The sequence below is a fragment of the Convolutriloba macropyga genome, chromosome 9 (assembly GCF_964194025.1).
Source record: "Convolutriloba macropyga chromosome 9, txConMacr16.3, whole genome shotgun sequence".
Classification (NCBI taxonomy): domain Eukaryota; kingdom Metazoa; phylum Xenacoelomorpha; order Acoela; family Convolutidae; genus Convolutriloba; species Convolutriloba macropyga.
In genome coordinates, this window is record NC_134476.1 from 19,421,640 (window position 1) to 19,493,728 (window position 72,089).

Consider the following 72,089-nt stretch of genomic DNA (forward strand, 5'->3'; position numbering starts at 1 on the left):
TAGTATTGATTTGATATTTATTTCATTCTATCAGCTCGAATTTGGTTAACGACTTAAATTCTGAATGCGAACAAATTAGATTACGCAAAAATCAAGAAGGCAAGGTTGATATATACGTCTGTCCTTTAAGAAACTATCAAAATTTAAACCAAAATTCAACTACTTTTTTAAGATTTGAACGTAGACTTTCGCTGCAACTAGTAGACAATTCAGCCAAGATTGTGGCAGCGAATCTTCTTGTCTTGTATATATCGATGGGTGGACAGTGTGGTGGGGGCAACAGCACAGGTGGTGGGGGCAATAGTGGGGGGGGTCTTCAACTTCTAAGAACCGCCCTTCACACCATGGGTATAAGTCTCCGAAACAAGTTGAGCTGAATCAGAGCTTAAAGGCTATAAGAGCACTTACTGCCCGCTGGGCGCTACCTGTTTATCCCGTTTTGGAGGACGAAGAGTAAAAAGCGTCAGACGAGAGATCGGTCAAGTGAAAAATCACATAAGACCGACAGGACTAATATAATTGCTAAAAACTTCGTTTGAGAGCAATTAAAAAGAGCGTGCTATTTTCATTGGATTTCGTAGTTAGGCACACTACTGTTACTTCACGATGACGCATGGATTGGTATTAATGGCAACATACATAAGATCAATTAAAAAAATAAGATCAAATCCTGGGTCAAAACTATGTATCAACTAAAATATTGCACATCTTCCTCCATCTTAATTTTAAGCTACGATTGCTAACGTATCTTAAGATACCATTTCGGGACACAGTAAAAGACAGTTCAATGACAAAAAAAGCAGACGAATTATATGTCATTAGCAATTGTCTGAAAAGCTATACGAGTCACAAAAACTAAGAATGGAAACTCCGATTGCACTCTGACTCAAGCCTTCTCTCAGTCAATGTTGAATTCACATCTTACGGAAAATCCACGTTTACTATATCTCAAAAAAAAATTATTCGGAAGCCGGTCACCTAAGAAGTTAAACAGATCATAGGGTGGTCGAGGAAAATTTCAAACAATTGTCGAAAATTAGCCGCCGTTTATTCCCATTACACCGATTCGGATTGAAAAAACAGAAGAAAAGAAAATGAAAAACAGAGAAAAATTTAGATCACGCAAAACGCAAAAACTCAAGGGTAAAAATCACTCGAAAGGTCAACACACAAGCAAAAATTTCGCATAAAAAGATCAATATGTTCAAACTTTGTTCCAGAGCAATTAAACAAACCTCAAGCAGGGGGCATTAAAAATGGGCTTTATATCTCCTAACTCATTTTTATGACTCCCTTCATTTTAGATTGCATTGCTGAGCAACTGCTGATTAAAAGCACTTTGAGTAAATAATTAATATAGAGAAGTCAAAAAGGTTTCATGCAAAATGTCGAAACATGCAAAATGCCGAATAACGGCGGGCGATTTGCTCTCAAGCGACCGGTTGGCTTCAGTAGGAGCCAGTTGGGGCTTAGGGATGCTAGCATTTGACGGGCAGGCAAGCGGATGAGGGTAACAGAAGGGGTAAAACTTTTAAGATTAAGAGACCGGTGTGTGTGTGGAGGGGGGGGGGTCAAGCAATGGCGGCAGAGTTGTGAAGGCTAGACGAGAGGGGGTTCAAATTGACAGGTGGAGGAGGGTGGACAATGGGAGTGTTGGGGGGCAATGGGGGTGGGGGTGACAAACGGGGGTTCAATTGGCGTAACAGCATTAGAGATTATTGGTAAATTAACGTAATTTTGGGACTTCGGTTCAGTATTGATTTGATATTTATTTTATTCTATCAGCTCAAATTTGGTTAACGACTTAAATTCTGAATGCGAACAAATTAGATTACGCAAAAATCAAGAAGGCAAGGTTGATATAAGTCGAAAAGTCAAGGCAATAAACAACAAATCAGTCGAGCCAAAAAATAGCATTAAAAAGGTCACAGGACTAATTTGAATGCTAAACTTCGCCTGAGATCAATTAACAATCAAATTCAAACTTTAAACCCTTTATTGTTTGAATTTGATTTTATTGGACATGCCTTTGAAATTACAAAATATGAAAATTTCCTTTTTGAAATAATGAACATAACCGACTAACGTCAGATGAATTGCTCTCGAACAACAGGAGGGGGAAATTTAATTTAGGCGTGTAGCGTAAAACTTTATTGGGAGCAAAAACTGGGAACTGACGGGGGTTCGGCCCCGCGACCTCCCGGAGCAGTCAGACATCTTACCCACTACGCCACAACTGCGTTGTTACTCAGCCGAACATACATTTTTATATTTGCAAAAACCTTCATTTCAGAATGAAAGCAATCGAAATCACTCAAAATGAGGAAGTGAAGCGTGAAAAAGTCACTTGATGTTCTTTTTCACGCTTCACTAATTTTTACACCCAAGTGACCTTTTCACGCTTAACCTCTATATTTTTAGTGATTTCGATTGCTCTCATTCTGAAATCATAGCCAGCAGATTGCCGGAATAGCTGCGAAAGAATAGACTTGCGTGCCATATAATAGAGATAGAAACAGATACAGATATAAATTGAAAAAAAATTCGACGCCGCTCAAAAAACTAGGTAAAAAAACATTCAGCGATAAATTAATAAAGCTTGTTAAAATTCATTCCGCAAAAGCCTCTTATTAGGGACCTTTACTGCACATAATAGTTCCTTTGACTTTAAACAAATTCAAATTAAACTTAAGTTTAAAAGTGCAAGTCATTTTATTGAGTGAGGTAAGTCACGTATGATCAAAATCTAATCACGCAAACAACCTAAAATCGTTTGCTAAAGCGAGTGCGAAATGACGTCACGCGCGCGAATGCCGTTAGTGAGAGGAAGAAGTCATTCAGAAAATTTGACGTTTTCAGCTTTGCTGTGTTAACAAATGTAAAACGAAAAAAAGGCGTCAGACGACGAAACAAAAAACATAGCCGGAAGAATTCCGGAAGCGACTCGAATCGTCAAAACTTCACTAACAAAACCGTTATTGAAGCGGAAGTCACTACCTTTTGTATTAAACCATTAACTCACTACCTCTCCAGGCCTGCTCTAAAAATTGGTGAAACTTGAACCACTGTCACCAAGAGAAACAAAATGCAGCAAAATTTTAAATTATTGAAAACGTTTGGCAACGTTAAAAAATCCGAAATAATTAAGGTGGTCAAAAACTTGACAGTCTGAAAAAGCTGACAAGGTTATCAACTGCCCTCAAACAATTCATGATTCTAATCTGAAAAAGATCGCGAAATCGAACGGGAGATAATAATCTTGGAAACAAAGTTCTAAGTTTGAACCAGGTTTAAAATCTTTTCAGAAAAGAAACCTCAAAATTAAGAATCAGAAAACACCAACAATTACAATTCTAATCACTGCAATTAAGACAAAAAACAACACACACCTGATCCTTGTTGTACATGTGCTAGAAAACATGATTTCATACTAAATCAAAAATAAAATTGATCATAGAAAAGACATAAGTAGAAGATTATTCAAAGGCAAAAAATCGGTAAAAATATTACCAAGGCCGGAAAAAGCTGCAGTAAATAGTCATAAGTGGAAATTTTGCAAAGGGCTTGCTGTCAAACGCTCAGTACTGCCTTATGTTGAATGAAATCAATTGCAAACCAAAGAAATGACGAAAATCTAAGAAAAAGCCGAAATCATTCATTTTTTACTACTGAAAAAATCAATATACCGAAAATAAATGTAGGTGCCAGGACAAAGATACTAACTAGAATGTGAAGAATATCGGCACAATGTAAGGAACACTGTAACAAAAAAGACATTCTTAATTTTTGAAATTTAAAAATAAATTTCAAAAATTCAAGAAAAACGAATACATTTCATTGTTCAGCATTCAAGACATAGAAAAGATAACTAGTCATCCGATACAAAGATCAATCCTCCTGAAGAGAACAAAAAATAGGAAAAAGCAGAATTCATAAAAACGAAACATTGAAACATTTTGCAAAAAAATGGTCAAAGAACTTTTAAGTTAAGACTGCATTTATGAAAAAGTTTTAACTGTTTTTCCAAAACTTAACGCCAAGAAATGATTGAATTTTCATTGAAACGAAATTAAAGTCCCAAATGTTGTTAAAAAAACTATTTCTAGCAATTACAACCAAAATACAAACAAAAAACTGACGAAAATCGGAAAAAAACCACCAAATTCGAATTAGCATGTGTACAATTTTTATGAAACAAATTTACATTGAGGTAGAAAGAGGCGTTGAGTATATAAATTATCAGACAGAAGTTGCCATATGAACTGATTTTTGACAAAAAGACGGTTAAAAGACCCAAAAATGAAAAAAATTATTAGAAAAAAGCCAAAAATTAACTAAAAAATCAAGAAAAATGCTCCAATTTTCAATTTGAAACGCATTTTCAGGCTCTGCAAAACACTGTGGCATCAATTTCCGAGTTTGACATTTCAATATAGTATCGAATAAAAATTATTTCTTCAAGAACCCAAATTAAAAGCAAAAAAAATGGGCCACTTAGACGAAAAAACGGCTAAAAACTGTAATCTATATGTGCCATTCAGTCAAAAACAACTTTTCAAAGTCAAAAAGTCATTCACTAAACGAAGAACATGATCATATAACTTCTTTCGCTTAGCGAAAATCTGTTCACCAAGACAGCTTTTCTCACTTTCGCTTTTAGGTCAAAATGCCGCGTGAACAAATCTACTTCCTGTAAAAAAAAACATAGCCGGAAGAATTCCGGAAGCGACTCGAATCGTCAAAACTTCACTAACAAAACCGTTATTGCAGCGGAAGTCACTACCTTTTGTATTAAACCAATAACTTACTACATCTCCAGGTCTGCTCTAAAAATTGGTGAAACTTGAACCACTGTCACCAAGAGAAACAAAATGCAGCAAAATTTTAAGTTATTGAAAACGTTTGGCAACGTTAAAAAATCCGAAATAATTAAGGTGGTCAAAAACTTGACAGTCTGAAAAAGCTGACAAGGTTATCAACTGCCCTCAAACAATTCATGATTCTAATCTGAAAAAGATCGCGAAATCGAACGGGAGATAATAATCTTGGAAACAAAGTTCTAAGTTTGAACCAGGTTTAAAATCTTTTCAGAAAAGAAACCTCAAAATTAAGAATCAGAAAACACCAACAATTACAATTCTAATCACTGCAATTAAGACAAAAAACAACACACACCTGATCCTTGTTGTACATGTGCTAGACAACATGATTTCATACTAAATCAAAAATAAAATTGATCATAGAAAAGACATAAGTAGAAAAATATTCAAAGGCAAAAAATCGGTTAAAATATTACCAAGGCCGGAAGAAAGCTGCAGTAAATAGTCATAAGTGGAAATTTTGCAAAAGGCTTGCTGTCAAACGCTCAGTACTGCCTTATGTTGAATGAAATCAATTGCGAACCAAAGAAATGACGAAAATCTAAGAAAAAGCCGAAATCATTCATTTTTTACTACTGAAAAATCAATATACCGAAAATAAATGTAGGTGCCAGGACAAAGCTACAAAGATACTAACTAGAATGTGAAGAATATCGGCACAATGTAAGGAACACTGTAACAAAAAGACAATCTTAATTTTTGAAAGTTAAAAATCAATTTCAAAAATTCAAGAAAAACGAATACATTTCATTGTTCAGCATTCAAGACATAGAAAAAATAACTAGTCATCCGATACAAAGATCTATCCTCCTGAAGAGAACAAAAAATAGGAAAAAGCAGAATTCATAAAAACGAAACATTGAAACATTTTGCAAAAAAATGGTCAAAGAACTTTTAAGTTAAGACTGCATTTATGAAAAAGTTTTAACTGTTTTTCCAAAACTTAACGCCAAAAAATGATTGAATTTTCATTGAAACGAAATTAAAGTCCCAAATGTTGCTCTAAAAAACTATTTCTAGCAATTACAACCAAAATACAAACAAAAAACTGACGAAAATCGGAAAAAACCACCAAAATCGGATTAGCATGTGTACAATTTTATGAAAAAAATTTACATTGAGGTAGAAGGACGCGTTGAGTATATAAATTATCAGAGAGAAGTTGCCATATGAACTGATTTTTGACAAAAAGACGGTTAAAAGACCCAAAAATGAAAAAAATTAATAGAAAAAAGGCCAAAAATTAACTAAAAAATCCAGAAATATGCTCCAATTTTCAATTTGAAACGCATTTTCAGGCTCTGCAAAACACTGTGGCATCAATTTCCGAGGTTGAAATTTCAATATAGTATCGAATAAAATTTATTTCTACAAGAAATCAAATTAAAAGCAAAAAAATTGGGCCACTTAGACGAAAAAACGGCTAAAAACGGTTATTTATATGTGCAATTCAATCAAAAACTACTTTTCAAAGTCAAAAAGTCGTTCACTAAACGCAGCGCATGATCAAAAAACTTCTCTCGCTTAGCGAAAATCTGTTCACCAAGACAGCTTTTCTCACTTTCGCTTTTAGGTCAAAATGGCGCGTGAACAAATCTACTTCCTGTAAAAAAAACATAGCCGGAAGAATTCCGGAAGCGACTCGAATCGTCAAAACTTCACTAACAAAACCGTTATTGAAGCGGAAGTCACTACCTTTTGTATTAAACCATTAACTCACTACCTCTCCAGGTCTGCTCTAAAAATTGGTGAAACTTGAACCACTGTCACCAAGAGAAAAAAATGCAGCAAAATTTTAAATTATTGAAAACGTTTGGCAACGTTAAAAAATCCGAAATAATTAAGGTGGTCAAAAACTTGATAGTCTGAAAAAGCTGACAACGTTATCAACTGCCCTCAAACAATTCATGATTCTAATCTGAAAAAGATCGCGAAAGCAAACGGGAGATAATAATCTTAGAAAATAAGTTCTAAGTTTGAACCAAGTTTAAAATCTTTTCAGAAAAGAAACCTCAAAATTAAGAATCAGAAAACACCAACAATTACAAATCTAATCACTGCAACTAAGACAAAAAACAACACACACCTGATCCTTGTTGTACATGTGCTAGACAACATGATTTCATACTAAATCAAAAATAAAATTGATCATAGAAAAGACATAAGTAGAAGAATATTCAAAGGCAAAAAATCGGTTAAAATATTACCAAGGCCGGAATAAAGCTGCAGTAAATAGTCATAAGTGGAAATTTTGCAAAGGGCTTGCTGTAAAACGCTCAGTACTGCCTTATGTTGAATGAAATCAATTGCAAACCAAAGAAATGACGAAAATCTAAGAAAAAGCCGAAATCATTCATTTTTTACTACTGAAAAAATCAATATACCGAAAATAAATGTAGGTGCCAGGACAAAGCTACAAAGATAATAACTAGAATGTGAAGAATATCGGCACAATGTAAGGAACACTGTAACAAAAAGACATTCTTAATTTTTGAAAGTTAAAAATCAATTTCAAAAATTCAAGAAAAATGAAAACATTTCATTGTTCAGCATTCAAGAAATAGAAAAGATAACTAGTCATCCGATACAAAGATCTATCCTCCTGATGAGAACAAAAAATAGGAAAAAGCAGAATTCATAAAAACGAAACATTGAAACATTTTGCAAAAAAAATGGTCAAAGAACTTTTAAGTTAAGACTGCATTTATGAAAAAATCAGTTAATATGGCAACTTCTCTCTGCTAATTTATATACTCAACGCCTCTTTCTACCTCAATGTAAAATTGTTTCATAAAATTGTACACATGCTAATCCGATTTTGGTGGTTTTTTTCCGACTTTCGTCAGTTTTTTTTGTTTGTATTTGGGTTGTAATTGCTAGAAATAGTTTTTTTCCAAAACTTAACGCCAAGAAATGATTGAATTTTCATTGAAACGAAACTAAAGTCCCAAATGTTGCTCAAAAAAACTATTTCTAGCAATTACAACCAAAATACAAACAAAAAAACTGACGAAAATCGGAAAAAAACCACCAAAATCGGATTAGCATGTGTACAATTTTATGAAACAAATTTACATTGAGGTAGAAAGAGGCGTTGAGTATATAAATTATCAGAGAGAAGTTGCCATATGAACTGATTTTTGACAAAAAGACGGTTAAAAGACCCAAAAATGAAAAAAATTAATAGAAAAAAGGCCAAAAATTAACTAAAAAATCCAGAAATATGCTCCAATTTTCAATTTGAAACGCATTTTCAGGCTCTGCAAAACACTGTGGCATCAATTTCCGAGGTTGAAATTTCAATATAGTATCGAATAAAATTTATTTCTACAATAAATCAAATTAAAAGCAAAAAAATTGGGCCACTTAGACGAAAAAACTGCTAAAAACGGTTATTTATATGTGCAATTCAATCAAAAACTACTTTTCAAAGTCAAAAAGTCGTTCACTAAAAGCAGCGCATGATCAAAAAACTTCTCTCGCTTAGCGAAAATCTGTTCACCAAGACAGCTTTTCTCACTTTCGCTTTTAGGTCAAAATGCCGCGTGAACAAATCTACTTCCTGTAAAAAAAAAAAAAACCGAGAGAAAACCAATACTCCTCTTCGAGTCGTAAAAAACCGAGAGAAAACCAATACTCCTCTTCGAGTCGTAAAAACCGAGAGAAAACCAATACTCCTCTTCGAGTCGTAAAAACCAAGAGCACCGCAATATAGCTTCGCTCAGCTTACAGTTTCGCAGCTATAATAAAGTTTGTTGCTGAAGTCACAGAATGTCCTAGAACAAAGACGCAAAAAATGGTCAATCGAAAATTTTGCATAAAAAGACTAACACGTTTACAATAAATAATTGCTTCAAACTTCGTTCGAGAATAATTAATAATTGTCATCGTTGCAAATTAAATTTCATCAACTCTCGTTGTGATAACAACAGTTGCATAATTTAGCAATGAAATCACTTGTTAATACCCAACAAATACTATGCAAATCTGAAATAGTGGTGAAAAACTGTTTTGTGATTCTTCTATGTTTTCCGACCCTCCTTTCTCCGCCACTGTTTCTATATAGAGAATGGCGGAAGGCCGTGTGGCGTAAGTTATTTAACCATTGTAATCACAAAGAAATGCTTGAAACATTAGCACGCGGTTGATATCGCACCCTCAAAGTTATTCAACATCTCAGCTTCCCTCGAAGTTTGATAACTTTTCGATGACCAGAACAATTGTGTGGTAATATTTATAAGTTCTGTCTTCCGAAAGCCGCGAACGCATTGCTTGCAGCAGGCATTCAGAATTCAGCAGACATCACAGTTCTGTTTCACACCTCACTTAGAAAACTTAAATAGATCTTAAAATTTTTATTTACATTTATACATTCATTCTACATTGAGGTATTTACATATTTCACTTGAAAGGACCACAGCACGATTTTAACTAATCTATCTGCACAAAATGTCACTTAAAGTTTTCCTTGGGAAACAAACAACAAATAGGCAGATTAAACCAAATAGCAATTCTGAACTCTCGAGTCTTTTTCGCGAAGTTAGTAGAATCGAGAGGTCAGTACATCCAATCGAGCTAAACTAAAAGCATCAACTAATACTCCAAAACTCGAACTGAATATTCAAATGTAAAGCAGAAAAGAACGGTAGAATTATAGACAAAATATATGGAACCGGTACCGTTAGAAACTTTTCAAAATGGGGCAAGGAGGCGTACAATTTTTAAAGTAGCGTCGGAACTAGGCTAAAGACTAATTTCTAGTTTAAGCAGTCAATCAATTCTTAACACGACTGTAGAAAATAAAATAAGGGATTTTACCACCCGTGAACATTTTTCTATTGACTTTCGCAATATACATCATTCTAGATGAGTTCTTGAAATCAAGTTTCAGTGATTTGGGATATTTCACAGGAGGAAAAGATCGCGCTAAGATAACAATACAATATAGCATCATTATAATTTTTATAGTCGAATCATAATTCGACAAATAGAAAGAAACAGATTGTTTAGATTGAAATTGCAACAATTCATTATTTTAATTGGAAATTGAAAAATTGAATTCGTACAACGAATGAAGAAACGTACATTTTACAATATGAACACATCTATTAGAGCTAACTTTTGTATATATTTGAAAGGAAGTTAAGCAAAGGCAATGTTTATGCATCTATGGACATAGCGAAGAAAAAACAATACTTGTCTGTAAGCAAAGGAAAATGGCAGTAGAATGTGTGAACTAATAAAGAGTACCGGAGGATAAAGAAAACCCTTAGAACAATCACAACCACCCCACGAGGACAAATGCAGGTTAGATACAAAGGTTCGCATTGGTCAGCAAAGTCTAAGAACCGTTATATTCATAATTTTCCTAGCATACACTTTGTTCGCACTTCATAGGCTGAAGGGGACGTTTTCTAACTATTCAGTGCACCGGGGTGATTGTTGCCTCCGGTAAATCGTTAACAAGACATTCAAAAGTAGAAATCATTTCAATCTGCCGTTTATAGCACGAATTGAAGATATTTTATTCATCCATAAATAGGTAGGCACACAAAACCTTTTCTCCGATATTGAAATTGATATAGCCAGCATGTCTTTTATTGTTTTCGAAAGCTATGAGCAAATTTTTCACGATCAAAAAAATTTTCCAAGAAAAGGAAACAAGTGCGACGAGAACAACCACTGATGATGCAATTGAATTACTTCTCTTCAGGAAATGTTGAAAATACTAGTTATAGTTTTACAAAATGAAAACCCTAAGGTAAAAAAAGCTTGGCAAAATGGAAGAGCAAACAAACACTGAGTTTTTGTGATACAAAAAGAGAACAGAAAAATAATTTTCTAAGCATTATCTCATTTTTTGGTTACCACGGCTACGCATGGCCAAATTTGTACTGTTTGATTTTGTTATGATATGAATTTGGAAACATACGAAGGTCTTTTGTTGCTCATTTTCTACATCTTCCAATTTCGAATTCCGTTCGAGTATTGGTTAGTTGTGGTGGCTGCTGCTGTCGTTGTTGACGAGTGACTTACTGTCTGTGGAAAAGTCGACTGGGAGTAAGAACTGCTGAAAGCGTTAGCACCTATAATAGCAAACACAAGACTATAACATTGACACAATAAGGAGGCTCAATGATGTGCGTTTGCTTATAGTGTTTCACGCATTCTTTCACAAACTAACCGAAAACTAAAGGAAGTTCTATTCAACGTTTCAATATTAAGACTGATAATTCTTTCAACTTGACAGAGATAAACTTCAAGCTACTGTCTTCAACAAACTCCTACTCTTTGATTCACCAAAATTGAGCTTTTCAACCGCCTTTTCTACTAACTCTAATTGTTCTGCAATTTAAATTAGCCAAAATATTGAACTATTATAAAACCAGTTTGACACTTTCGTTACCTAAGTCTGTATATTTCTATCACGTCAGACTGGACAACAGTAAAAAATTCTGGATAAAAAGCTTCTTATACTAACACCTGGAACCACCGTTTGATTGAAAACAAACAGAAGAAATAAGGCATACGCGTAGCCCAATCTTCATCGGAAGAAGATACCGTGACGACATGCGTTTAAGACAGCGTAGACGACCCTTTCCAAACTATCGTATTGTTCTGTTCCCCGCCTGGCTAAGAACGAATATGTTTGCGGAATCCATTAATCAACGATCAAAAACATTGAACAAATACAAAAAAACGACAAAATTTGAATCTTGGACTTTCTTTAATACAGTATTCTTAATATCTCTCTACATCCCAGCCGAGATCAGATTATTCCGCTTCCTTTTTAACGATATAAAATTGATTTCTAACCGCAAGTATGCAAACCACAACTCTTAAAAAATGGAAAATGGAAGGTAGTTTTCACCTCCATGGAAAATTTGGCTTTGGCAATGACCTCAATTTTTTATGACGAAAGTTTCAACCACAATTTGAATGCCGGACAGAAATAAAAAAAATCGTTGGGAATAATTTTTACTATCATATGGTTGTTTTCGCGTCTATTTAAATTTGAAATCTAATTCTCGCAATTTTTTCGAAAAAATCAATACTTTAATTAAAAATAACTATGATGTATTACTCTGAAATGAACTGAAAAGAACAGTACTGCATTCGAACAACCATCTCTTACTTGCAGGTCTAGTGTGCTAACCATTACACCAACTAACCTTGAGCTCTCGAACTTGGGCATCTCTTATAACTCATTCTCAAGTTCTTTCAGGTTCCTCAAGGCTTCGTTTCTCTACTCCAGTATGCGTTGAGCCAAAAAGCTTCTTGTCAAGCTTATCTTATGCAGAATTTACATAAGGTTGTTCTCTTTCAGCCTTCTAAGACTCCCCTTAAAGTGCGCATAAACTCTTTCACAGTTTCTAACTAACTTACATCTTTTTTTGTGGTTAAGCATACAGACTGAAGTCTGCAACCCATAACCTAATAGGGGGTCTAAGCAGGCGCAATTACTGTAAAATCGAAAAGTACTGGATTTGAACCAGCAATTTTTATTTGCCAGCCTAGGGTACTAACCATTACACAAACTGGTCTTAAGCTCTCGAACTTGCGTATCCCTCATAACCCACTCTCATGTTTTCTTGCTACTCAAAGTTTCTTTTCTCTAGCCAAGTATAAGTTGAATAAGAAGAGCTTCTTGTCGAGCTTATCTTATGAAAAATTTACAATTAAGCTGTTCTTTCTCAACCTTACAATACTCCCTCTTAAATTGCACATCATCTCTTTCACAGCTTTTTATTCTCTTGCGGTTAGGCTCAGAGATTGAGGTCTGCGCACACAATTTCTAAGAGGGGTCTAAGCAGACTCAACCAATAAAATGGACCAGAAATGGATCCGAACCAGCATCTCTAAATTGACAGCCTGGTGTGCTAACCATTACACCAACTGGTATTCAGCTCTCGAACTTGAGCATCTCTTATGACACATTCACATGTCTTTTCTTGCTCCTTAAGTCTTCGCTTCTATAGCCAAGTGTACGTTGAACAAGACGAGCTTCTTGTCAAGCTATCTATCAAGCTTATCTTATGCAGCATTTATTTTAGGTTGTTCTCTCAACCTTACAAACCAAAGAGAAACCCAACACTAACAAGAACCAATAAAGTGCAGCCACAACATCGAAGGACACATTGAAGGAAATAGTTTATAATTCAAAGTTTCAGACAAAAAATCATTTCAACTATAAGGGGGAAAATTACGTAAAAAAACCAAATGAAGTTCATTAAAATTATATAAATGTTTCTATTAAAAAATAAACCCTCAGGACTGAATTCAGCGAAACAGGATACCAAACAAAATTGATAAAGAAACCAGTTGAAGGAAATGCGGATGCAACAGACAATACGTTTTATACATTATCTTCAAATAAAAACATACCCGGCAGATTGTCGGAAAATAGCCGCCGTTGATTCCAATAAGCATGATTGGGATTGAAAGAATAGAAGATATTGAAAAAAAAAAGATTTTTGTACAAAAACATTTTTTAAGTCCGATTTATTTTGATGGCATTTCGCAGTTGAACATAACGTACTTCTGTTTCTTAGAGAGAGGCTACAGGGGCTACTATCAATACCAATAAGCATGAGAGATGGTAACTAAGACTTATAGGAACGACGTTCAAATAGCGGGCATCTAAAATTGCGCTTTATGGGTTTATCCCGTTTCTACTTCTGACTTCAATTTTTTATACTGACTCTGTTCATTTTGAATTGCTTTGCTGAGCAACTGATGTTCAAAATCACTTTTAGCAGAATGAGAGAAGAGAGAAACTAGCCTAGAGAAGTCAAAAAGATATCACGCAAAATGTTGAAAAAGCGGCAAAATGAGGTAAAGCGAAACATTTTTTTATTCGACGAAGTAAAAAAAATAGGAGCGCTATAATAGCCGGCTGAGAAGATGAGGGCGGCTATTAATTAGAAAATTATGTTAAAAGATTCAGTAATAAAATCCAGTTCTTTGATCGCAGAAAAGATCATTAATACAACACAATTTTCATCTCAAGCTCTCTGGAAACCGGTACATTTCCTAGTAAAAAACTATTCAAAAAATAACTACAATATTTACTGTGCTGAACTTCATAGATTACGTTTCGTCTTCCGCTCATTATTTATAGAGGAATTTTTTCAATGATAAAACTTAAGAAACTAAAGTCGGACGAATTGTTCTCAACAGTTGGGGGGGGGGGGGGGGGTGATGTGAGGGGGTCAAACTGCCATGATTTTATGTCCCCTCAACAGTTCCGCGAATCAAATACTTTCTAGTAAGGCGTATGGCTCTGAGAGATCTACTCTGCCACTTAATATCCGGCGGGCTTTACCTGTATATTCCGTTTTTGAGTACAGAAAAAACGGAATTCGCAGCGGGGCGCAACAGTACAGAAGGCGCAGCGGGGGGCAACAGTTATGAGTGGGCTGATGTTGGTTGGGGGGGGGGTCTACTTCTAAGAACCGACATTCACACCAAAGGTCTCCGAAACAGTTTGTGAATCGCATACTTGGAGACTAGTGAGCTGAAAGGCTCTAAGAGAACTTAATGCCCCCAGGGTGCTACCTGTTTTTGAGGACGAAAAGTCAAATGAGTCAGACAAAAAATCGGTCAAACAAAAAATCGCATAAAGACCAACAGGACTAATACAATTGCTAAACTTCGTTTGAGAGCATTCAACAGTATTCCAAACAAACACTCAATCCTCGGACGGTTGATAACTTTCTACAGCATCATTCCTGCATTACCTCAATTGTTTTTATTCTTCAAGATTTCTATTTTGACTTTCAGCTCATTGGTTAAGCAAAGAAAAGGTATTTCCATTAGTTACAACAGAACAAAGCAATTACACATTACATCATAAATCTTTTTCAAGTTAAGCAACCAATCACTAACAAAAATCAATTTTATCTGCAAATCTATCTACTCTACCTGAGTTATGGCCTGGTCGCATCCCGTTTAGAGGGGTCAGGTTGTTTTTGCGGTCAAAGAGGACTCCTCCGCCTCCAGATCCATTTCCAGTGGGTCCTCCTCCACTTCTCCGTCCGAAGGCAGGTGATTGTTTTGGAGTAAATCTGTCTCCTGAAATTGGACATGACTGAATTTAACAAAAATTTAAAAAACATAACCGACTAACATCGGGTGAATTGCTCTCAGACAACCGGCGAGCGGTAGGCTTCGTCAGTAGCTAGCCACAGTTTAGTGAGGCTAGCTTCAGCTTGATTTGACTCTGCAACTTTCGTTTTCTAGCCTTGTTAGTAAATACATCAAATAGAACACTGATATTTTAAAAATTTGCAAAATATTGCAAAATTTAAAAGGAAAGTTTCCAGATTTCGCAGTGAAAACATCGTATTCAAAACTACTTTTTGTCTCTGGAGTTATGTCAAGTAACCCATCTGCAAGACTAAAAAGTTTCGTTGGCCAGTAATGATCGTTAAACTCAGAAAAGGACAAAAATATTCAAAAAATTTGAAAACAATTGTAAATTTAACAAGATCTCAATCCAGTATCCCTAATTCAAGCTTTAAATAGATTCACTGGCTCATAAAGATCCATAAACTTGTTACATGGTAAAAATTTTCCGAAAATTTGAATGCACCGAGGGGGGGGGGCTGGTGGGTGGGGACAACAGTGGGGTGGGGGGGGGCAATAGAGGGGGGGGGGGTCAACAGTGGAGGTGTCTTCAACCTCTAAGAACCGCCCTTCAAACCATAAGTCACACAAATAACAGTTTAAGCTGAAACAGAGCTGAGAAATCGCATAAAAAGACCGACAGGACTAATATAATTGCTACAAACTTCGTTTGAGAGCAACTAATAACAAAACATACCCGGCAGATTACCGGAAAATAGCCGCCGTTGATTCCAATACGCATGATTGGGATTGAAAGAAGAATATTTTTGTACAGAAAAAAAGATTTCTGTACAAAAATATTTTTTAAGTCCGATTTATTTTGATGGCATTTCACAGTTGAATATACTTATGTTTCTTAGAGACAGGCTACAGGGGCTACTATCAAAACCAATAAGCATTAGAGATGATAACTAAGACTTATAGGAAGGACGTTCAAATAGCGGGCATCTAAAATTGGGCTTTACAGGTTTATCCCGTTTCTATTTCTGACTTCAATTTTTTATACTGACTCTGTTCATTTTGAATTGCTTTGCTGAGCAACTGATGTTCAAATTCACTTCTAGCAGAATGAAAGAGTGCAAGTAGCCTAGAGAAGTCAAAACAATTTCACGCAAAATGTCGAAAAAGCGGCAAAATGGTAAAGCAAAAAAAAAGTTCTACGAAGTAAAAAAACATAGCAGGACAAGTCCTGACGTACAATTCAAAGAATTTTCATTGACTAAACAGAAAACTAGACCAAGAACGGACTATGAATGGATTGTGAAAATCATTTAGAAAAAAATCCGATCCAAAAAATCGAAAAAACTGTAAAAATCAAAGTGAAATTGCCGCATGTGAACAAAAAACCACTAGCGAGAAAGCGAATTTTTGTTCAAACACCGTTTTCTCACTCTACTTAAATTTTTAGAGAGAAAAAATTTCATGCCGCAAAACCACTCGCTTTTTCGCTCCACTTCCTGTTTCGGCGTGACCAAAACCACTACTCCAATTTGACTTCAAAAATCATGAAAATGTGTGAACAGATCTTAAAAAAAAGACAGCGCCCCAATACAATTCAAATTCGTTGAATTGTAAAAAAATAGGAGCGCTATAATAGCCGGCCGAGAAGATGAGGGCGGCTATTAACAAACGAATTGTTAACTAATATGCCAAACAAGAGTTCTGAAGCTGAGTATCATATATTGCATGATGCATTTGCATTAAATCTCTGGACCAGGTTTTTATGTACATGGAATGTGCCACCAATTTGGACAATGTCAACATACCTCCATTGGTGGAATGGTGATGATAGAGCCCATTGGCTCCTGAATTCTCTCTGCTCATGTATCCAGGTTGTAGAGGACGCAGAAGGTCATCCTGGTTGCGACTGCCGGATCCAGAGCCAGAGTAATAGCCACTTGTAGATGATCCACCTCCGCCAGGAGTCTTCTGACTCAATGATTTTGACCTGAGCAAATATCAAAAGATTAATTTATTACTGAAATTGAAAAATAGTAAAGGGATTGGTTTAAAGGAAGGAAAGATAGCCGGAAGATTTAGAGAGATTACCCACAGATCACCTCCATAGAGATTACCCACCGATAGCAAAGAAAGAAATACACTGGTTGTGAAGAGGGGTTGAGAATTAGTTAGAACACAGGTCTTAGCAGAATAATTGAACTTAATAAAGATATCATCAGTAACACACGTTACTCAGAAATTATTACAAACAAATACAAGTCGAAAACAAAACACAAGCCCTTTCTAAAAGAAAACATACCCGGCAGATTGCCGGAAAATAGCCGCCGTTGATTCCAATAAGCATGATTGGGATTGAAATAACAGAAGATATTGAAAAAAAAAAGATTTTTGTACAAAAACATTTTTTTAAGTCCGATTTATTTTGATGGCATTTCGTGGTTGAACATACTTCTGTTTTAGAGAGAGGCTACAGGGGCTACCATCAATAACAATAAGCATTAGAGATGGTAAATAAGACTTATAGGAACGACGTTCAAATAGCGGGCATCTAAAATTGGGCATTATGGGTTTATCCCGTTTCTATTTCTGACATCCATTTTTGTACTAACTCTGTTCATTTTGAATTGCTTTGCTGAGCAACTGATGTTCAAAATCACTTTTAGCAGAATGAGAGAAGAGAGAAACTAGCCTAGAGAAGTCAAAAAGATTTCACGCAAAATGTTGAAAAGGCGGCAAAATGAGGTAAAGCGAAACATTTTTTTGTTCGACGAAGTAAAAAAAACATAGCAGGACAAGTCCTGACGTACAATTCAAAGAATTTTCATTGACTAAACAGAAAAACTAGACCTAGAATGGACTATGAGTGAATTGACGAAACCATTTTAAAAAAATCAGATCAAAAAATAAGAAAAAACAAACAAAAAATTAATGTCAAAATGCCGAATGTGAACAATAAAAACCACTAGCGAGAAATGAAAATTTAATTCAAACAAAAAACTAGGCCTAGAATGGGCTGTGAATGGATTGGGAAAACCATTTAGAAAAAAATCCGATCCAAAAAATCGAAAAAACAGTAAAAATCAGAGTGAAATTGCCGCATGTGAACAAAAAACAACTACCGAGAAACCGAATTTTTGTTCAAACAGTTTTCTCACTCTACTTTAAAATTAGAGCGAAAAAAATTCACGCCGCAAAACCACTCGCTTTTTCGCTCCATTTCCTGTTTCGGCGTGACCAAAATCACTACTCCAATTTGACTTCAAAAATGAAAATGTGTGAACAGATCTTAAAAAAAAACATAGCCGGAAGAATTCCGGAAACGACTCGAAGTGAAAATCTATTAAACCGCCATCCAACTACTCATCAGAAAAACTGGCCTCCACTAATTTACGATTATCTCCAAACCAAACCATAAAACAAAAAAGTAAAAACAAAAAAATCATATCTGTTAAACTCTAAAAAAAAATCTGATCAAATTTTGTTATAAATCAAGATCCCGAAATAACTATTTTTGCCAAAATTACTTCATCAAAACAACTAGCGCTTAATCAAACCAATTAAGTGAATGTTTTAAAAATACTTGAGGCCAAATTATGAAAAAAAGCTCTTTAAAACAACTTGCACTAAAAAATTGGAAAAAGTTACAAATTTTTTAATATTACAAAATCATATAAATCCAAAGAAAAATTCTTTTCAGCGAATAGGGTATATATGCTCGCAAAACAATAGGCAAATCATAATAGGCTAAGAAACTTGTCTAAAAAACAGAAAAAAAACGAAAAACTGCAAAAAAAAATTAAGGAAAATAGTTCCAATTTTCGCCATTTTTTGTCATATTTCTCAACAAAATGATTCATATCCAAAATTGCCCATACTTATTACTAAACAACTAGAACAACTATTGTGAACACTAAACCTCCACAAATGACATTAAAAAAGTTAAGCAAGAATAGAAACGGCATTCAAAAAATTGAACAAAAAACTATAAAAAATAAATGAATTTTTTTTAATAGTAGAAGGAAACATAAAGCCGAATAAGGTTCCTTTGCAATTAGAGCAATGAAAAACTCGCAAAACAATGGGCAAGTTATAATAGGGTGTGTAAGACATTTGTGTAAGGTTTAAAAAAAGAAAAACCGCAAAAAATGAGAAAAATGGTTTAAAATTTTCAATTTTTCTGTCATTTTTCCTAAGAAAAAAATGATTTATACCAACAAAACTTTAATCAATTGGTATCTGACATTTCCTTAAGTAACAAGCTTCTATTCGAATCCCACTTAAAGCAGTAAAACAAAGAAACAGGTAACAAATCATTAAATTTCATCTAAAAATCAGCAAAACTGATCAAAAACCTCCAAATTAGCATTAAAAACCAAATTAACTACTTGAAACCTTCAATTCAAAACAAACCTAAAACTAATACAATATTATAATCAAGCCTCATAACCATCAAAAGTTGCAAAAAACTGCTTTTAAAAGCCGCACGTGAACAAAAAAATTTCGCTCGCTTATAGAAAATTTTTTCACACATCAATTTCTCGCTCTCTCAAAAACAGCGGTATGAACAAAAACCACTCTCTTTTCGCTCCGCTCTTCACTTTTGTTCAGCACCAAAATCACTCCAAATTTTTTCATGAGTTTTATTTCCCGCTTCAAAAATCACTCCAATAAAATTGATTAAAAAAAAGGACTTCTCCAATACTCCTCTTCGAGTCGTAAAAAAAAGACAGCGCCCCAATACAATTCAAATTCTTTGAATTGTAAAAAAAATAGGAGCGCTATAATAGCCGGCTGAGAAGATGAGGGCGGCTATTAAAAAGGAATCAAACAAGAATTTTAGACACCGTATTTACATACGAATGGTACCATAGAAATGCGTAAAATATTATGCAACAAAAAATGCAAAAACCATTTTGAGCTTCCCAAATTTTTGAAGCCGTCACTTTATCTAATTATTTTTCATAGTAATTTTTTAGCGATCGAATTTTCGCCTCGATGTTTGAAACACAAAAAGGTGTTATACTCAAAGTCAATTTTAAAGTGCTTTAAAAAGCTACCAACTATTAACAGTTCTCGAAGTCTTAACCAGAACTTTAACAACTCAAATACTACCTCAGACAAAAACCACGTCCCTTTCTTTCATTCTCTTAAAAATAGAATCCGTTTCATCATTCCCTTGACTCGCAAAAAATTACCAAACCACGAAACAATAACTCTTCCTGCCCGAAAAGTAGAAACTGCGAAACGTGGATGCCAAAACTATGAAAATTGAATACGGCTTTACTCGGTTATAGCCATCATTGATGCTACCTCTCTTATCAAGGATTCTTCTTATCAGTGCCATCCAATCCTCATACACTCTGAATACTCTAAAAGTAATCGTAGCAGTGAAAATAAGGCTCTATCACGTTTCTTCCTAATGTGATTTGTTAGATGACTCTCCAGACAAACTGAAAAATTGCTTGCACATGATTACAGCACAAGTGTATACTCCTCTATTCTTGACATATCAATTTATTATTGGATTGAATGAAAGCCGGAAGGCCGAATTAAGTGTGGAAAATTATTTGACAGAGTAATACCTCAACGTTACTTTATAAAGTGACAATGTCGAAATACTGCTCAGTCTCAAAGAGAACTGCTCAGCTACTTAGTGCCCTCGGTCCCTTACACTTTATATCGTTTCTCAAGATGAAAAGTGAAATAGAGACAAAAAAATTGGTACAAAAATGGAAAAAACGACACAAATATTGCTACAAATTTTGTTCGAGTGCAATTAAGATACGATCGATAGATCAACGATGCCTATTGCTATATATTACGCAAATGAACAAAGCAATATATTTTCACCCAGGCGCTGGACGACCTGTTAACTCACAATTATTAATCAGACTCACAATTAATAATCGTATTCATATATTTCAACACCGCTCTTCAAAATGATTTCTCTTCCATATCAGAGATTGTTTTTTTGAAAGAACCAACCTTGGGACAGGTGCTGAGGTGTTCCTGTAGTCGACAGGTGAAGAGTCTCTATGTCTGGAGTTGAACTTGTCCAGTCTGGAGGGGAAGTAGGTGTCTGCAGCTGGTGCATACATCATCCGCATACCCTGGCTACCTTGACTCTGGTGCAATCCACCTGCAGCTGTGGAAGGGGAAGGCGATCGCTGGAATCGCTCGTAGTTTGTATATCTTAAACATAGGCTCTATTTCGACGTTAGACATTGGGACTTCACACGTTCTCGTTTCTGCTAATCAAATTTGGTAACACAATTCATCGTAAAAAGTATTCTGAATTTGAAAAGGGATCATGAAACACTTCTGCTTTTAATCTTTAGTCTAGTTTCGAATTGCTTAGCAGGTTTGAATGTCTTCATCATAATTCGGAGACCTTATAGGTTTCATACCCCATATTACCAAAAATATAATACCCTGCGGGCGATTTTTTCTACATAGTAAAAAGCTCCATTACAAAACAGGAATCGCAACTGGTTATGTCATAAACCACACTAGCTAGACTTATGCGAAACAGACCAGATCATCCCCACTCGCCCTGTTGTATTACCCTATTACTACATACCTTCTGGGATTAAGTGGCTTCAACTGCTTTCTGTCACTGGGGGCAGTGTGCGTTGTCCTACTGTACTGTCCCCCACCACCTATCGGGGGTTTCTGTGCTGGCATAGTACTACCAGTGGTACTCTGGTGCTGATAGTTATATTCGTACTGTTTCATCATTGCATCATAACCACCACCTCCTCCGCCCTTCATTGGGTGAGATGTCACACCTCCAGATGAATGGTGGTACCCGTTGGTGTTGCCATTGTTCCCGGAAGCGGATGTCATTGACGAATACTTGTTGTCTAAAACAAACGGCGCAGGTGATGACCGGGTACTGAGAAGTATTTGATACACTTAACAATTTAGTTCCTAATCAGGTAAATTATCAATCTAGTACTTTCCCAGAAAGTTGTATGACTCAAATTTCGAGAAATATGTATTAGAAGGTCAAATTGGTTCATAAAGCAGGGTTATTGTTCGTTCCAACAATTTTCTAAAATGGAGAATATATATGCGAGGCCGGCGTTTTTTCTTCAGTCAAATTCTCCATTTTTGTTCCCGCATCGTAGTTATAGAGAAACCAAATTTTGTAGCCCTTAGAGATTACTTAGAGGTTAATTTATTTTCATGAGTTTGAAAAAGGGGAGCCGTGTGGATAATTGGAAGGAAAATACAAAAAGGAAAAAAAGGTTAGAATCTTCATCTTTCTTTGAACTCATAGACTAGCATTTTAACGATGACAAAGTTGCTTTGTGGGATTATATTGGCCCAGAACTTAATCCACTTGATTAATGGTGATCCTCCGGATGTACACAAAACTAAAGGAAACAACTTTTCTAGAAAACGAGGAAAAGGGAAAACAAAATTGGAAAATTGTTCACCATTTTGCTGGATTCTTGAAGACATATTTTGTTTGCAAATTAAGACATCTATTTTCTAGACTATTTGATACAAAGGAGGCAGTATTTGAACATTATTATAACCTTTTCGAGTTAAAAAAAAAGACCAAGCAAAAATTAAAAATTATAAAGTTTTGTCAAAATTTGCGGGCACTTACGCTATACACACATCCCATGGTTCTTTTGAAATTTCTCAGATTTGAACAAATATTGACTTTCTACTTTAGACTCTCAAATGACTGCCAGTTGACTGTTTATTTAAATTATCTGAAAATGTGAAGCAGTCACAAGTATATTTTCTATTTTCGCTTTCAATAAGAAATAAATAACTCAAAACGGATATTTTTTTTGGAAAAGTAGAAATTCTTTTTGTAAATGTCTGCGCAGATGGAAGCTAACCTTTGCATATTATGGCGTAGTTAATAGGTGGATTGGCTTGCCATTGAATTTACTGAGGTGGTTCTTTAAGGGTCATTCAAAAACATGACAAGAGAAAAATAATCTGAGAAAATGGAAAAAAAATTGTTGTCAACTTTTTTGATTTTAGAGTTCTTGCGCAGTCAAGTTGTTCTCACGTTGATTAGCAGTCCATCTTATAGGCAATTCAACGGAAATTTCATAGGAGTCCTTTCAATTTTTTCTATTCAAATAAAAGGTAATTTTTTAGTGAGGTAGAAAAACTTTTATTAATATTTATTGCAAAAAAAACTTTCTAAAGCTGTATTCTCCAGGTATTTAAGGGTTTCATTTGACTGTTAGTTACATTGCTCACATGGAAACATTGTAACCTCTGAAAAAATAATTTGAGAACATGGGACTACTACTTCATACACCGAATAGGAAACTGAAATCTTAAGTTTAGTTCTTAACATAGCAACAGTCATACATGCGCAAAAGTGTGACTGTCAGGTCCCTTTATAGCCCCCATTATAGTACATTTCCGGTAATTGTAGGAGAGGACACGATATCTGAATGAAATATAGAGAATGAGGAAGCAGAACTTTACAACCAACGCCCTCAACATTTAATGCACAATTCAAGACGTATGCTTACTGTTGCTCATATGTGATGAGGCACCCACATCTCCAAAGCTGGAAGGCAGACTGCTTTTCCTTTGAATTGAGTGGTTGCTGTGACCATTGTTCTGCTGTGGCTTACTACTGTATGCATCACTGCTGTAATGACTGTTGCTGCTGTTGTTATTGGACTGGTGGATACTTTTAGAAGATCCTGAACGACCTGAAAAAAAACAACCTTGCATTTCGCTAGTCGCTAGTCAATTCGCGCTAGTTGCAAGTTGCAAATCGCTAGTCAATTGAACTCAGACAATTATATAAATAAGGCAGAAGGGAAGGCCACCCGAACGAAGTCTTCCAATTTATCAGTTCGTTCTAAATTCACTTTCAAGTTTTCGAGGCGTTGAACAATCCACATAACCACTTTAATGCATTAATGACTCAAGCATTAACCACTCGGCTATCACAGCTTTGTTATATGATATCTTACAATCCCTATTGTTTTAGCAGTTTTATCGTTCGAGAGCAATTAATTACTCAAATATGATTACTTAAACTTCCATTCAGTGGAACTGTCCTCAGTTTCAAATCCTCTTTCTATCATCTGATCTCATCTACCAACCTGAAGGTACTCTTCCGTTAATAGAAGCTGAATTCGAGTAACTTGTTCCATTGGTTGAAGAATAGTTGTGATTGTTGTTTGGCTGTGTTGCTGCTCTGCTGTTATTATTACTTGACCTCTTCTTAATTTCCACTCTTTTCTGCACTATCATTTCGTACAACTTCTGTCTATACTCATCCACTGATAGCTGAACATCGTCGTCAACTGGCGGAACAACGTCAAAGTCCAGCTCAATCTCATCTAAATATTGCCAATGATGCACTTTAAGGCCTCAATCAACTTGCATGTACACAATCAATAACTGAATGCTTGGTTTAACAACTACGTCAAAAGATTCCAACGTGGTGCGAACTTTTGAGAAAGAAAGAAATAATTATTAGTTGTACATTTATTAATTAAAATAACAAACAACGTGGACAAATAACGAGATCAGACCGATCTTCTTTTTCAATTTGCCCAAATAAATTATTGACTAGATATGATGACTTGATATCATAATTTCACGATTTTGCTTCAATAACAGTTCTTTCATGGTTCTTTCGAAGGACTCGTATAAAATATTAATACTGTTTGACTGTCCCAAAAGTTTTGGGTGAATCCTATTCTTAGAGTGTAGTAAGGCAGTGGTGGAGATTGGGAGCGAAGTGGGGATCAAACTCTTAAGACCCGCCTTTCAGACAATGAATTTATCTCCGTAGGCCGAAAAGCTGTAAGTCCAGTCGTTACCTGTTTATCCCGTTTTTAAGGCCGAAAGTCAAAAGGGTGAGACCAAAAATCGGTCAAGAAAAATCTCATAAAAAGACCACAGGACTGAAATAATTGCTACAAACTTCGTTTGAGAGCGCTTAATAACTTCTATACTGAATGATAAAATTTTTCCCGACACCCAATACTTGATTAGTTTGATTTATTTAATTAGGTAGAAGATGACCAAATTGTCTCACCCAGTAAATAACCGAGAATATAAATCCACTAAATCATTAACACAGCTGTCTTAGTTCATAATTTATTTTAGTTTAAAATAAATGGCAAAATGCCAGAAAAAAGCAGCAACCGCTTGGTAGATCTAAAATCTTAAGATAGTAAGAGAGAGAGAGAGAGAGAGACGAAAAAAAAATATTAAATGCTGTGATGTTATATTTTGATTATGAATCTGTACAACTTACTGCTGCAGCTATCAGCTGCTCTTAAATAACCTTCAATTAGAATGACACGCACTCACTTGACCTTATCTCTTTGAACTAAAGCAGAGAATAGTCAATTTCAGAGTGAATAAGTCATTTTTGAGGGTTAAGTGAGACATGTGAGACCAAAAACCGAATCACGCGAATGACCAAAAAATTCGCTCCACTTAGAGTGAAAAAGGACGTCACACACGCAATTCAGCTGAAATTGCGTGAACAAAAGCAGTTCTGAATTGGATGTCACGTCATATGGTAGTAACAAAAATCTTGACAAAATAAAAAACATAGCCGGACGAATTACGGAGACGATTTGAAGTTCCCCGAAAAAACTGGCTTTTCCAATTGCTAATACATCCTTGCAGAACAAAAGAAAAAAATCAATTTGTTTTTCACATAGTACAAGTACACATACAAACGAAAACCGATGACTCGTGCCACGAAAACTATTCATCAAACCACAAATATTAGCCAAGCCCTAATGAGCTTGCAAACATCTTAATTTTTGAAGAAAAGGAGAACAACGAGAAAATCCATCTCAGTAAACAGAGCCTATATGCATGAGCTTCAATTCTATTACCAATAAATACAATAAAACTATACAACGGGCAATATTTCGCTAGAAGACAAAAATCAGCAAAACACTTGAAACAGCTCCATATTAATCAAAAAAAGAATTCAAAGGCAAAAATTTCGTTTAAAATCCAAAATTAGGACACCAATAATACTCCTGGAAAGTAAGTAATTAAAACAATATTTAGTCGACATTTCAAGCCAATTCTCAGCGCCGCACTATGTCAAATGAAATCAATTGCAAACAAAACTCGAAGAAAGGCTGCATTATTACCTTTTTCAACTGATAAGAACTATAGGTCTCTGGAAAATGATAGAATGACCATGCTAGAATTCGGAGAATAAGGACAGAAACAAAACACATAAAAAACAAACTGGTGCTTGATTTTTGGAAGTGGAAACTTAAATAGAAAAAAAATGAAGCAGAAAAACCATTACAATTCCCTATTTCGCATAAAATTATATAGCTATCGTCCTTTGAAGATTAAAATGAAATGAAGAAACAAAGTCCATTGATTGGAAACAATAAAATATTTTGTCAACAATGTTGCACTTTGAAGAATTTCCGCAGAAATTCAAATGCTGAAATCATTCAATTATTAGTAAAAGAAAATAAAGATCCCTTACAGTGAAAAGACTTTTCTATTAATTAGACAAAAAAGTGCCAAAACCGGACAAGCATGTGTGCCAAAGTCGGAAAAGCATATATTTACTTATCTATAAAAAAACGCGAAATATAAGAAGGCATTCAATGCATGTAATATTAAAGTGAAATTGCCATGAGCACTGATATTCAAGGGAAAATCCGCTTGAAGATCCCAAAAATAAAGAAATTAAAACATAGCTGGCCGATTGCCAGAAAATAGCCGCAATAGGTTGTAACGTCATATGATCTTAAGAAAAATCATGACGACGAAATAAAAGAAACAAGAGAAGGCCGATAATAGCCCTCGCTATCGCTGTGCGGCTATTAATAAAAAACAAAATTGAATTAGAAAATTGGACAATGTGCTCATTTAGAATTTAAAACGCATTATTACACTCTCAAAAACAGTGGTCTCATTTTCAGAGGTTCACGAATTAATACAGCTTCTATTGAAGATTATTTTCACAAAAAACTAAACTATAAACAACTGGCCAATGGAAAGAATGCCGCATATAGATGGTCAAACACTTTTCAAAGTCAAAAAGTCATTCACTGATCGCAGCGCATGATCAAAAAACTTTTGTCGCTCAGAAAAAAATAGTTCATATGGTAATTTTTACTCTCATTCGCTTTCAGGTCAAAACGCCGTCTGAGCGAATAGTACTTCCGGTAAAAAAAAATCTTAAGAAAACCAATGCTCCTCTTCGAGCTATAAAAATAAAGAGAAGGCCAAAATTAGCCCCAGCTATCGCTCGGCGGCTTTTAAAAACGTTGATGTGCTCTTTGTAAATAGAGCTAAAACACAGTTAAATTTAAATACTGGGCATGGTTGTGAAGGCTTTACAGTAAATTCAAATACCATAAAGTACAACAAATTATCTTAAATTTGAAAGTGTTTTATTGCTTTTACAGTAAAGGGCAAAAAAAAATTAAAGTTAAATTAAAAGCCCTACGGAAACAAAATTATATCTCTTCATCGACCAAATCATTTCTACAAGCCATTTTTCTTGGGACCACCTTTGTATCTGACAAAACAGTAAAATCCGGACCTAACCCACGAATGAAGTTAAAAGACTAGAACAAAAGGGTACACAATTTAAAAAAGCTGGCAGATTGCCAGAAAACAACTGCAATAGCTACGTAGATCTGCAGTCTCAAAAAAGTAAAAAGACAGACCAAAAAAAATTAATTCTTTTCATTAAGAGCTGAGATGTTATATTTTGATTAGGAATCTGTATAAGTTATTGCTGCTTCTATTAGCTGCTCTACAATAACCTGCATTTAGCGTGACACACATTCAGTTAACCTTACCTCTTTGATTTATAGTACACAGAAATCAACTTCAAAGTGATGAAGTCATTTTTGAGAGTGAGGTAAGTCAAATGTGACCAAATATTTAATCACGTGAAAGAACAAAAAACGCTCCACTAAGAGCGAAAAATGACGCCACGCACGTAATTCAGTTGAAATTGCATGAACGAATGAACAAACATAACCGACTAAACGTCGGAAGAATTGCTCTTGAACGACCAGTGGAAGCTCTAATCAATTGCAGCCTGCTTCAGTCAGTCGGGGGGGGGGGGGGGGGAGCCTAAATGGGACAAAGAAGTTCTATAGTGGGCTCCACAGTAGAGGTTAACATATACCACTATAAGGATTTAAAGTAAAAAAATGACACCAGTTTCGGCGCACTTTTCATTTGGTTTTTAGTATTAAATTGCCGCCAATTGAGTTCAACTGCTTGAAATTGTGATTGAGAGAGAATTTTCAATCACGCGAAACGCAAAAAGTCAAGGGCGTAAAAGTCACTCGAAAAGTCAAAATTGTCAAGCAAAAATTTTGCATAAAAAGACACGTTTACAATAATTGCTATGAACTACGGTCAAGAGCAATTAAAAAGTAGATTTGAAGTGATTGTGACGTCAATGGTCGTAGTAAAAATATTGACGACGAAATAAAACAACATGGCAGGACATATCCTGAAATAAAATCCAAAGAATTGAATGAAAAACAGACCTCATGTACATTACCAGTAGATCAATTGAACAATCCCAGTCGAAAAAAAATTCAAAAGTTGAGAAACAAGAATCAAACAAAATAAATAAGGAAATAATTATTGCTAAAAGTCTTGAAGACTGAAGCTCATTAACCTGAAGGCCATATAGGACACAATTCAATATACTCATTAAGTGACGCACAAACTTTTTAAAGAGATTAACTTCCCTCTCACCTAAGGTAGATAAACTCGAGAAGTATGACAAAAGCTTCAAAAACTGAGAAAAGCAAAATTTAAAAAACTTCTAAATTTCGCTAGAAAAAATGCTGAAAACCATTTTTTTGTCTCTAGAATGTTCTTATGTTACCCATCTGCAAGACTTTTGAAAAATTTCATTGGCCAGTAAAGATTGTTAAACTCAGAAAATGACAAAGAAAATTCGAAAAATTTGAAAATTTTTTTAAGAATCTTGCTAAGATTCGTATTACTAATATCTTCAGAACCATTTCATTGTCTCCAGAGACTAACCAGAATTCTTCCCTATCATAAATTGTTTCACTGGCTCTAAAGATCCATAAATTTGCTAAGAGTCGTGCTAACAAAATTTTGATGTACATTCCATTATCTCAAGCATATATGTGAGAGCTCATATTCAAGCTCCACTTCCTGCTCCCCTGGTGAAGGAAAAATTTTCAAAGAACTTGAAATTCCATTAAAAATTTGCTAAAACTAGTGACATTTAAAAAATTAAAACCAATTCATTGCCAACAGAAACTGTGCAGTACTACTATAAATTCCTATAGGAGGATGCCTGGCCACTGAGGAAAAACACTAAATTTTCAGAAATGATATTAAAAAAGCATTATCTTTTAAAAATGGCTAAAATTCATAATATTAAATCTTGAAAAACATTTCTCATTTCTCCTAGAAACCATGCAATAACCTTTTATCAAAACCTAGAAAAGACTCTTTGGCCGTTGAGGTTATAGAAACCTAACAAATTTCAAAAAAATTTCGAAAACCTAAAATTGCAAGTTTCATAAAAAAAATTGTGATGTTTAAAGGTTGAAAACCATTCTATTAACACTAGAAACTATGCAAAAAACTATTACTAAACCCACGAGGTGTCTATCTTGACATCAAGTGCTGAAAAAACCTCAAAAAAAGACAAACAATTTCAAAAAATTTGAAAATTGTAAAACTCGATGTAAATTTGCCTGCTTACGTTTGGAGTACCAATACAAAGCTCTTAAAATTGCCACAATAAGTAATAATGTCTTGCAAAAAATTTTTATCAACTTTTACAAACCTCAAATTTAGACTGGTCCAAAAATTATCTGAAACATACCCGGAAGATTGCCGTAAAATAGCCGCCGTTGATTCCAATAAGCATGATTGGGATTGGAAGAATAGAAGATATTGAAAATAAAAGACTTTTGTACAAAAACATTTTTTAAGTCCGATTTGTTTTGATGGCATTTTGTAGTTGAACATACTTCTGTTTCTTCTGAGAGGCTACTTCTGAGAGGCTACAGGGGCTACTATCAATACCAAAAAGCATTAGAGCTGGTAACTAAGACTTATAGGAACGACGTTCAAATAGCGGGCATCTAAAATTGGGCTTTATGGGTTTACCCCGTTTTTACTTCTGACTTCAGTTGTTTATACTGACTCTGTTCAATTTGAATTGCTTTGCTGAGCAACTGATGTTCAAAATCACTTTTAGCAGAATGAGAGAAGAGAGCAACTAGCCTAGAGAAGTCAAAAATATATCACGCAAAATGTTGAAAAAGCGGCAAAATGATATAGAGCGAAACACTTTTTTATTCGACGAAGTAAAAAAAAATAGGAGCGCTATAATAGCCGGCTGAGAAGATGAGGGCGGCTATTAAAAATAGAAAAAAATATAAAATAGCAACATTTTGGGCTCAAAAACTCCTAAAAATGACCTTTGAACCTTGAATTAGGGCCTTCCCAGTAGCTAGCCACTCTAAATGCTTGAAGGACTATTGAAAGCCGCTAGGGGCCTCAAATGAAATTTGGTGCCCGCTGCTGAGCTTTACCTGTTTATCCCGTTTTTAAAGCTCAAAATCATGAAAAAAAGGTGCGAAAACAAAAAAAGAACATAGCAGGACAAGTCCTGACGTACAATTCAAAGAATTTTCATTGACTAAATAAAAAACTAGACCTAGAACGGACTATGAGTGAACTTAGAAAACCATTTCTAAAAAATAAGATCAAAATTTTTTTAAAAAAAAACTGAAAATCGATGTCAAAACGCCCCATGTGAACAAAAAACTAGGCCTAGAATGAACTATGAATGGATTAGAAAAACTATTTAGAAAAAAGAACGATCCAAAAAATTGGAAAACAGTAAAAATCAAAGTGAAATTGCCGGATGTGAACAAAAAACCACTAGCTAGAAAGTGAATTTTTGTTCAAACACCGTTTTCTCACGCAGCAAAGCCACTCGCTTTTTCGGTCCACTTCATGTTTCGGCGTGAACAAAATCACTACTCCAATTTGACTTCAAAAATCATGAAAATGTGTGAACAGATCATTAAAAAAACATAGCAGCAGAAGTCCTTCAAGGAATTTTCATTGATTAAAAAAACTAGACCTAGAACGGACTATGAGTGAATTGGCAAAAACCATTTGTAAAACATAGCCCCAGCTATCGCTGTTCGGCTATTAGAAATAAGATAAAAAACAAAAGCAACGTAAAAATGCAGAGAATAAAAAACCACTAGCGGGAAATGTAAATTGATTCTAACAAAAATCTAGGCCTAAAATGAACTATGAATCGAATGGGAAAACCATTCAGAAAAAATCCAATCCAAAAAATTGAAAAAACAGTAAAAATCAAAGTCAAATTGCCGCATGTGAACAAAAAACCACTGGCGAGAAAGCCAATTTTTGTTCAAACGCCGTTTTCTCACTCTCCTTTAAATTTAGAGCGAAAAAAATTCACACCGCAATACCACTCGCTTTTTCGCTCCATTTCCTGTTTGGGAAATGGGACAAAGAAGTTCTATAGTGGGCTCCACAGTAGAGGTTAACATATACCACTATAAGGATTTAAAGTTAAAAATGACACCAGTTTCGGCACACTTTTCATTTGGTTTTTAGTATTAAATTGCCGCCAATTGAGTTCAACTGCTTGAAATTGTGATTGAGAGAGAATTTTCGATCACGCGAAACGCAAAAAGTCAAGGGCGTAAAAGTCACTCAAAAAGGCAAAATTGTCAAGCGAAAATTTTGCATAAAAAAGACACGTTTACAATAATTGCTATGAACTACGGTCAAGAGCAATTAAAAAGTAGATTTGAAGTGATTGTGACGTCAATGGTCGTAGTAAAAATCTTGACGACGAAATAAAAAAACATGGCAGGACATATCCTGAAATACAATCCAAAGAATTGAATGAAAAACAGACCTCATGTACATTACCAGTAGATCAATTGAACAATCCCAGTCGAAAAAAAAATCAAAAGTTGAGAAACAAGAATCAAACAAAATAAATAAGGAAATAATTATTGCTAAAACTCTTGAAGACTGAAGCTCATTAACCTGAAGGCCATATAGGACACAATTCAATATACTCATTAAGTCACGCACAAACTTTTTAAAGAGATTAACTTCCCTCTCACCTAAGGTAGATAAACTCGAGAAGTATGACAAAAGCTTCAAAAACTGAGAAAAGCAAAATTTAAAAAGCTTCTAAATTTCGCTAGAAAAAATATTGAAAACCATTTTTTTGTCTCTAGAATGTTCTTATGTTACCCATCTGCAAGACTTTTGAAAAATTTCATTGGCCAGTAAAGATTGTTAAACTCAGAAAATGCCAAAGAAAATTCGAAAAATTTGAAAATTTTTTTAAGAATCTTGCTAAGATTCGTATTATTAATATCTTCAGAACCATTTCATTGCAAATTTCAGAAATTCGGAAAAATTTAATTTTATCAAATAATTGCAAAGAGTCGTGCTAACAAAATTTTGATGTACATTCCATTATCTCAAGCATATATGTGAGAGCTCATAGTCAAGCTCCACTTCCTGCGCCCCTGGTGAAGCAAAAATTTTCAAAGAACTTGAAATTCCATTAAAAATTTGCTAAAACTAGTGACATTTAAAAAATTAAAATTAATTCATTGCCAACAGAAACTGTGCAGTAACACTATAAATTCCTATAGGAGGATGCCTGGCCACTGAGGAAAAACACAATTTTCAGAAATGATATTAAAAAAGCATTTTCTTTTAAAAATGGCTAAAATTCGTAATATTAAATCTTGAAAAACATTTCTCATTTCTCCTAGAAACCATGCAATAACCTTTTATCAAAATCTAGAAAAGACTCTTTGGCCGTTGAGGTTATAGAAACCTAACAAATTTCAAAAAAATTTCGAAATCCTAAAATTGCAAGTTTCATAAAAAAAATTGTGATGTTTAAAGGTTGAAAACCATTCTATTAACACTAGAAACTATGCAAAAAACTATTACTAAACCCACGAGGTGTCAATCTTGACATCAAGTGCTGAAAAAACCTCAAAAAAAGACAAACAATTTCAAAAAATTTGAAAATTGTAAAACTCGATGTAAATTTGCGTGCTTACGTTTGGAGTACCAATACAAAGCTCTTAAAATTGCCACAATAAGTAATAATGCCTTGCAAAAAATTTTTATCAACTTTTACAAACCTCAATTTTAGACTGGTCCAAAAATAATCTGAAACATACCCGGAAGATTGCCGTAAAATAGCCGCCGTTGATTCCAATAAGCATGATTGGGATTGAAAGAATAGAAGATATTGAAAATAAAAGACTTTTGTACAAAAACATTTTTTAAGTCCGATTTGTTTTGATGGCATTTTGTAGTTGAATATACTTCTGTTTCTTATGAGAGGCTACTTCTGAGAGGCTACAGGGGCTACTATCAATACCAAAAAGCATTAGAGCTGGTAACTAAGACTTATAGGAACGACGTTCAAATAGCGGGCATCTAAAATTGGGCTTTATGGGTTTATCCCGTTTTTACTTCTGACTTCAGTTGTTTATACTGACTCTGTTCATTTTGAATTGCTTTGCTGAGCAACTGATGTTCAAAATCACTTTTAGCAGAATGAGAGAAGAGAAAAACTAGCCTAGAGAAGTCAAAAAGATATCACGCAAAATGTTGAAAAAGCGGCAAAATGATATAGAGCGAAACACTTTTTTATTCGACGAAGTAAAAAAAAACAAGGAGCGCTATAATAGCCGGCTGAGAAGATGAGGGCGGCTATTAAAAATAACAAAAAATATAAAATAGCAACATTTTGGGCTAAAAAACTCCTAAAAATGACCTTTGAACCTTGAATTAGGGCCTTCCCAGTAGCTAGCCACTCTAAATGCTTGAAGGACTATTGAAAGCCGCTAGGGGCCTCAAATGAAATTTGGTGCCCGCTGCTGAGCTTTACCTGTTTATCCCGTTTTTAAAGCTCAAAATCATGAAAAAAAGGTGCGAAAACAAAAAAAGAACATAGCAGGACAAGTCCTGACGTACAATTCAAAGAATTTTCATTGACTAAATAAAAAACTAGACCTAGAACGGACTATGAGTGAACTTAGAAAACCATTTCTAAAAAATAAGATCAAAATTTTTTTAAAAAACTGAAAATCGATGTCAAAACGCCCCATGTGAACAAAAAACTAGGCCTAGAATGAACTATGAATGGATTAGAAAAACTATTTAGAAAAAAGAACGATCCAAAAAATTGGAAAAACAGTAAAAATCAAAGTGAAATTGCCGGATGTGAACAAAAAACCACTAGCTAGAAAGTGAATTTTTGTTCAAACACCGTTTTTTTACGCAGCAAAGCCACTCGCTTTTTCGGTCCACTTCATGTTTCGGCGTGAACAAAATCACTACTCCAATTTGACTTCAAAACTCATGAAAATGTGTGAACAGATCATTAAAAAAACATAGCAGCACAAGTCCTTCAAGGAATTTTCATTGATTAAAAAAACTAGACCTAGAACGGACTATGAGTGAATTGGCAAAAACCATTTGTAAAACATAGCCCCAGCTATCGCTGTTCGGCTATTAGAAATAAGATAAAAAACAAAAGCAACGTAAAAATGCAGAGAATAAAATACCACTAGCGGGAAATGTAAATTGATTCTAACAAAAATCTAGGCCTAAAATGAACTATGAATCGAATGGGAAAACCATTCAGAAAAAATCCAATCCAAAAAATTGAAAAAACAGTAAAAATCAAAGTCAAATTGCCGCATGTGAACAAAAAACCACTGGCGAGAAAGCCAATTTTTGTTCAAACGCCGTTTTCTCACTCTCCTTTAAATTTAGAGCGAAAAAAATTCACACCGCAATACCACTCGCTTTTTCGCTCCATTTCCTGTTTTGGCGTGCCCAAAATCACTAATCCAATTTAACTTCAAAAATCATGAAAATGTGTGAATAGATCTTAAAAAAAGACAGCGCCCCAATCCAATTCAAATTCTTTGAATTGTAAACATAGCCGGCAGATTGCCGGAATAGCTGCGAAAGAATAGACCTGCCTGCCATATAATAGAGATAGAAACAGATAAAGATCTAAATTGAAAAAAAAAATCGACGCCGCTCAAAAAAACTAGTTGAAAAACATTCAGCAATAAATTAATAAAGCTTGTTAAAATTCATTCCACAGAAGCCTCTTATTAGGGACCTAGACTGTACATACGAGTTCGTTTGACCTTAAACAAATTCAAATTAAAGTGCAAAAGTCATTTTATTGAGTGAGGTAAGTCACGTATGATCAAAATCTAATCACGCATATAACCTAAAAACTTTTGCTAAAGCGAGTGAGAAATGACGTCACGCGCGCAAATGCCGTTAGTGAGAGGAAGAAGTCATTCAGAAAATTTGACTTTTTCAGCTTTGCTGTGTGAACAAATGTAAAATGAAAAAAGGGCGTCAGACGACGAAACAAAAAAACATAGCAGGACAAGTCCTGACGCACAATTCAAAAAATTTTCACTGACTAAACAGAAAACTAGACATTGAACGGACTATGAATGGATTGAGAAAACCATTTAGAAAAAAATCTGATCCAAAAAATCGAAAAAACAGTAAAAATCAAAGTGAAATTGCCGCATGTGAACAAAAAACCACTAGCGAGAAAGCGAATTTTTGTTCAAACACCGTTTTCTCACTCTACTTTAAAATTAGAGCGAAAAAATTTCACGCCGCAAAACCACTCGCTTTTTCGCTCCACTTCCTGTTTCGGCGTGACCAAAATCACTATTCCAGACTTCAAAAATCATGAAAATGTGTGAACAGATCTTAAAAAAAAAACATAGCAGGACAAGTCCTGAAATACAATTCAAAGAATTGAATGAAAAACTCAGACGCACTCTACCTGATCAGCAGATCACTTGAACAATGCCAGCCAGAACACAAAAATCACCAAAGAATTGAGAAACTAAAAGAGTCAAAACTAAACAAAAACAAACTCATTGCTAAAACTCTTGAAGCTTTTAAACCTAAGGCAAAATTTTTTCCCTTTAAAAACACCTATACAAAACTATTTTCAAAACCAATTTTTGTTTCCGAAATCGGTCCAGTATTATATCTGCAATACCTGAAAAATGTTCATTGGCCCTTGAAGATCGATTAACTTGAAAATGACCAAAAAATTTAAAAAAAAAGAAATCAATTGCAAATTATAAGAAAATGTTGCTGAAAATTGTGATATAAATATCTTCAAAATCAATTCTGTGTCTCTAGAGACTATCCAGTAACCCAATTCCAAGCATTAAAAAATCATTGGCTCATAGATCGATAGGCAATAAATTTTAGAAAAAATTTCAAATTTCAAAATAGAAATTCCTTCTATTAAAATGTTGAAAGCCATTCAATTGCCCACCTAGCAACTATTTAATAAAATATTGTCGAACCCCGGATGCGTTTACCTGGCAACTGAGGCAAGAAAAAATAAATAAAATACAAATATTTTTTTAAAAAAAACTTGAAAAAATTGCAAATTCTATCGAACAATTTCTAAAAGTCGAAAGGTTAAATTGTTGAAAACAAATCCATTGAAACTAAAACCCGTGCACTAACTTTTCATCAAAACGTGGAATAAGTTTTCTTGCACTTGAGAATGGACGAATATCAAAAACTGACAAAAACTTGAGGAAACATTAAAAAATTGCAGATCTTATCAAAAAAATGCTAAAATTCGAGACATTAAAAAGTTAAAAAGCGTTCCATTGTTACTAGAAACTATGCAGTTCCCTATTAACAAACTTCAACGGAGGTTGCCTACTCCCTGAAACTGGAAAAACTGACAAAATGATGAAAATTTTCAAAAACCTGAAAAAAATGCAAATTTGTTCAAAAAAATTGCTAAAATTTGTGATATTCAAAAGATGAAACCTATTCCATGGTATCTAAAAATTTTTCAGTAACTTATTATCCAACCCCTAATATGGGTTTCTTGCCCCTGGGACTCAAACAACTTGAAGGATGACAATAAATATGTCAAAAAACATGAAAAATTTGCAACTTTTGTCAAAAAATGCTAAAATTCATGATGTCAAAAAGTTGAAAACCGTTCCATTACAACTAGAAACTGTGCAGTTACCTATCATCCAACCCTTTCTCAAACCCTAGAGGAGGTTTCGTGACACCTAGGGCTAAAAAACTCAAAAAATGACAAAAATTTTCAAAAAACCTGAAAAAAATTGCAAAAATTAGTTTCATTTTGCGTGTTTATGTTTGTAGTACTACGACATATAGCTCATAAAATGGTCATAACAAGCAATTTTGTCTCGCAAAAGGCCTTCATCAGCTTTTAAAAACTTCAACCTTAGACTAATCAAACAAAAATCTCAAAAAAATCACAAAAAACACGAAAAATTGCACCATTTTGAGCCGAAAAACTCTTAAAAATGACCTTTTAACCTTTAATTAAGGCCATCCCAGCAGCTGCACCACTATACGCACTTGAAGGACTACTAACGCCCACTTTGGGCCTCTAATGAAACTTAATGCCCGCTGGGCTTTACCTGTTTATCCCGTTTCGAAAGATCAAAGTCATTGAAAAACGTGTGAACACATCTTAAAAAAAATAGCTGGCAGATTGCCAGAAAATAGCCGCAATAGATTCGTAGATCGGCCGTCTAAAAAACAGTAAAAAAGACAGACCAAAAAAATTTGCCTTTTCATTGAAGGCTGATCTGTTATATTTTGATTAAAAATCTGTATAAGTTATTGCTGCCTCTGTTAGCTGATCTCAAATAACCTTCATTTAGAGTGATACACACCCATTTGACCTTATCTCTTTGAATTAAATTAAATAAAAGTCAATTTCAAAGTGAGGAAGTCATTTTTGAGAGTGAGGTAAGTCAAGTGTGACCAAAAACTTAATCAGGCGCATGAACAAAAAAACTCGCTCCACTAAGAGCGAAAAATGACGTCACACATGCAATTCAGTTGAAATTGCATGAACGAATGAACAAAAAGTGGCTGTGACGTCATATGGTCGTAACAAAAATCATGACGACGAAATAAAAACATAGCCGGAAGAATTCCGGAAGCGACTCGAAGCGTCAAAACTTCACTAACAAAACCGTAATTGCAGCAGAAGCCACTACCTTTTGTATTAAACCATTAGCTCACTGCCTCTCAGGGTCTGTTCTAAAAATTGGTTAAACTTGTCTAAAAACTGTCACCAAGAGAAACAAAATGAAGCAAAATTTCATATTTATGAAAACGTTTGGTTACGTTAAAAAATCTGAAATCATTAAAATGGTCAAAAAACTGATAGTCTGAAAAACCTGACAAGGTTATCAATTGCCTCAAATAACTCATGATTCCAATCTGAAGATCGCGAAAGCAAACGGCAGATATATCTTAGAAACTAAGTTAAATCTTTTCAAAAAAGAAAGCTCAAATTTCAGAATCAGAAAACACCTATATTTACACTTCTAATCACTGCAATTAAGACAAAAAACAACACACACTTGTTCCTTGTTGTACATATGCTGGACAACAAGATTTCATACTAATTCAGAAATTTAATTGATCAGAGTATACAAAGGCAAAAAATCGTTCAAATTAAAACCCAAGCGGGAAGTTGCAGTAAAAAGTCATAAAAGGAAATTATGGAAAAGGCTTAACATCAAACTGTCAGTACTGCCTTATGTTGAATGAAATCAATTGCAAACCAAAGAAATGACGAAAATCTAAGAAAACGCGGAAATCATTCAATTTTAACAACTGAGAAAATCAATATACAAAATAAATGTAGGTACCAGAACAAAGCTAGAATGATACTAACTATAGTGTGAAGAACATGTGCACAATGTAAAGAACACCGCAACCAAAAATCATTCATGATTTTTGAAAGTTAAAAATCAATTTCAAGAATTCAAGAAAAACGAATACATTTCATTGGTCAGCATTCAAGAAATAGAAAAGATAACTGGTCATCCGATACAAAGATCTATCCTCCTGAAGAGAACAAAAAAAGGAAAAAGCAGAATTCACAAATACGAAACATTGAAACATTTTGCAAAAAAAATGGTCAAAAAAATTTTTAAGACTGCATTTATGAAAAATTTGTAACCGTTTTTCAAAAACTTAACACCAAAAAACGATTGAATTTTTATTGAAACGAAATTGAAGTCCCTCATGTTGCACAAAAAGACTATTTCTAGCAGCTACAACCAAAATACAAACCAAAAACTGACGAAAATCGGAAAAAAAAACTACAAAAATCGGATTAGCATAAGTACAATTTTATAGAACAAAATTACATCGAGGTAGAAAGAGGCGTTGAGTATATGAAATATCAAAGAGAAGCTGCCATATTAACTGATTTTTGACAAAAAGACGGTTAAGAGATCCAAAAGTGAAGAAATTAATAGAAAAAAACCGAATATTAACTAAAAAAATCAAGAAATATGTGCCAATTTTCAACTTGAAACGCATTTTCAGGCTCTGCAAAACACTGTGTCATCAATTTCCGAGGTTGACATTTCCAAATAGTATCAAAACCAATTTATTTCTACACGAAACCAAATTAAAAGCAAAAAAATTGGGCCACTTAGACGAAAAAACGGCTAAAAACGGTTATCTATATGTGCCATTCAGTCAAAAACTACTTTTCAAAGTCAAAAAGTCATTCACTAAACGCAGCGCATGATCAAAAACCTTCTCTCGCTTAGCAAAAATCTGTTCACCAAGACAGCTTTTCTCATTTTCGCTTTTAGGTCAAAATGCCGCGTGAACAAATCTACTTCCTGTAAAAAAAAAAGACCGAGAGAAAACCAATACTCCTCTTCGAGTCGTAAAAAAACCAAGAGAAGGCCAATAATAGCCCCAGCTATCGCTGTGCGGCTATTAAAAAAAACACAGCGCACCAATACAATTCAAATTCTTTGAATTGTAAAAAGACAGCGCCCCAATACAATTCAAATTCTTTGAATTGTAAAAAAACCAAGAGCACCGCAATATAGCTTCGCTCAGCTTACAGCTTCGCAGCTATAAAAAGACAGAGCACCAATACAATCCAATTCTTAGATTGTGAAAAAAAACAAGAAAAGGCCAATAATAGCCTCAGCTATCGCTTCGCGGCCATTAATAATACTTTAACTGACAAAAATGTAACACAAATTCTTCCCTCGCTTACCTTGCGCATTGTGAAACTTGGCGACGTAGGGGTGCTCCAAAGCCTCAGAGGCTGTGATTCTCTTGTCAGGGTTTAAATGAAGCAACCTTGTCATTAAATCAATGGCATCTCCACTCGCATTGGGAACCAGCTCTTGCAGAGATTTCCTCTGCTTCACTTGCACCTAAATTCATCAAACATCCAACTTTTTTGTCCCATTAAAACACTGATCAAACCAAAGTCAAAGAAACAAATAGAGCACTTACTTTTTGAAGTATAGATGCCCCATAAGGTGACTTAATGCTTTTGATGTCTTCGTCTGAAGTGAATGGCAGGTATGTAATTATTTTCTCAATCTGATTCAATGTCGAGCTTCCCGGGAACATTGGCTTGCCCAGCAGCATTTCACCCAAAATGCACCCAATACTCCACATGTCAACACCTAAACCGAAGCACAATTTTGATAGAAATTTAGTTTCAAAGTTAATAAACTCTAATAATACTCATTCTCAAAAATTTGGCAAAATGATCTGATATTAAAAAAATTACTGGAGTCGCACAATGTTTCTCGTCATCTTCTAGAATCTCTGTGTCAAAAAATTGTTAGGGTCAAAATATGTTTTCCCACAATGTATTGTTGAAAATTATTTTTTACCTTTCGTGTACTTGTGTGACCCCAGCAGAATCTCAGGTGCCCGATACCACCTGGTGGCAACGTATTCTGTCAACACTCCGCCGTCTGGGTTCTTACTCGCATCCTCTTCTAACTGACTCACAGACCTGGCCAGTCCAAAGTCACACACTTTCACAAAACACTCTGCATTTAACAACACGTTCGAGGGCTTCTGGTCTCGGTGAATGACGTTTCCAGAGTGCATGTATTTCGTGGCTTTAAGCAGTTGGTAAATTATGTATCGTTTGTGGATGTCTTTTAGAATGTTGCCCCGTTTGATCACATTGTGGAGATCTGTGTCCATGCTTTCGAAGACCAGATAGATGTCTTTGTCATTGTTAGCTTTGATCACGTTCAGCAGTTTGATTATGTTCGGATGGTCTCCAAATTCCTATTTTTAGAACAACATAATATCTTTATGACATGACTTTCTACACTAATCTCCAGTCCACAGGAATCAAGTTAGTGTCATTTTCTTTTGAAATTTGCAACCAAATAATTTTCCAACAACAGTCTCGTCTAAAAAACACTGGCAAAAATTCTAACTTAGATTCAGGGTTATTTTAAGAATCATTCCGGAACTCAATAGAATGTATGGCACCCTGTGTTATATACAGCACGTTTAATTATGACAATTAAACACATGAAAGGTCAGTTGGATAAAACTGATATGCTTGCATCTTTATAATTCCTATTAGATCACAAGAAACGCTATCAATGCAAAAAGCATCATAAAATTATCAGATCCTCAAAATCACAGTATACAGATCACAGAATAGAATCTAGATCCCTACCTGTAAAAACATGATCTCTCTGAAGGTTCTCTGCGCATCTGTCTGATTCCTGAATGCGTCAAAGATCTTTTTCAAGGCCACAGTCTGTTCGGACTTCTTGTCAATCGCCTTCCATACAATTCCATACGCACCCTTACCCAGCCTTTTCTTGACTTCGTACTTGTCTGTGATATGTGCATCTATCTCCGAATTTGCTGTCATTGGTTACAAAAACTATCTGGAAAGATTAATTCAATGTTGCCTATAGCTCCATAATAATAAACATTCACTGGTTAATGATTACAGTCACCGGATTAATCCAAAAAGCCTCCTATGATGAAACTGCACTTCTAAAGATGGAAAGGAAGAAACTAGCCAATAATTTAAGCACAAGCAGCATAATGAAGGATAACCACCAGAAACGACAATCCCATGTGCCCAAATTCATTTTATGCTTATGTCACCAGGGAATACAAATGCCGCCGAAACAGATGCCTCTTTGTCATCTACATGTACACTGACTGTTTCAAAGATGTGAAGACTTCGAGAAATCGTTATCGAAGCCTACTGAAAGACTCTCGTCATTTTGTGCACAAAATGACATAACCAACTATTCTCGGGTAGTTAGCTGGGGCATTCGGACACAGCTTATGCTTAACTGAGAGAGGCGAAATGGACTATAAAAAAGTTGAGCATTGGGGGGTTAGAGTGGTCTTTTTACACTGGGCGATGAGCGGAGTGGAGATTTCAATGGGGATCAAGTCTGCCGTTAGGTTGTTGGATGATGGCGCGGGGCGAGTCATGCCCCGTACACCTGTAAAACTGCCCTTCTCACCTGCAGCTTCGGTTTACCTCTGGAAGAAGCACCTATCACCCACGGGTTAGAAACGAAACGTTCATTATATGAACGAAACGTGAAATAGTAGAATTATTAGACCAGCATTCAGGGACGGATGAACCTGGGCACCTTAACTAGTAACTTAAACAAAATATGGGGAATAAAAAGAAAAAGGCAGCTGTGATCACGCAGAAACCACAAACATAGCTGGCAGATTGGCGGAAAAAAGCCGCGATAGACGCTTGTGGCTTTCCCTGAATTGAAACAACTAAAGAAACAAGATAGGCAGATTGACCAAAAGTCCTTTAGTAGACCACTAGATTTTTTGGGTCAGATACGTACTGTCAATTTTATGACACATACGGTCTATCAAGAAAAAGCCCTAGAAGAGCTTTCTCAAAATTGATATTCGAAATCAAAAGATCAAATTAGGTCATAAAAGTTTGGCACCACTTAGATGCACACTATTGATCTTTATTAGTAAATGTTTATAAAAATTAAAGTTCCATAAGTGAGTTCAATCATTTTTTGAGTGAGGTAAGTCACGCAATTAACCTAAACGCAGAAATTACGAAACGGTAAGACGAAAAAAAGTTAGACGAAGTAAAAAAACATATCAGGACAAGTCCTGAAAAACAATTCAAAGAATTGAATGAAAAATTCAGACGTACTCTACCCGACCAGCAGATCAATTGAACAATGCCAGCCAGAACAGAAACAAAATCATCTCAAAAAATTGAGAAACTAAAAGAATCAAAACTTTTGAAGCTTTTAAACCTAAGGCAATATTTTTCCCCTAAAAAACCGATTTAAAAAATTTTTGTTTCTGAAATCGGTCGAGTATTATATCTGCAATAACTGAAAGAAATTCATTGGCCCTTGAAGATCGATTAACTCGAAAATGACCGAAAAATTCAAAAAAAAAAAGAAATCAATTACAAATTTTAATGAAATGTTACGGAAAATCGTGATATTAAAATCTTCAGAATCGTTTCTGTGTATCTAGAGGCTATTAGACGCCATCCCGTAACCCCATTCCAAGCCTTCAAAAATTCATGGGCTCAAAGACCGATAGGCAATAAATTTTAGAAAACAATTCAAATTTCAAAAAATAGAAATTCTTTCAAAAAAAATGTAGAAAACCATTCACTTGCCCCCTAGCAACTATTTATTAACATACTATCAAACCTTGGATGAGGTTAGCTGGCCACTGAGGTGAGAAAAACTGACTAAAAGACAATTGTTTTGGAAAAACTTTAAAAAATTGCAAATTTTATCAAGAAATTTCTAACATTCGAAAGGTTAAATTGTTGAAAACAAATCCCTTGAAACTAACAACCATGCAGTAACTTTCATCAGACCGTGGAATAAGTTTTTTGGTACTTGAGAATTGACAAATACGAAAAACTGACAAAAACTTTAGAGAACCTTGAAAAAAAAATTGCAAATTTTATCAAAAATGCTAAAATTTGAGACATTAAGATGTTGAAAACCAATCCGTTGTCACTAGAAACTATGCAGTGCCCTATTATCAAACCTCAAAGGAGATTCATTGGCCCCTGAAGCCGGAAAAATTCAAAAAATGACAAAAATTTTCAAAAAAACTTGAAAAAAATTGCAAAAATTAGTATCATTTTGCGTGTTTGTGTTTGTAGTATCAAAACATATAGCTCATAAAATAGTCATAAAAAGTAAATTTGTCTCGAAAAAGGCCTTCGTCGACTTTTAAAAACTCCAACCTAAGACTAATCAAACAAAAAACTCAAAACATTACAAAAAAACATGAAATATTGCAGCATTTTGAGCCCAAAAATTCCTAAAAACGACCTTTTAACCTTCAATTAAGGACATCCCAGCAGCTGCACCACTCTAAGCACTTGAAGGACTACTAGAGCCCACTTTAGGCCTCTAATGAAACTTAATGCCCGCTGGGCTTTACCTGTTTATCCCGTTTTGAAAGATCAAAGTCATTGAAAAATGTGCGAACACATCTTAAAAAAAACACAGCGCCCCAATACAATTCAAATTCTTTGAATTGTAAAAAATTAGGAGAGCAATAATAGCCGCCTGGAATCGCTGACGCGGCTATCAATTATATCATATATTATTATTCTATGTTGAGCTGCAAAAATCCGCGCGGAACGTTTTCAGCCTTTTTGTTACTTGGATTTCATTTCTGTATCTATATCTCGTATATGTCACATATTGAGTATTATGCTTTCCACAGTGAAGTCATGTCATATTTTCATCAGCATGAAGAAGAGTGACAACAAAATCAAACCTGTATTGATCAAAGAACAAAACATTCTCTATTTGTTTCAAGAAGACCCTAAAGTATACAAAATTACCCATTTATATGATGGCGCTATTGATCGGCATTATATTTCGGACGGATATAACTGTTTTCGACGGTTTTCCTCATTCTAAACGATTCCCACTGACTGTCTAAATTATATCTGTTAATGTTGGGTCTCCCAGGGCTCACTTAGATGATCTGGATGCACTTACATTATTTAGGTCTTGAGTCTCAGACTATTCTCTAAGCAGGGAAATATGGTTAACCGTACATACTAATCCAAAACTTTGTCTATTGCATAGCTTCATGAGCTATCTAATCAAAAGCATAGGGAGCCGGTGTGACAATCCAGGCCCGCGAGGGCTCAAACATTTTAACAGAGCATAGCAATAACCTAGCGGAGTTGCTCTTTTGTCACGTAGATTTCAAAGGCCATAAACTGCGCACAGCGGTTAGATAAGTCAAACCGACAAAATATAAAATAAAATTTGTTGAACCGTGCATTCTTTTAGGCAATTTCAATATAAACTAACTAGCAATCAATATTTTATACTCAAATGTGATCTCTAATTCAAGTCATTAGACGAAAAGCATTTCCACTTGTGTCACTGAACACTCACCAACGGATCATTTCTTTTATCAAAACATTGTCCAACCATGAGTTGAGGTATTCGAAAATAACAATAATAGGATCAATAGTCTGAAAAAAACCAATTAAATCGCCATCAAATTATTCGAATTCCTTTTTCCGTGATAAATCATTTTTTCGAAATAGGGAAATCGTAAATGCTTATACCGAATGAAAAGATGAGATGTGTTCAAATTCTGTTTCAATCGCTATTTCTCTTTGTATAAATGAGTCCTTCTATTTGTTCTCAGAAGTAATGTTCTCAAAAAATCATCATCAAATATGCTTCAATTAAACGAAAAGATGGGTGTCAAAAGAACACCTAAATGTTTTTCAATTTAGTTAAAGAATCTTGGAACAAACAAACAAAATAGTAACAATTACATACTATCGCGGACTTTTAATTTTTTGAGGAAAAATTTTGACGAGGTAAAGCATTGACGAGGTCATTGGATAATACTATTACAATGAGTTTACATCTTTTAATGGAGATTCAAAAATACATATGCTGCTTAACGATCTAAGTGGCAAACAACATTACCACAATTATATTTCATTTAAGGATCTTTGTTCAAGCGTTAACGCGTCAAACTTGAAAATTGCAGATAAGTTTAACGACTTCAGTTCACTTAGACCCGATTTGAAAAAAATATTCCACGATTTGAGTTGCCGCGTTTCACAATGCCAGATAAGTCAATGTTTCTTGAGGACAATTTCCCAATCAGAAGTTAAGTCAATAAATGAAGAAATGGATAGCAAACATTCCTCTGACGACAAAATTTATAATAATTGGTTTAATTAAATGACCAGTGACCATGGACATATGTATATTTCGCTTACAATTAAATCGCTGGTAACCACGGAGATTCTTGGTATCCATTTTTCCAATCTTTCTCAGAAAGTTTAAGGTAATTCCCCTTCATAAGAGTGGCTCAAGATCTATTGAAAACAATAACAGACCAAAATTTCAGTTAAAGGTTTGGAGTAAGATATTGGAGAAGGCAATTTTTATTGCAAACAGTACGGTTTCCAAAACCATCAGAGCACGCTGGTTTAAAAGGTGGGTCAAAACATAAATAGATGACCTGTTGTGAGTTTTTTCCTCGATCTGCAAAAGAATTCGACATATCACTCTTAAAACTCATAAAACTTGAATCAATTGGCATTCTAACAATTGCCTTGGAAAGGTTCTTATCCTATTTAGAAGAAAAAAATAGCAGCGAGTAGTTGTCACCGGCTTTTCTTCCTGGAAAAAACCACTCATGGATCAATACTTGTCAACCTTTAACTCTGATATTATTCATACCTTCCTCTGAGATGCAGAACAACGGAAGTTTTTCTTTTCACAGATGACTCATATGTTACTGCTATTGGTCAAGTCAACTCTGATATACAGAAAGAATTTGAGATAATCAGTATTTGGCTAGGCTAACTGTCAAAATATTAGTTGTTAGCCTTAAAAAAAGAAAAATCAGTTGTCACCAGTTTAAAAGAATCTTGGTGTTTTCCTGAAGCGAAACTTAATCTTTTCAATCACACTGATCCTGTACTATCCAAATTAAGTACGCAATGTGGCTTGGACGCAAAGATAAGATAATATGATCCCCTATGAAGAACTTCCGAATTATTATCGAAGCAACATCAATCCGATCTTACGGTACCTTTAGTATATGGAGTTTTAGTATATGGTTGCTGCAGTTATATTTCTTCACGTCCAATGCTTATTTCCAATGAAAAAAATTAAAGTTGACTATTTCAGAAAAACGTATGATCATTCGGATGATATTTTCCGCCAAAACAATTTTCCGTCGGATTGGAATAAAGGGAAAAAGAGAAAAGATTTTTTTTCATTTTTGCGAACAAAGCTAAGAAGAATTCGTAACGTTCAACACAGTTCAGCAACTAGGTGGGTGCATACGGCTGCGTTTATCTCTCCTCTCCATGGTTGTAAAATTTGTATTTGAATTTTTATTGTTCGAAGCGGAGAAATTTATCTTTTCTTTCTTTCATATTTTTACCTAACATTCATAGTAAAGTCAATACATTAGGCGATTTTTTATAATGTAAAAGTGGCAGCATATGGGGCCTAAAATCTATTTTGTGGTGATACGCTGAACTTTATTAAGGCAGGTAAAATTTGCTGAACTTATAGAGCTGTCTTGCAGATGATGCATGGCAGGCAATAGTTTTCCAATGTTTATCGAATTGCTACAGGTGACACAGTTGTACCAGATTTAGCATATTCTGTCCGTGCCCAAACTGCATTTTGAAAAAACGTTAGGCTGACAATAAGAGGCTATTGCTTGACAACGTAAAAAGTTATCAAGAAACTACAACCACATCAGATTAAAATATACGTCTTGCAATATGCGTCTTTCTCTGCAGTCCAATTTTACTGATAAGCATTTCCGGATATAACATCGAAAAATAAATATTGGTAAACCAAAAAATGGCACAACTATTGCAAAACATTACAAATCTTTACCGAATTGCAAAAATATGCATCCCTTGCAACAAACGACTGCTTCGGTTATCTAGAGATCGCATTCACTCGTATTAGTTTTTTTTTAATGAAACTAGTTGTATCTATTTTTAAATCTCAAACAGTTAATATTTGTAAGATTCAATCAAATCGTATATAATGTCTCTAGCAGAACAATCAGGGAAAGTAGTTAAAATATCAAAGGTCACAGCTGCGTTGCGATTGTATCGCCTTTTCAATTCAACGGCAATATCTTCTTTGCTATAGCTGTTTTTTGATGAGCTCTTGGCAAACTTCGGGTGAAGTAGCAACTGCGATGGATTCGTTTGGTGCAGCGATATTTCTCTACAACCTGCAATAGGTAAGTAAGAGACAAACAATAAGAAGATTCTACAGTTAATGCAGTATATACTAAGGAAAACCTGACAACCATAATTATCTCAAGAATTCTGTTAAAAAAAGTCAGAAGCAAAATAACAGCAAAAAAACATAGGATACCTAAACTTTTAAATTTGTATAATAGGGAAGTTGAATTTACTTTCCACTGTCGAAATCAAGCTCCTGCTCAATGCTGAAACTCTTTCTATGACATGAGTACTACTCCCACTAATAAGTAGAGCCGATTTGACGAAACGTGTGAACGGAGACACAGAGCATAAATTGTAGGACCGCTCTAGAGTCTGTTCAGTGAAGAGTCCAATATTAGGATCATCAGATAAAGAGTTAATCCGGTTGGTTTCGAGGGTGGAAATCAATTGACTTCTGATATAGTTGCCTGCAAATATCACTATTTCTACTCATTAAACAGCATTTTTACAAGTGATAGCTATGAAATCTTTATTACCTTCTGATGCTTCACCAACAGCTAATGATATTTCTGTAACAACGTGGGAAGACTCAGTATCTGCTGCGCCTTTTGATACTTTAGCTAATATGAAGTCTCCAATTAAAACTGCTAATTTGTTACCACGTACCAGTTCTGAGGAATGTTGAAAACGGCGGAATTGGTTATTCTGCAGGTTTTGAATAGTTGCGTGAATTGAAAAGCCAACAAACATCATTTCAGCCTAAACCAGATATAGTCGAACACTTGAGAGCTTGATTTACCTTAATTCTATTGAATTTCGAGTTACATACCATTTCAGCAATATCGCGTTGAACTTGATAAATTCCACTCTCCAATGATCCGAGGCTTGGGTGATTAGGTTTTGTAGCAAAATTATCAGTTTCTGATGCCAATTTGCAAAGAAGCAAGATTAGCAGACTGTGATTAGGCTGATTTTGATCACGGTTACCAGCCAAAAGATTCCTAACCGTATCTATCAGAGGATGTTTCGTTTGAACTAGTTGACGAACATAAGAAGCGATTGTAGAAAATTCTTCGGATACAATGTACTTCAAGCCGAGAAACGACGCGGCATAACCAACTTCTAACTCGGCACGTTTCAGCAGATCAAAATGAGAGAACCGCCTTACATTGAAAATACTTACAGATCGCAGCAGCTTACCGTATCCAAACATTTCTATAAACAGGTCTCACAGGTATAAGCCATCAAATTAAAAAATGTCCTTTGGTTTTTAATAAATTAGATACCGCGCACAATTGAAGCTGAATTAATGAAAAAGGGGTCTTTCCCATTATAGCCCCCCAGCTTAGTGGTCAGATAACCTATAGCCCCCCCCCCCCCAATCATGGTAAATATACCATAATGGGGGCGCTATAAGTTCATGGGGGGGGGGGGGGCTATAATGGGAAAGACCCTGAAAAAGTTGGCTCATACAATAAAAGCTACGTAATCCAAAAAACGCGGTACTCTCCATTATAGCCTTCCACTTCCCAGCTTAGAGGGAGGTCATATCACGTATAACTCCGCTCCAATCATGGTAACCCGAGTCGAGGTCACTGACAAATAACCAAGACAACTTCCTGACAACCAAATGTCTATGTCCAGACCAGTCAGACTAATGACCATACAGCTTAGACAACCCAGCCAGCCCGGTCAACAAGTCATTATGTCCAGACAACCCAGCCAGCATTATGTCCAGACAATCGAGACCACCCCGGGATGAGGTGGTAGAAAATTGAACCCGGTAATTCAGACAAAAATTGATCAGGTGAGCTCGAGAAGCTAGAGTCGCAATTAAGCGAAGAGAAAGTATCTCATAGAGCCACCTTCATTATCATCACCGGTGACCTCAACCTAACTGAGACCAACTGGGGAAACGTGTCGACCCTGTGTCCTTATGAAAACTCAGTTTTGGAAATTCTTTTTGTCGGAAAACGGCTTTCTGAATCTTATCAAAGAAAAAGCAGCAGCTGGATGTGCTTCTCACTGACGCTCAGCAATATGTGATGACAGCTACTGAACAAAATGAGGTGGCTTCCAGCTTCTGTCTGAATTTTAAAAGTGCTCAGACCATATTGCATACACATCCAAAGTTCTGCGCTTCATTACTAAGAAAACGTTTGATGACAAATTCTATTAGTTCTCCTTGAAAAGCGCAAACTGGAAAGCAATGAATGCTGACACAGCTGACAACAACTTTAATCCGTTTTGCTATAGCAACGTGAAATTTTTGCTCGAGCAGTGGTAGGATTGGTTTTGGCAGAGAATAAAAACTCACATAACGAGAATACACAGAACTCGTGCAACCATGCCGCTATGAACATCAAAAGTTTCCTCTTATTTGATGAAGAAAAACGGTAAGGTGATTGCACACGAAACAATTTTGCTCAAAACCTGAAAATACCGAAGATAGAGCGTAAACTCCAGAACCAAATACACCAAGACCTTCGCAACATTGAAGCAGAGGTTTACCAAAACTGACATTTTAGTGTAATACAGAAGTATCTGAAAGCATAAAAGCCCTTAAAACCTGTGATTATGCGAGACAAGGGTGTTTCAATGGCTAGTTAGAAACACAAAGGAAACGCATTCAACGCTTTCTTCAAGAGTGTTTTTAATGAAAAGGTGAAAAACGAACAATAGCTACAAATTTAAGTACGAGGAATCTGAAGTTTCTAAGGATAACAAAGAGATGTTGCCCTGAGGTTATCAAAGCTTAATGAAAGCCAGGCGACCGGCCCCCTGAAGGAATTGGTAACGATATTCTCAAAAAATACTGTGGACCTCTTGCAAAGTTTTTCAAATTACCGTTTCAAACCTTGGTCAACAAATGACTGTATTCCGACCTCTGGAAAAGAGCAAACGTGACCCCTATATTTAAGGATGGTGACCGAATGGTTGTCAATAGTTAGACATATCCGCCTGCTCTGTAGTCTCTTCGAAATGTTTGAATTTGCGAGTCAATCTACATATATCCAGAAAATCATTCGCAACCAAACCAGTTTGGTCTTTGCAAAGCTAGACTGGCCACACTACAATCAATACTTTTTCCAATGTTCATACAGAAGGTTGGATGATCCATCATCTACAGAACAGAGTGTACTGTACTAAGACTTTGCCAAGGCGTTTGACAAGGTACCACACAACCTACTGCTCAAGAAACTGGAAGACTCAGGTTTAGGTGAAAACTTACTCAAATTGACTTTGTCTTATTTCTCGAACAGAAAACAGTTAGTTTCCACATCTGTTCACGAACCTGACGTCAGCAATGTCACAAGTGGAGTTCGAAAAGGATCCATTCGAGGTCTCCTGGAGTTCTTGGTGTTTATTAACGACCTTCCAGCAAGATTGAAGGTGCGCAATAGTTTCCGCTATGCAGATGATTTTACGAGTATAGCATGCTCTAAACGTGAACTTGATCATTGTGAGACTGTTATTGAACTTTGTGTGAAGAAAACCAAATGGTTCTTAATGTTCGAAAAGGGAATCTGTTAAGCTTCAAAGGTAATCTGCAGGCGTCCATCAACAATGAACTAGTGTCATGTAAGCCAAGCCAGCAAAACGTTGATTTGGTTGCGCTAGCAGCTTAAACTGGACAGATAATTGCAAACAAGGAACTAAAAAAGCCTGATCAATGCTTCATCAGATAAATAGAAACCTCTGAAAATCTTGCATGCTCAAAACATTCCTGAATGCATAATTTGGCTACTTTGTTCCAACCCAGCTTGGACCACAAGCTTGGTCTCCATATAGAAACCAGCCGAAAGAAATTGAATTTGTGCAAAAAAAGCTACGAAGTCTTTAATGGACAGACAAGACATTAAAAGACAAAAGACATCAAAAAAGCTGACACAACTCGAACTGCATGACATGCTTTGTTTTGTATTGATTATGCAGGGTAAATATGATGCAAACACGGATATTTTGTACTATTTGAACTAAAACACTACACAATAAGAAACACCAGCAGATTTTGTTGCGCCAAAAACGAGACTACAAAAGACGCTTTCTACGTAAGAGGAAAATGCCTGGCAAACATCTTCAAGAAAATTCAAAATGCAGACAATGGAGCAAAAAGGTTTTTGAGCAATATATACTGGAAATATCTGTTCAACAGTACAGTATGCAAAAACTCTGCACAAGGCAAGGTTTATGGACCTGTAGAAGCTGTAATGAACCTGAAAACTAATTTTTCTGACAGCTTGAAAGTGATACTTATAAGCTGAACAAGGGTTCCAAAATCCATGGGTCAACCCAAAATCCGTGGCTACGACTACTAATACTACTACTATTAAACGATAATGGGAGACACTGGGAGAAATGCAGGAGAGTTCTTTGCACCGCAAATTTTTTCGGAATTTTTCGTTCTTCTAAGTTATATTGTTTAATAGAGCAATAAGAAACATATTTTATGATGGGACAAGTGAAAGCATCCAGTTGGTGCTGTACTTTTTATGCCTTTGGATAGCTATTCCACTTCGTATAATAAATATTGTTAACAATAGCGCGTTAAAAAATTATTAGCTTCTCAGAGTCATTTTCGCTTTAGGAAGCATCGTCAGATAAAGTTCAACCTAAAGTAAACATATGAACAATTAAAACAATTTCAATTCAATTATAAAACCAAACAGTAAATCAAATTTCTCGGAAGATTCTCGTTTTTTTCTAATAAAACAAAAGTTTCTGAATTGCATTTTTCAGTTAAATCTTATGTTTGGGTTTGTGGTCTTGTCTTTTATAACCTGAAAATTTTCAATGCTACTCTACCGTTGTTGTTATGTTTTGAACCTATCAATGTCTCAATTCTCTAATACCTAATTTTCCAATTTTCAACATGACTACTGATAGTGAGTGCTTTAAAAACATGTCCTGTATTTTATACTCATCAAGCGTGTTCAACAATGGCTTCCACTGTGCTATTGAAGTTAAAGGGGTTGCTCAGAGAGTCATTCCTTTTGGAGCATATTGCACTAATCAATTAATTGCTAATCAGAGGCGCGTGGGGTGCCACAGCGTTCCCATATGGGCTGACCTACCAGTGAGTCTTTACTTTCTTGCTCTGGCAACCGCGTGGTTATTTGTCTGCATTTTAAACCGATATAGGCAAAAAAGTATCCACTACCTGTAATTTTGTATGCCATGCGCGGTTTTAGATGTTGATCAAACGTAGACTTTAATGATTGTAATCAGGTTTTAAGCCTCCTTGTAAGGCGAATCCAAAGTTCTTTATTCTTGCAGCTTTTCTTTTAATCTCATGCTTAATTGGCCTCTATACTGTAGAAAAGTTGGATATCTCCAACTTTTGGATATCTCTCAAAGTTGGATATCTCTCAAAGTTAATTTTCTACTTGTTTTCCGCTGCAGTTCTTCCTTCTATTTAGACCTTGTTTTCTGATATAGAGTTTTTTGCTACATGTTTTTTTAAATTAGTTGAGTCATCAAAGCATTTCCTGTTCCTTGTAGATCGGCCTTTCTATTCTTTTTATGAAGCCATCTTTCTATGACAGTCAGGGCATCCTCGCGGTCTCTGTTTCTTCAGAGATCATCCCGTTTTCAGCACTTAGTTCGTCATAAAATGTTGCCATCTAAGTATTGGCCGAGACAAATGCCAGGGAAACCTATACAAACCGTCTTTTTGACAGTGCCGTCTTTCATTATTTTGAAGTATTCAATAGTGACTGCTCGCTTGAGTATGAGCTTAGGCGCTGATCATTGAAACTCGGGAAAGATTTCCATGGAGTAAAGACATAAAAGGGCAAATTCGATCGCTTCCAAGACGGCAATATTGGTATGTTAACTTTTAACATCTAGTGGTACTATTGCTTCCTTGCCTCAATCTCAAAGACTTCAACAGATGCGATTGCAGTTCCAGGCGCCTTTTTTGAAAAAAAGTAGTAATATTACTAACAAACATTATCACGTTAGTTTTTCAAGCCTTTTTTGCACCTCCTATTGCGTCGCAAAAAACTGTGTTCTTAAGACACAGTGCCTTCTTGAGGTAAATTTCAATCTGTCATAATCAGGTAAGTAACACAATTAAATGTTTTTCTACTTTAAATGAATTGAATTCAATAACACAAAAAAGTAAATCAGGGATTTTTCGGATTGGTGCTCTTTATTAACATAAAAAATGTCTAAATAATTATTACTGATATTCTTTTTTAGTTACGTCATGAGTAAGGCATTGATCTTCGAGTTAAGACAAAACTCTTGAACAATTCAATGAAAATATGTAAAAAGTTTTTAACTTCAGTAATTCTAGTTGAAACTACGGAGGTTCCAGCCGTGTTTTGATATGCGATGTGGTTAAAACCCATTGATGATTCATGATTTTCAGTCAAATGGCCAAAGAGTTTATATAGTTCAAAGTCTAGTCAGTTTTTTTGCTAAATATTTCAGTAGGTGCCTTTGCAGACAAGATCATCTATTGTCATTGCGTTTCTTGAGAAAATTTTAATAGTAGTTAGAGAACTCAGTGTTTCCAAAGGTTTATTCACAAACATTTCCACTATATCTAGCATCATCAGCATAATTGAAAATTAATGAAAGTATATTTACAATTGAATATATTTCATTTAAATTATCAAACAAAAGAAAAAAATAGAGTTTCTTGGAAGGTTGTTTTTATGATATAAGTAACAATTCCTGAAACTTTTGTTATCCTTGAGGTCCAAAAGTTTGATTTGTGATCTTGTTTTTTTGTTTTCAGAAATTTTCAGCTTTTTCTCTCTCATTTACTTTACAGTTTCGAACAATTAAATATTTTTTTTGCTAAAAAATTTGGATAAATTAAAAACTATTCACTACTGTTGTCTAGTTTTTCAATGCAAAATCCTGATTTTGATTTGAATACCTTTCAGTAAGTGCCTTTGCAGACAAGATCATCTATTGTCATTGCGTTTCTTGGGAAAATAATAATAGCAGTAGTCAAAGAACTCAGTGTTTCCAAAGGTTCATTCACAAACGTTTCGGCTATGTCTAGCATCATCAGGATAATTGCAAATTAAAGAAAATATATTTACAATTGAATGTTTTTCATTTGTTATCAAACAAAAGAAAAAAATTGAGTTTCTTGGAAGGTTGTTTTTTTTTGTTAAAAATAAAAACTCCTGAAAATTTTGTTATCTTTGAGCTCCAAAAATTTGGTTTGTGATCTTCTCTTTTGGTTTTCAGAATTTTTCAACTCTTTTTCTCTCATTTATTTTACAGTTTCGAACAATTAATTGTTTTCTTTCGCCAAAAGGTTCGGTTAAATTAAAGACTATTCACTACTGTTGACTAGTTTTTCAATGCAGATCCTGGTTTTGATTTGAGTTTGCTCAATTTAGAGCGGATTCTGCTTATCGTAGTTCTTTCAAGTTTTCCGCAAGACTACTTTAAAATTTTATTCTGACATTTATATTTGTTGGATTTTGTCATATTGTTTTGGTTGATTCGCTGTCCTCCTCTATTTTTGTTGTCAAGTGAAATCATAAAAAATCAAAAGTTTTGTATTGGGAGATTTTGATAGGTATAGAAGCAAGTCAAGCAACTAAACGTACTTGCAAAACAATGAAGAAATTCGCTTTTGTTTGCAACTGTTTATGGTTGAGGACTGAGTCAAAGATCAAATCGCTCTTGAATTGTTTCAATTTTTATCAATTCTTTTTAGAAATTAAGGCTTCACATCATTACCTAGTCTTTAGAACAGTGTATATTGAGAGCAATTGAATATTGTTTATAAAAGATATTGAGAGGAATTATTTCGCTCGGGCTGCACGCAAGCAATTGTTAATTTTTGAAAAATCTTGCCACACTTGTTTTATTTCTGAACCATTCGAAAAGTTTATACTTATTTGTCCGCCACGCTTTCAGCCGATCAAGCTATGGCAAGCATGATTCAAATGTCATTCGCGCAAGTTACTGTTACTCAGCTATCTCCCGAGGGCACTTCACTGTGTTTCTATATTCTTCATAAAGCTTTGAGTAAAACACTGGCGTATTTTGCTTGCGAAAAAGTGCCTGAATTCTCTCATTTTGATTTTTCTTTTGCATATAACGGTCTTCTTTAAAGTTCATTACTGTGAGAATTGATACTAGTCAAAACAGTACGTAGTCTGTAAATCAATTCATACTGCGTACAAAAGAAGCTAGTTTATAGATGAGCGGATAGAAGCTTTGTTTTTCCTCGGCTGAAAGAATGCCTGTATTGGTTCTTGAACAAATGAGCCGCAATTCTCTTTTTTCACAGTTTTTGCAGAGTAAATAACTACTTTTTCAAGTCTTTTTCTGCTGAAGATTCCGTAAAAATCTGAGAGAATTGATGTTTGTCAGGTTATATGCATTCATCATGAACTAGTAATTTAACTTTATTTTAAATCAACACTGCTGAAAGATTCAGTGAGCTTATGAAAATTGTTTTTATCTTGTAGTAATAGCAGTTGAATCATTGGAGATCGCAACCCTGGATCTTTGAGATGCACTGTGGCAAAATTTTGAAAATTGGTGATTTTCCGTCAGTAAAGCAAAAATTTATATAGTTCGATTTCTAATCGAGCTTTCTTCTAGAAAACTTTGTAAGCACTTTTGCAAACCTTTTCAAAGATTTGTGTGATGTCATTCCGTTGCTTAGTACAATAATAAGTGTAGAAATTAAACAAACAAATCAACTATAAAGGTTCGTTCACAAATTTTCCCCAATATCTAGCATCGTCATGCAAATGCAGAATAAGTACAATTACTATTGAAGTGATTTCTTTTCAATTAGGAAACAAAAGAATAAATATAGAATTTTTTGGAAGATGGTTTTTCGTTAAAACTCAAAATTACTGAACATTTTTCTTCCTTGAGGTTCTACAATTTGATTCATGACCTTGTGCTTTGGCTTTTAAAAGTTTTCCGCATTATTTTTTTTAATCATTTATTTAATGGCATCAAAAAAATCAAAGGTATAAACCTATAAATGAACAATTTTGTTCATTACTGTCGACTAATATGTTAACGCAAGTTGCTGACTTCGAGTAGTGTCATTGATAGAAATCTGCGTAATTTCTGCCTGAATTTATTTGATTGATTTTGAAAGAGATTAAATTGCCAGATGGTCATTGACTCAAATTTTATGTAGTAACCCTCTGAAAAAGTAGAAGAGTTGTCGTTTGGAGAAGTTGAAAAAATTTTGCAGTTGGATTATTTGGGATTTTGAATATTAGTTTAAGAAATTAGTTGAATTGATTGAGACTCTGCATCGAACCAGCATCTGAACTCAAAATACAAAGCAATCATTTTATGAACTGAGAATGAGAGATATATGTTGGTCACAGGAAAAGCAGAGATGATTAAAACTGTTAATGTTAGGAGACGGAAAATAGAAATCAGAATGTGTCATAAAGAAGGTCCTCTGCAAGTTAAGTGGTAAATTCGATTAAATTAAATTTACGTTTGATTAATGTCATAGATAACAAAAAATTCTTCTACTTTACAGACAAAATGTGTCCTGATTTTTACTTAATTTTATCTGGCCTCGATCTTGGAGATACGACAACTCATTCATGGCCCAAAATGGCTTTCAAACTAAAAAAATATTTTTATTTCTATTTCTTTTTAAATTCAGAAGATTCCTATTTTCTTTGTGTAATTTCTATAGTTCTGCAATTTACCAATGTTACTCATAAAAAACCAATTGTCGAAGTTGCAAAATGTAAATGCAAAGTTCTCGTTATTGCAGAAAGCCAAAATATGATTTGAATTCTTCTTCACATTGAGAGTTAAGGTCAAACAATTTTTTTTACTATTACCCCAAGGCTTCAACAGTTTTCTCAAGTAAATTTATTCTTTCACTCAACAGATACCTGTTATAACCACTTGAACCAGTTATAAAAATTTTGACGGAACATTATTTCTCATAGCAAGCCAATTAAAAACTGATTAAATGGTAGCGGACGTTGCGGCGACAGCAACCGCAATTGCTGCAGTTATCCGGATTGAAGCATCTACCTTAGTGCCACAAACAGTTAACCTCCAACCTTTCAGTTGTGCCCAATTGAGGATTTAAGAGTTTTTTGAGAACAACTAGAGAGCTCAATTAAACTTGCACAAATACCAGCTATTGGATGCGATTGTAACCTTAAACTAAGCTTCCAACGTGTTGCTTTGATTTATTTTCATGAACTACCAGACGCTGAACGCAACACGCTGACTAATGCGCTTGCAGGCCTCGGGTTTTGGTATTTCAGTGCAGAGCGCGTGGAATTGTAAAAAATGAAATTCCAGCAGAGGAAATTTAATCAACCAAATTTAATTAAGAGGATTTACTCAGTGATTTGACGCGATTGGCAAATATGGCCTTTGCTAATTCAGGAGGTAATGATTATTCAGGTGAGACAACAAGTAAATTTCGCGACGCCTTTATACTGGTATGCCGACGCATACACGCAATAAATTCTTAATGCAAACGGACATAAATACTGTTACAGATCTCTGCTCCTCTGTTTCAAAACATTTAGTTATGAAAAATCTTTTTTCCGATGAAGAAGTTAGCACAACTGGAGTTAATGCTCTATTACAAATTTCATCATCAAACAAGCTCGCAGCAGCCATTAACAGTTTGACAAGAGCAAAAAAAATTAGCAGCAGGTCAACGAGATATTAGTCAACAAATCAGCAGGATGAATTTGAATCTTAACAAATAGAGATTCAACAATAATAACAACAGAGGAAGAAATGAAAGGAGAAGATACAGTTTCTTCTAATTCTTTCGATCAGCCATAATAAAACAGTGCCTAATATCATCAACCAGTCTTTCAAAATCAGCAACAGCAAAATAATGGTAATCATTGTCAACCAAGATTCAGAGGATATTACTTGAACAGAAGAACTGGATTTTGTTTCAAAATACTTTTCTGTCGCACATGTGGACATCTCAGTCATGTCCGGAAAAAACGTTGGTTCAAACCACCACCAGAAGGAAGTATAAATTTACGTTCTTATCAAGGATTTCAAAAAGCTAAAGATACAGCAGCCATTTTAATCAGCATTTACTAACACGTCTCAATGTCTGCCAGTTTTCTACGCGCCTTTAAAATTTAATAGTGTTGCATTAAAAGCCTTTATTGACACTGACGCATTTTCAAATGCCATTTCCAAAAATCTTGTTCAAAAAATCAAAAATTGCAGTCAAGAGAGTATCAAAAACCTTGAAACTTCTTCACCAACAAAAATAAGAGCTAATGGACAACCAACCAATGTTTGTAAAAAAACACAACTTTGCATTCAAATGGAATTGTATAATTACACCAAAATCTTTCTTATTTTAGAACAAGTGAGCTCACGAATTCTAGGCAATCCATTCTTAGCCAAAAATGATATTATTGATCATCACTCCAAAAAATTATTAAAATTACCGGACTTAACATTGAGAATAAATCTGCTAGAATCTCATACTAAGAATTTGAGTTCTAAGAATCTTGAAACTATTACTGAAACTGTGTTGAAACTAAAACAACAAGAAATCAAAAAAAAGGCAATTAGCAAAGCTTGATATTCGTTATAAACTTACGTACGGAAAAACCGACCCTTCGACATTATTTGAAAAGAAAAAAAATTATGTCTCATGTCTTCAATAAATCGATTAGATGAATATCTACAAACGGTTGTCGGACTAACTACTCTGAATCGATATCCCGTCACTATTTCAGCGAAAACTAGAATTGCAAAACATGTAATTTTGACACCAACTCAAGCATCTAACATTAATTCTATCCAGCTGAGCTTACAATTTTCGAAACCAGACTCGTTATCAGAAGACGATCGTCGAGAATGAAAAACTTATTTGATGCAACAAAATTTAATGCCGACAGTCAAATTTTGGTTTCTAACACCAGAAAAAAGCTCCAATGTGGAAAATCTACAAGGAGTTTGTAAAACAATATACGACACCCTCAAATACTTAAACAGCAGGAACAATTGGACCCAACATTGGATGCAACAAATGTCTATCAAAATTTAATTGGAATGAGCTACAATTCACGCAGGATGAAAAGATGATAAGAGAGAACGTTTTGGTTCAATTATCTTTTTGATATGACATTTTGGTTCAATGATCATTATTGATTTGACATCAATAAGACATTTTTGCCCGACACAAATTGAATTTAGGCAAAATAACAGACTGTTCGATAAACTTAACTCTTAACTCCAGAACATAACCACCCCTGGGTATTCACCAAATCCTGCAGCACCAATTCATCTTCGGGATGAACTGTTAATTGAGTTAGTTTTAACGGAATAATTTGATATTATCACAACACTTGAATTTTCAAAATAATCTGCGCCAATTTTTGCCAAACGGAATTCTTTGCAAATATTGAGAATTCAGATCGATTTAAGACGGGTTTATAATCGTTTACTGCGTTATGATTATAAAAACAATAACTTCCCTATACCTACAATGGCAAAAGCAACTGCCCATTTAGCTGAAGAAATATTTTTTGCAAACATTTAAAAATTCGCTAATTCAGGAGGTTTTGACTATTCAGGTTAGACGACACGTAAATTTCGCGACGCTTTCATACTGGTATGCCGACGCATACACGCAATAAACTCCTAATGCAAAAGGACATAACTACGGTTACAGATCTCTGCTCCTCTGTTTCAAAACATTTAGTTATGAAATACATTTTTTCCGATGAAGAAGCTAGCACAAATGGAGGTAACGCGCTATTACAAATTTCATCATCAAAAAAGCTCGCAGCAGCTACTAACAGTTTGACAAGAGCACAAACAAATTTAGCAGCAGGTCAATGAAATCTCAGTCAACAAATCAGCAGGATGAATTTGAATCTGAACAACCAGAGATTCAACAAAAGTAACAACAGAGAAGATATGAGAGAAGAAGATACAATTTTCTCTAACCATTGAATCGACAAAGTTTCCAAAATCAGCCATAATAAAACAGTGCCTAATATCATCAACCAGTCTTTCAAAATCAGCAACAGCAAAATAGTGGAAATTATTATCAACCAAGATTCAGAGGATATTACTTGAACAGAAGACCTGGATTTGGTTTCAACACACTTTTCTGATGCACATGTCGACAACTCTGTCATGTCCGGAAAAAATGTTGGTTCAAACCACCACTATAAGGGAGTATAAATTTACATTCTTATCAAGGATTTCAAAAAGCTAAAGATACAGCAGCCATTTAAATCAGCATTTACTAACACATCTCATTTTGTGCCATTTTTCTACGTGCATTTACAATTTAATAGTGTTGCATTAGAAGCTTTTTTTGACACTGGCGCATTTTCAAGTGCCATTTTCAAAAATCTGGTTAAAAAAACACAAATTGCAGTCAAGAGAGTATCGAAATCCTTGAAACATCTTATCCAACAAAAATCAGAGCTAATGGACAACAAATCAATGTTTGTAGAAACACACAAATTGCATTCAAATGGGATTGTATAATTACAAAAAAACCTTTCTTAATTCAGAACACGTGAGCTCACTAATTCTAGGCAATTCATTCTTAGCCAAAAATGATATTATTGTTCATCACTCCAAAAAATTATTAAAATTACCGGACTTAACATTGAGAATAAATCTGCTAGACTCTCATAGTAAGAATATGAGTTCTAAGAATCTCGCCCTTGAAACTATAAGTGAAACTGTGTTGAAACCAAATTAACAAGAAATCAATAAAGTGCAATTAGCAAAACTTGATATTCGTTATAAACATACGTACGGAAAAACCGACCCTTCGAATTTAATTGAAAAGAAAAAAAATTATGTCTGATGTCTTCAATGAATCGATTAGATGAAAATCTTCAAGCGGTTGTCGGACTAACTAATCTGAATTGATATCCCGTCACTACTTTGGCGAAAACTAGAATTGCCAAAAAATGTAATTTTGACACCAACTCAAGCATCTAACATTAATTCTATCCAGCTGAGCTTACAATCTTTGAAACCAGACTCGTTATCAGAAGACGACTGTCGAAAACGAAAAACTAATTTAATGCAACAAAATTTAATGCCAACAGTCAAATTTTGGTTCCTAACACCAGAAAAAAGCTCAAATGTGGAAAATCTACAAGGAGTTTGTAAAACAAAATACGACAACCTCCAAAACTTAAACAGCAGGATTAATTTGACCCAGCATTGGATGCTAAGAATTGCAACAAATGTCTATCAAAATTTAATTGGAATGAGCTACAATTCACCCAGGATGAAAAGATGATAATGAAGACTCTTTTGGTTCAATTTTTTTTTGATATGACTTTTTGGTTCAGTGATCATTATTGATTTGACATCAATAAGACATTTTTGCCCAACACAAATTGGATTTAGGCAAAATAACAGACTGTTCGATAAACTTAACTCTTAACTCCAGAACATAACCACCCCTGGGTATTCACCAAATCCTGCAGCACCAATTCATCTTCGGGATGAACTGTTAATTGAGTTAGTTTTAACGGAATAATTTGATATTATCACAACACTTGAATTTTCAAAATAATCTGCGCCAATTTTTGCCAAACGGAATTCTTTGCAAATATTGAGAATTCAGATCGATTTAAGACGGGTTTATAATCGTTTACTGCGTTATGATTATAAAAACAACAACTTCCCTTATCTACAATGGCAAAAGCAACTGTCCATTTAGCTGGAAAAACAATTTTTACAAAAATTTACTGTAGTCAAGCCTACTTTCTATTGCAGATCTCTGATGAACTAAGTATTCAACTTCTAGAGTTTAATTTTGGTGGAAGAACATTTACGGTCAAAAAATTAGCACAGGATAAAATCGCTCACCAACAGCTTTTAATTTTTGTGCAAGCAAACACTTATAACCTTTTGTGGCAAGTGACAAATGTTTTGTACATTTTTATGATTTGGGAAGCGGAGAAACAGATGGAAAAGCATTAATTGACAACCTTAAACAAATTTTCCAATGTATTGGTAACCTAAACTTTAAGTTAACAATTGCAAAATGTCAACTCGCAATACCAAAGAAACACATTTTTGGTCATACAGTGTCAGCATATGGTTTATCTCCAAAAATATTGAAAGTGGAGAAATTTCGTCAGTCAGCTAAATTGCCTAAAAAACTTAAACAGGTTAGACGTCTCACCGGATTAATGCAATACTTTCAAAAGTTTATTTCAATTCTCGCCTTAATACCACAATCGTAACAAGGAATTCATAAAGCTAAAGATACAGCAGCCATTTTAATCAGCATTTAGTAACACATCTCATTTTGCTCCAGTTTTCTACGTGCATTTACAATTCAATAGAGTTGCATAAAAGCCTTTATTGACACTGGCGCTTTTTCAAGTGCCATTTTCAAAATTCTGGTTAAAAAAAGACAAAAAATGCAGTCAAGAAAGTATCAAAATCCTTGAAACTTCTTAACCAACAAAAATCAGAGCTAATGTACAACAAATCAATGTTCGCAGAAAAGCACAACTTTCCATTCAAATTGGATTGTATGATTACAAAAAAATCTTTCTTATGTTAATATAAGTGAGCTCACCAATATTAGGCAATCCATTCTGAGCCAAAAATAATATGATTATTCATCACTCCAAAAAATTATTAAAATTACCAGACTTACCATTGAGAATAAATTTGCTAAACTCTCATAGTAAGATTTTGAGTCCTAAGAATCTCGCACTTTAAACTATTAGTGAAACTGTGTTGAAACTAAATTAACAAGAAATCAGTAAAGTTCAATTAGCAAAGCTTGATATTCGTTATAAACTTACGTACTGAAAAAACCGACCCTTCGATTTTGTTTGAAAAGAAAAAAAAATTATGTCTGATGTCTTCAATGAATCGATTAGATGAAAATCTAAAAACGGTTGTCGGACTAACTACTCTGAATCGATATCCCGTCACTATTTCAGCGAAAACTAGAATTGCAAAACATGTAATTTTGACACCAACTCAAGCATCTAACATTAATTCTATCCAGCTGAGCTTACAATTTTCGAAACCAGACTCGTTATCAGAAGACGATTGTCGAGAATGAAAAACTTATTTGATGCAACAAAATTTAATGCCGACAGTCAAATTTTGGTTTCTAACACCAGAAAAAAGCTCCAATGTGGAAAATCTACAAGGAGTTTGTAAAACAATATACCACACCCTCAAAAACTTAAACAGCAGGAACAATTGGACCCAACATTTGATGCAACAAATGTCTATCAAAATTTAATTGGAATGAGCTACAATTCACCCAGGATGAAAAGATGATAAAGGAGAATGGTTTGGTTCAATTATCTTTTTGATATGACATTTTGGTTCAATGATCATTATTGATTTGACATAAATAAGACATTTTTGCCCGACACAAACTGGATTGAGGCAAAATAACAGACTGTTCGATAAAGTTAACTCTTAACTCCAGAACATAACCACCCTAGGTATTCACCAAATCCTGCAACCCCAATCCATCTTCGGGATGAACTGTTAATTGAGTTAGTTTTAACGGAATAATTTAATATTATGGCAACACTTGAATTTTCAAAATAATCTTCGCCAATTTTTGCCAAACGGAATTCTTTGCAAAGTTTAGAATTCAGATCGATATAAGACGATTTTAAAATCGTTTACTGCGTTGTGATTATAAAAACAACAACTTCCCCATACCTAAAATGGCAAAAGCAACTGCTCATTTAGCTGGAAAAACAATTTTTACAAAGAATTACTGTAGTCAAGCTTACTTTCCATTGCAGATTTCTGATGAAATATGTATTCAACTTCTAGCGTTTAGTTTTGGCGAAAGAACATTTACGGTCAAAAAATTTTACAGGGTTGAAATCGCTCACTCATCGCTTCATCAGCTTGTACTTTTTGTGTAAGCAAACACTTACAATCGTTTGTGGCAGGTCAGGTGACAAATGTTTTGTACCATTTATATGATTTGGGAAGCGGAGAAACAGATGGAAAAGCATTAATTGACAACCTTAAACAAATTTTCCAATGTATTGGTAACCTAAACTTTAAGTTAACAATTGCAAAATGTCAACTCGCAATACCAAAGAAACACATTTTTGGTCATACAGTGTCAGCATATGGATTATCTCCAAAAATATTGAAAGTGGAGAAATTTCGTCAGTCAGCTAAATTGCCTAAAAAACTTAAACAGGTTAGACGTCTCACCGGATTAATGCAATACTTTCAAAAGTTTATTTCAATTCTCGCCTTAATACCACAATCGTAACAAGGAATTCATAAAGCTAAAGATACAGCAGCCATTTTAATCAGCATTTAGTAACACATCTCATTTTGTTCCAGTTTTCTACGTGCATTTACAATTCAGTAGTGTTGCATAAAAGCCTTTATTGACACTGGCGCTTTTTCAAGTGCCATTTTCAAAATTCTGGTTAAAAAAAGACAAAAAATGCAGTCAAGAAAGTATCAAAATCCTTGAAACTTCTTAACCAACAAAAATCAGAGCTAATGTACAACAAATCAATGTTCGCAGAAAAGCACAACTTTCCATTCAAATTGGATTGTATGATTACAAAAAAATCTTTCTTATGTTAATATAAGTGAGCTCACCAATATTAGGCAATCCATTCTGAGCCAAAAATAATATGATTATTCATCACTCCAAAAAATTATTAAAATTACCAGATTTACCATTGAGAATAAATTTGCTAAACTCTCATAGTAAGATTTTGAGTCTTAAGAATCTCGCACTTTAAACTATTAGTGAAACTGTGTTGAAACTAAATTAACAAGAAATCAGTAAAGTTCAATTAGCAAAGCCTGATATTCGTTATAAACTTACGTACTGAAAAAACCGACCCTTCGATTTTGTTTGAAAAGAAAAAAAAATTATGTCTGATGTCTTCAATGAATCGATTAGATGAAAATCTAATAACGGTTGTCGGACTAACTACTCTGAATCGATATCCCGTCACTATTTCAGCGAAAACTAGAATTGCAAAACATGTAATTTTGACACCAACTCAAGCATCTAACATCAATTCTATCCAGCTGAGCTTACAATTTTCGAAACCAGACTCGTTATCAGAAGACGATTGTCGAGAATGAAAAACTTATTTGATGCAACAAAATTTAATGCCGACAGTCAAATTTTGGTTTCTAACACCAGAAAAAAGCTCCAATGTGGAAAATCTACATGGAGTTTGTAAAACAATATACGACACCCTCAAAAACTTAAACAGCAGGAACAATTGGACCCAACATTGGATGCAACAAATGTCTATCAAAATTTAATTGGAATGAGCTACAATTCACCCAGGATGAAAAGATGATAAAGGAGAATGGTTTGGTTCAATTATCTTTTTGATATGACATTTTGGTTCAATGATCATTATTGATTTGACATAAATAAGACATTTTTGCCCGACACAAACTGGATTGAGGCAAAATAACAGACTGTTCGATAAAGTTAACTCTTAACTCCAGAACATAACCACCCTAGGTATTCACCAAATCCTGCAACCCCAATCCATCTTCGGGATGAACTGTTAATTGAGTTAGTTTTAACGGAATAATTTAATATTATCGCAACACTTGAATTTTCAAAATAATCTTCGCCAATTTTTGCCAAACGGAATTCTTTGCAAAAATTTAGAATTCAGATCGATATAAGACGATTTTAAAATCGTTTACTGCGTTGTGATTATAAAAACAACAACTTCCCCATACCTAAAATGGCAAAAGCAACTGCTCATTTAGCTGGAAAAACAATTTTTACAAAGAATTACTGTAGTCAAGCTTACTTTCCATTGCAGATTTCTGATGAAATATGTATTCAACTTCTAGCGTTTAGTTTTGGCGAAAGAACATTTACGGTCAAAAAATTTTACAGGGTTGAAATCGCTCACTCATCGCTTCATCAGCTTGTATTTTTGTGTAAGCAAACACTTACAATCGTTTGTGGCAGGTCAGGTGACAAATGTTTTGTACCATTTATATGATTTGGGAAGCGGAGAAACAGATGGAGAAGCATTAATTGACAACCATAAACATATTTTCCAATGTATTGGAAACTTAAGCTTTAAGTTAACAATTGAAAAATGTCAACTCGCGATACCAAAGATACAGTTTTTTGGTCATACAGTTTTAGCATATGGAATATCTCCAAAAAAAATCGAAAGTGGAGAAGCTTCTTCAGTCAGTTAAATTGCCTAAAACACTTAAACAGGTTATACGTCTCATTGGATTCATAAAGTACTTTCAAAAGTTTATTCCATTTCTTGCCTTAATAACCAATGTTTTCTTTAATTTGTTGCGTAAAGAATCATCTTTTCATATTACTAATGAACACGAAAAGAATCTGGAAATACTTGAAATCTGGAAAGCTCATTTAGTCAAAGCTTGCAGATTATTGTTGGATTTGAATAAACCGCACTGCCAATTCTTCATTGTATGTGAATCAAGTTTCTATGCCAAAGGTTTCTTGTTATTAATAGAAGAGCCCCATGATGCACCGATCGCTTTCGGCTCACACTATTCTCACCAGCGCAGTTGAAATTATCGATTTATGCGGAAGAATTTTTAAGAATTCAGTTAGCTTTTGAAACCTTTGAACATTGTGAATGGGAGTTTCTTATATGTCCATTATAGCATTGACAGACAAAAAAAGCGTTACGTTTTTCATCCAAACTAAGAAATTGCCAGGCAACCATTGGAATGCTGTTGATTACGTTCTCTCAAATAATTTTGTCCTGGGGGCATATTTTGGGAAAAGCAAGTGCGCAGCAAACCATTTATCACAAATTTATGTAAATTCTGACACAAAATTAAAACTGAAGCTTAACGACCGTATTCCAGTACAAGAAATTGAGATACAAGATTTCGCATGTACACTAGACAATTTTTTAAATTTTCTAGCACCAAACTTTTTAATACCTAAAATTACCATTGAGCCTGTGGAAAACACCGTCGACAATCAAGTTGAGGAAATTACTCAATTGAAAGATCCCAGCATGAATAAACTTTCTGAGTTTCATCCTCTTGATTCCTACGATTTAATTAATAGAGTTAACGCAATCGACATGAGCAAAGAACCGAATTAGATGCAAACATGCCAGAGGTTCTACAATGCTTGAAGAGGACAAAAGGTCCAAACGTAGAAAACAGTTTATAAGACTTACAAAATTACCATAAACATTTTGGTCGAATCATAGTTGAAAATGGTCTTTTATGCAGAAAATTCTTTGATCAAAAAACATCAAGAATCAAATTAGGGTCCTAAAACAATCATGAACAGAATTGATTTCTGGAATATGTAACTTTAAAATCAAGGGCCATATTGGAATACAGAGGACCATCCGTGAATTCAGACGGAAGTATTATTTTCACGGCTTCATAGAGTTTCTAATTCAAAACATTTACAACTGTTTAACTTGTCTTCAAATATAAACTCAGAAACACCAAGAACTACAACCGCTACTCTCCAGTTAATTTAAATACAAATTTGCCATTGGTTTTTTTTATATGATGACATAGTAGAGCCGTTACCAAATCCTGGTAGTTTTTCATATATTCTTACGGGAATGGACGTGTTTCTTAGGTATATATTTGCCATACTACCCACTTCAATTTCTGTCAAAATAGTATGCAAATACCTAATGCACTGATTATTCGACATTCATATATATCCACTTCGGTATTGACCGACCAAGGTACAGAATTCACTTCAAAAATGCTGAATAATTTGTTTTATGGCCTCAAAGAGTTCAAAGTTTTGATTCGTCAATATAGCAATTTCGGATGAAACAACATTTCTTCAGTACGGTTGTTCATCGATTTTAAAAGTTTTCTGCATTAAGTTTTTATCATTTATTTATGGCAGTAAACAATTAAAAACTTTGCATTGCTAAACACTAAAATTCAAAAAGAGCAATATAGCTGCTGTTAACTAACTGTTTAATGCAAGCTCCTGCCATTGAGTAGGTTGTGCAAAACGTAGAGTTGAAATTGCTCATCATTTTTTAACGAAATATTTCGCAATTTTGCTGTAAGAATTCTTATAACGTTGAAAATTTGTTCTCTTTCGCATGTTTAGTATGATTTGAACAAAATTAATTGCTCGATTCGTGTTTCTCCAATGCTAAACAGTAAAATTGAGTTTACACTTGAACTCGTGAAAAAAAGATTTTTATTTGGATTTCATTTTTTGCGGATTTCATTTTCCAAAACTAAAAAATTAATTCTTCCCCCTCTCCTTATGATTGTGGGCTGAGCCAAAGATCAACTCACTCTTGAAATTTCTCAAATTTTAATACAAGAGTGTTATTAGAAAAAAGGCTCCACAACTGTATGCAGTGTTTAGAACAATGTATATTGAGTACAATAAAGTTAATTTATAAATTAGCAGTTAGAGGAGGAGTTTGGATTGGGCTGCAGGAAAGCAATTGTTGCTTTTTAAAAAAGTTTTCCTTCGAATATATTTTTGTTTCACTTCTCATTTTTTTTGCAAAATTTAAATACATCTTGAGATCAGTTTTGCTCTGAAAAAACAAAAAAAACTGTGAGACAAGATGTATTTCGGGTTTTAAGCATTTACCATGAACTAGGAAGTCATCTTCACCGTAAAAACAATTAAAACAATTCATTGAAACTATGTATACTGTTTTTGCATTGTAGAAATAGCACCTGAAACCTTAGCGATAACAACCGTGGTGTTTTGATATGCGTTGTGGTAAAAGCTGATCCAAATGTGTTGTTTTTTTTCAATAAGCAAAATTTTTACACAATTTATCGTCTAATCAAGCTTTTGTCCGAATATTTCTGTAAGTGCGTTTGCAAAAATTTCTCCCAGTTCATCTAATGTCATTTCGATTCTATTGTTTGTAGAAATTAACAAAAACAGTGACATATAAATATTCATTCAGAAATGTTGTGCCTATAGCTTGCATAATTAGTTAAAAGAAGATTCAAATTAAAATATTTAAAAGTAAAATTTTTTGAGTTCAGTTATGAAACAAGAACTAAAGCTAGAGTTTCTTGGAAAAATTTGTTTTGTTGAAACTAAAACTTTCTGAGTCTTTTTTTCATTCAGTTTCTATTTTTTTATTCGTATCTTGTGTTTTGGCTCTTTAAAATTTTCTGTGAAGTTTTCTATCATTTACTTTATGGATGCTTCAGTTAGTTAAAATGTAAAATTCTTATAAAACAACATGACTACTAATGCCCAATATTGAAGCGCCTGACTTCAACTAGATTGTGCTCAATGTAGTGTGAAATGTAGAGTGAAAAAACTCATCGCTTATTACTGAAATTTTTTGCAATTTTGATGTAATAATTCTTATAACGTTGAGAATTTGTTCTCTTTCTTACGTTTCGTACGATTTGAACAAATTTGTTCGCTCGATTCGTGTTTCTCTTCAGTTAAACAATCAAATTGTGTTAACAATTGAACATGTGAAAAAAAAAACAAAAATATTTATTTGGATTTCATTTTTGAGGATTTCATATTTCATAACTAAAAAATTAATTTTTCCACCTCTCCTTATGATTGAGGGCCGAGCCAAAGATCAACTCAATTTGAATTTTCTCAAATCTTAACACAAGAGTGTTATTAGAAAAAAGGCTCCACAACTGTATGCAGTGTTTAGAACAATGTATATTGAGTACAATAAAGTTAATTTATAAATGAGCAGATAGAGGAGCCGTTTGGATTGGGCTGCAGGAATGCAATTGTTGCTTTCTGAAAAATTTTTCCTTCGAATATATTTTTGTTTCATTTTTCAATTTTTAGCAAATTTTAAATACAAATTGAGATCAGTCTTGAGCTGAAAAAACGAAAAAAAGAACTGTGAGACAAGATGCATTTCAGGTTATAAGCATTCATCATGAACTAGCAAGTCATCTTTAACTTAAAAATGGTTAAAACAATTCAGTGAAATTATGTATACTGTTTCTAAGTTTCTTTAGCCATAGCAACCGTGGTGTTTCAATAAGAGTTCTGGCAAAATCTGATCCAGTTGTGTTGTTTTTTTGTCAATAAGGCAAAAGTTTTACACCATTTAACGTCTAATCAAACCTTTGTTCGACTATTTCTGTAAGTGATTTGCAAACTCTCCTCCCAGTTCATCTGATGTCATTTCGTTTCTACTGACAGTAGAAATTAAAGAAACCAGTCACATATAAATGTTCATTCAGAAACGTTTTGCCTATATCTAGCTTAATTAGTTAAAAGCAGATTAAAGCTAGAATATTTAAATTTAAAATTAATTCATTTCAATTATGAAACAAAAACTAACGCTAGATTTTCTTGGAAGTTTTTGTTTCGTTAAAACTAAAATTTTCTGAGTTTTTGTTTTGATTCAGTTCCAAATTTTGATTTGTGATCTTGTGTATTGGCTTTTTAAAGTTTTCTGTGAAATTTTCTTTCGATGACTTTATGGATGCTTTTATAAGTTAAAATGAAAATTTCGTATGGAATAACATGACTACTACTGGCGAGTATTGAAGTTCCTGGCTTCAAATAGAGTATGCTCAATGTACAGTGGAGTTTCCTCATCTTAATTTGTTCAAATTTTACGCATAATTGCTGTATGATTTCTATGACATTGAGATTTTGTTCTTTTCCATACGTTTTGTCTGAATTACACAATTTGCTTTTGTTGACTTTTTGTTCTCCTCTGCTAAACTATCAGATTTCGTTATCACATGATTTTGTAAAAATAACAAAATTTTGGTATTGAGAATGCATTTTTGATAGGTATTGAAGCAAGTCAGGCAATTCAGCGTACCTAGACAGAAGTGTAATACTCAAATTTAATTGCCTCTCTCTATGGTTGAGAACTGAGTCAAGGATAAAATTATTCTTGAATTGTTTCAATTTTTACCACGATTGCAGAAAACTAATCTTCACAACACTACTTAGTCTTTAGAGCAATGTATATCGAGTACAAATAAAGCTTGTGTATAGTTGAGCAAACAGAGGAGTTGTTTGCTTGGGCTGCACAAAACCA

General features: G+C 34.5%; 2 protein-coding genes across 2 annotated transcripts; both read right to left on the bottom strand.

The window, feature by feature from the left end:
- Positions 1-10,272: 10,272 nt before the first annotated feature.
- On the bottom strand, positions 10,273-41,793 carry LOC142345659 (uncharacterized). The gene is made up of 11 exons (XM_075397856.1): positions 41,581-41,793; positions 40,769-41,177; positions 40,380-40,555; positions 40,135-40,297; positions 24,068-24,307; positions 23,483-23,668; positions 21,550-21,832; positions 20,955-21,161; positions 16,775-16,956; positions 14,805-14,954; positions 10,273-10,966 (listed from the first exon to the last, which is right to left on the bottom strand). Exons 1-11 carry the CDS (start codon positions 41,779-41,781, stop codon positions 10,836-10,838), a joined length of 2,328 nt encoding a protein of 775 aa, XP_075253971.1. The 5' UTR covers positions 41,782-41,793; the 3' UTR covers positions 10,273-10,835.
- A 6,105-nt stretch (positions 41,794-47,898) lies between these two features.
- LOC142346303 (all trans-polyprenyl-diphosphate synthase PDSS2-like) lies at positions 47,899-49,324 on the bottom strand. Its single transcript, XM_075398826.1, has 4 exons — positions 48,941-49,324; positions 48,648-48,870; positions 48,342-48,578; positions 47,899-48,155 (listed from the first exon to the last, which is right to left on the bottom strand). The coding sequence occupies exons 1-4, from the start codon at positions 49,322-49,324 to the stop codon at positions 47,929-47,931; spliced, it is 1,071 nt and encodes a 356-aa protein (XP_075254941.1). The 3' UTR covers positions 47,899-47,928.
- Positions 49,325-72,089: the final 22,765 nt, after the last annotated feature.

Coding starts and splice junctions, on each gene's coding strand:
- LOC142345659 (XM_075397856.1), bottom strand. CDS start 41,781: ATGACAGCAAATTCGGAGATAGATGCACATATCACAGACAAGTACGAA. Junction 40,556..40,768: donor GTCACACAAGTACACGAAAG/GTAAAAAATAAT, acceptor GCTTCGGTTTAG/GTGTTGACATGTGGAGTATT. Junction 16,957..20,954: donor ACCTCAGCACCTGTCCCAAG/GTTGGTTCTTTC, acceptor ATATTTGCTCAG/GTCAAAATCATTGAGTCAGA.
- LOC142346303 (XM_075398826.1), bottom strand. CDS start 49,324: ATGTTTGGATACGGTAAGCTGCTGCGATCTGTAAGTATTTTCAATGTA. Junction 48,871..48,940: donor AACGCGATATTGCTGAAATG/GTATGTAACTCG, acceptor TATCTGGTTTAG/GCTGAAATGATGTTTGTTGG. Junction 48,156..48,341: donor CTTGATTTCGACAGTGGAAA/GTAAATTCAACT, acceptor TACCTATTGCAG/GTTGTAGAGAAATATCGCTG.